The following is a 72089-nucleotide window of genomic DNA, read 5'->3' as shown; positions in this document are numbered from 1 at the left end:
GTTTTCGAATTTCGGCCTTTGGAATAGGAGGACACTGTGTAACTGTAACACGTGGTCCTGTCTTTCCCAAAAACTTACTTGTCGAGTTTTCAAAAACTTTGCTGATTAAGGATTGATTCACATTCTTAATGGGAAAGTCTTTGTCTGAATAGATTTTATCATCACCAATAAGAGTGTACAGCAAGTTCACACTCTCCGACTCTTTTGCAGACGAGGACTCAATTGCAATAGTCTTAGCGGGTTTTGCAGGAGGATCACATAGAATGTGATTCTCGAGAGGTATGTCCTCATTTTTGACTACCGCATCAGACTTTGCTGGGACAGCATCATCAGATTCATCATCAGAAGAATCAGCATCCTCAGTAATGACTGGAGGATCCTGATTCAGTTCAGCAGAAGACACACAGGTATCTGCTGATACATCCGAATCTGATGATACTTCCTTTGTATATCCGAGCCCTGCTGCAAACTCTTTCACATCTAGAGGCACAGATGGTTCAAAGAACACTCTGTCCTCCTCACCTGGCATGGCATCATAATTATGTCTCACTGGTGGTGGACAATTCTTATAGCCTATGCATGTGACGTCCCTTTTCTCCTTTTGGACATCAATGATGTGATCCAACACATAGCTAGAACTCAAATAACTATCTAACTTGAGTTGGATTGCCTCACTTTCCGTTTTTACACAAGCCATTTCTTTTTGCATTGTCTCAAGACGAGATATATACAAATTAATGTCAGTTTGTTTTCTGGAAACCATTTTGGTTAACTCGGTTTTATCTTTCTTTAACTTTTCGATTACCGATTTAAACTCCTTTTCATGATTTTCATAAAACATATTGGCTTCTGTACATTTGGAAAGGTCCACAGTCAATTTCTGATTGTGAATAAAAGTCACATCATACTTTTCTTGCAAAGCTTCATGCTTACTTTGCAAGTCACACAAATTCTCATTCACTGTAGTATGTTTGTCTTGCAAGTCAAACAAACTGGTTTGTAAAGCATCATGTTTGCCTTGCAACTCAGACATACTTTTCTCTACATCAGCACATCTAGCACGCAACCTATCACATTCATCACAATTTACAACAGTGGGTTCATCGACACATACCTCATTCATTGTCGATGCGGCAGAAGCCATAAGTCGCTGGTAATGTTGTTCCGTCGTCGGATCTGCTTGTCGATCCCCCATCAACTATGTGCATCCAAGGAAGAAACTGATGTCGTCTGTTTTTACCTTGCCGGAAGCCCGGAACCCTAACAGGTCTATGGCACTTTAGTTGGTTGTTGCGGTAGCCGGAATAGTGCCTCACTAGCTCGGCTCCAAACACTTCACGCTCCAAACACCAAGAAGTTGCGCCCTTGTTCCCAACCAACCTTTGACACCACCACGGTTGAGGCCGCTTCCACCGACGTTTCAACAACTCGGTTCTTCTAGGGCACCCTACTCTCACTCTCTCTATCTCTCTACACACACTCAACTACATCGTTGTTGTCACACCCCAACCGATGGCGGAATCATCGGGGCATGGCACTGAGCGAAACAGATTGTCCAGAAGTTTCCACAACAACTATCATTACTATTCAGTTTAAATAATACGTCACATACCGTATCCCAAATAATAAAACAAGTTATTACAGATAAACATCTAGTCAAATATACTGTTCCGACAACTCAGATTTAAATAAAAATATAAATATTGTTTAATTACTTCTAGAGACTCGATCTGCAAGATCTACAGACAACTATGCTCTAGACGCTTGTTCTTAGCTCGCCTTCCTAGCAGATAAGCATCCTAATTGCCTGTCACATACGTTAAAATAAAGTCAATACATGAAATACAAAGGTGAGCATACAAGTTTGATAATAGCATATAAAGTTCGAAATAGTTTACGCATAACCAGCACGTACACAGAGGAAAACGAAACATGTTAATTATCGACATGGATCTATCGATACCAATGACTGCGGGTTGACTATCCAAGACAATTCGCAATACATGATTACCACCGTAATCCATGCAAGTAATTGTCCTTAACAACCCCTGTGTGAACGGGTGCTGAGTCCAAACTATAGTACTACGTCGTTAAGGCAGGTAGACAGCATTCCACGTGTGAACACAATCACCAAGCATTCATTTAGTCACGTAATACATGCATAATCGGTTAGCGTTTAAAGTAATTGAGTAGTATGTTCGATTGTGTTTTAGATAAGTAACGTATGTAACACCCAAAAGTGCTAAAGCAAAAAGGGTTCGAGTATACTCATAGCGATTGATTGATGGATTGAAGGGAGCGCTTGAGAGTAGGGTTAGCCTGAATAGTTCGATAGCATAACGATGAGCAATGCGTAAAATGGAAACAAGTGATGATGGGTCGAATAGCCTGGTCGATCGAACGGTAGGTTCGATCGAACGGGTTGTTCGTTTGGTTAGACAGTCCGTTCGGACAGTCTGTTCGATCGGCCTGTAGGCTCGATCGGCTGGACTGTTCGAGTGGATTGTTTTTTCTTTTGAGTAGGATGCGTTTGTGTATGATGGCTTGACCTTTTGAAGTTTTCATTGTAGTATTTGAGAACACTGAAGTGTCCTTACCTTTCAGGTCGATCGATCGAACTGTCTGTTCGATCGGCCGGCTAAACCGATCGGTTAGGAACTTCAGAAATGGGTCCTCAGTGGAATGTCACCTGATCGGACAGCATGTTCGATCGGGTGGCACTCCAATACGTCGAACGAGTTGAAAATCGATTAAGTGTTGAAGCATAGTATCTCATGATCCGATGAGTAATGTTATCAAACAGCTCGTTCGATCGAACATTACTTCGTTCAATACTATACATCATGAAATTGTCAAAGTGTGGGGCCATGTGCTAGCCGATCGGTGGGCCTGGTCGATCGGTCAGCATCCTGACCTGGTCGGCTTGTTCGTCTAACACTTGGCTGTTTTGATTGTTTGACGTTATATTGAGATGTTTTGACAACGAGTTGAACCATGACACTTTCGTTCTTACTTATTTCCCCTGCTTGGACAGGAATCACCCAAGTCCGGCCGGTGAATGGTTCGGAACGGTAGTTTAACGTTTAACCCGAAGTTGGTGAACCTCGTAGATAGAATCCGAATCTTGAACCATACGACCATTAGGATGATGGGTGCGTTGGCTCAAGCTTCGTTTCTACCGGTTTGAAGGCATTGAGTGTAAAAGAGTTGAAAGAAAGTTGGAAATCCTTCTTTCAATCCTTCACACCATGTAAATGTTCAGATCTATCTATGATAGATCTTAGTTTATTTATGTGGAAATCGGCTAGATCCAAGTGATTCTTGGTTGATTGAGGTCAAAACATGATGTTCTTGAAGAACACCATGCTGACATCATCCTAGAATGCTTAGATCTTGATGATTTCATGGTTAGAAATCAAGATTTTAAAGATAGAAAGGTGTAGGAGCATGTATTAATCAAGAAAGTACAAGATTTAGGATGAGAACTTACCGAAATCGGAAGAAATCTGAGAAAAGAAGGGGAGCACGAGCAGGTCGGTCAGAGGGTTTCCAAATGTGGAAAGAATGACAATGACAGGCCTATTTATAGGCTTCCCAAAGAGGAAAGGGCTGGCCGATCGGCCCGGCATCCCGATCGGACAGCCTGCTCGATCGGACAGTCTGTCCAATCGGCTGGGCTGTTCGATCGGCTAGGAGCCTGATCGATCCACAGCCTGTTTCGAGTGTTAGGTGCGATGATTTCTGATATTTCGATATCGATTGAAGACGATACGAGTACGATAGAGTTTCCTATTCAAATTACTTTTAATCCCAACCACTATATCTACATACAAGCATCTACATTCCATATTCGATTTCGATTTCGATTGAGTTCGATTGAGTTTCGAGTTTCGATTTGATTGATTCGATTGGTCACCACACATAACATAAAGTAAGCACGCACAGGTAACACATAAGGCACACACACACATAATATAACGCCAAGTTCGCATAATTCGAGTTTCGAGTTTGATTGATGATTCAATTAGCTTGATTATTGATTGATTAACTTTATCGCATTGTTACTTCCTACTATTCACAGTCGAAAATCGTTTCGCATCGATTAAACGTTCGATTACTTCGATTTCTCTGATAGACAACACTTCCTACTATTCACAGTCGTAAATCGTTTCGCGTCGATTAAACATTAGCTTGATTACTTCGATTTCTCTGATAGACAACACTTACTCCACATAATACAAATCAAACTTGACTTGGACTTTGACTTTGACATTCGAAAACACGGGGTGTTACAGTTGTAGTAAAGATGATGACGGAAATAGTGAGTGATAACCGGTTGAAAGTGGTGGAGGTGATTACGAAAGAATTGAGACCGTCGATCTCTATTGTTTCCTAATAGCATGAGGAGAAGCTATTAAAGAGAACTTGGGAGACGACAGAATGGAGCTCTGGTGGGATGATGGCGTTTGTCAGAAAGTTAAAATGATAAGCGATGGTTGTGCAGAGAAAAGCATAATGTGAGAAACTATTGTGGTCAAAACCCAAAAAACGCAAAGGACACTGGCGCAAATGGACGATGTCAATTGATATATAACTAGACCAATATGATCATTCTTTAAAAAATAACCCGTCTTGATCCGAACTCATTTTAACTCGGAATAAATTAACTATTTTTTTTAAACAACCAGTGTTGAACCAAACCCATTGTGATCCGAACTCGGGTTGACATGTTAAACCGCTATGCGTGTAATTATTAAGTTGTGCTTAGTTTTAGACACTATTTTTTGCCGTATTCAATAGAATCTTTTTGTAGTAAACTAGTGGTAGTTCCCGCGCTTCGCGGCGGACTTTTGAGCGTATTGGCTCGATTCATCACAGTACTGGTACGATGCTCGTACTTGATATGACAATTGATATGTGTTTTACATCAATCGAAACCATAAAAATGAACACCTGTACCAAACGAAACCAACACTCAACACTCGATACAACTTACGATGTAAAAAAAAAAGTCTCTATATTATTTGTAAAACTATACAATTGGTATTCTCAATTTAGCAAAAGAAATTTGTTATATAATTTAATTTGTTTATTTTTGGGGTATTGGATTTTAATAATCCCAAGTTTCACTAATTGGCCGGTAATAATCCCAACTTCAAAAATTGCCTACAACTATCCCAACTTGTAAGATTTTGGCCACCAATGATCCTTGTCTAACTGGGTTATAACCCAGTTAGTTTTTGGAAGTTTCGAGCGGCGGAGAAGGTCATTAGAGGTTGGAGATGACAAGTGGTGGTCTCCTTTGGTGGTTTCAGGGGTAAAGAAGGTTGTCGGAATAAGTTGCAGGTCACCGGAGTTGCGTAGATGGTGGAAATTTTAAACTTTTGAGATGCGGAGAAGATTACAGGAGGTCGGAGATGATTGGTGGTGGTCTCGTTTGGTGGTTTCAGGGGTAAAACGGGTCGCCGGAATAAGTTGCAGGTCACCAGCCCAACAAGGTTATAACCCAGTTAGACAAGGATAATTGGTGGCCAAAATCTTACAAATTGGGACTGTTGTAGGCAATTTTTGAAGTTGGGATTATTACCGGCTATTAGTGAAACTTAGGATTATTAAAATCCAATACCCCTTTGATAAAAGGGTAATCATATACTTAACTCTTCATATAGTCATCGATTATATTAAAAACATAAATATTAAAAAGTAATTTTAACATAAAATGCACTGTTAAAAAAACATAAGCATTATATATGATTTAAATTTAAATTTAAATAATTTAATATGTTTATCAGTAAATTTTAAAACCTTGAATTTTACAGGGATTTATTGTGTCCGTGAATTTTAAAATATATATTTTTATATGAGTAATGGTATTTATTATGTTAAAATATTGTAACTAAAAAGATTTAAACATTAAAAATTGTAGGCTTCATTTTCTCCTCTTGAATTTCTATATACGGAGTTGGCCATCAACTATTCCTTTGTTTATACACTTTTACTTTTAGTCGCTCACCCAGCTAATTTATGTGCGTTTACACTAAACAAATTTACAATAATGATTTCTTTGATTTATCATGCATTGATCCTTTTTTCTCTATAGATTGACGACTGTATTGGATTTTTATTCTCTCATCTTTTAACATTTTTAGTGATTTCCGGCAGGTGTTTAGGCCGCCCACGACAGCAGCTACCGTTCAATATGATGTCGTTAATGGTGTGTTTTTGCTCAGATCTATATGTACTTGATGAAATCACAACTAACGTTAACGATTCCGGCCAACACCACCAACATTTGTGCTCCCCTGCCAAGAAACCCCAAAGCAAACGTTGTTCCCTTTTCCGGCCATTAAGCCCACCGTTGTTTGTCATCTTGACAGAACATGGCAGATCCCTTCCCCCTCTCGTTAGCTCTCTCTCTCTCTCTCTCTCTCTCTCTCTCTCTCTCCCGGTGTTGTCTCTGTTGTTACGATGTATCGATGTGTGTGTATGTTGTTAATTAAGTGTCCCAAAATCAAAAAGTAAGAAACGCGACTGAAATCAAAAAGTAAGAAACTACCGTGGTCAAAACTAAAAATCACAAAACTACACTAGCGCAAAAGAGTGTTGTGGATTGATATATATAATAATAATAACTAGGTTAGAACCCCGTATATTATACGGGTTGAGTAAATTCAATTTTATATATTAAACAATAAAAAGTTATATGTTTGTGAACCTCGTATATTGTACGGATTAAATAAATGATTAAATAAATGTAATTTTATATATCAAATAATAAAAAAAGTTATATCTTTAAAAATCATATGTATTAAAAACGTCGTATCTTTAAAAATCTCTTGTATAATCAGGTTGAATAAATCTACCAAATAATAAAAAATTACATTCTTAAAAACCTCGTATATTACACGTGTTGAATAGATCTAAAAAAGCGTTATATCTTTTAAAACCATGTGTATTACACAGATTAAATAAATGTAATTTTGTATATCAAATACTAAAAACGTCGTATCTTTAAAAAATCCGTGTATAGTCTGGTTGAAAATTCTACCAAATAATGAAAAAATTATATCCTTAAAAAACCCCCGTATATTACATGTGTTGAATAAATCTAATTTTACATAGCAAATGATAAAAAGTTATATCTTTAAAAGCTTCGTGTATTACACGGGTTATGTAAATGTAACTTTGTATAGTAAATAATAAAAAAAAAATATATTTTAAAACCCGTGTTTTACACCAGTTGAATAAATATAATTTTGTATACCAAATAATAAAAAAAGCTATATTTAATAAATTAGGATAACATTTAATATTAATTTATTATTTATATATTTAATATAAGATAAGTAGGAAATAAAGGTGTTTATTTTAAAAATATACTAGGTTATAACCCCGTGTATTACACGGGTTAAATAAATAAATTTTATAAACTAAATAATAAAACAATATATCTTTGAAAACCTCATTTATTGCACATGTTGAATAAATGTAATTTTATTTATTAAAAAATAAAAATTTATATCTATAAGAACATTATTGTACGGGTTGAATAATTGTAATTGTATATACCAAATAAAAAAATTATATCTTTAAAATTACGTGTATTACACGGGTTGAATAAATAAAGTTTATATAGTAAATAATAAAATAATATATCTTTATAAACCTCATTTGTTGCATGGGTTCAATAAATGTAATTTTATATACCAAATAATAAAAAAAAATTACATCTTTAAAAATATGTGTATTACACGGTTTGAATAAATGTAATTTTCTGTACTAAATAATAAAAAAAATATATATCCTTAAAAAACCTCGTGTATTGTATGAATTGAATAAATCTAATTTTATACATGTAGGACCCTAACACGTATTTGACAAAAATTGCAGCGGAAATTCGTGCCATAAAATTTCTTTCATTACAAACGTCTTGACTTACTTGAAAGTCCGTTTTAAAAATAAATTCTTTTACTAAACAAAGGCAAACTTCCTGTTTGCTAATGTACACAATCGGTTATTCCCGTACAATCTATCTTGTGACTCGGTCTTCTATCTCTATTCCTTGTGATAATCGCCCGTACCTCATACAACCTGCACTCACCACATATATTTATAACATTAGCATACATTATACATATAAACAAGATTCATACATGTACACTTTCCATTCAGCTTTCTCTCTACTTTTAAGCATATCATTCGCATATCCATTCCCAGGTGAGCCTTCAATAATGTACCTGCATTAATCTTCGTTTTCCAGGCACACGATTAATATCATTAACACTCAACGTATCCAAAATCATACTTACATATACACGTGCATACATCCATACCTCTCTACATACATGCATACACTCATACGTATCTTCATACATACATAAATACACATCTGCATACATACCTACGTTCGTACGTCTTTACATACCTGCATACAATCACACGTACTTCCATACATGCATAATACACATCTGCATACGTACATACATTCCTACGCCTTCACATATATACATACTATCATACGTATCTTCATATATACATAAATACGCTTCTACATATGTACCTACATTCATACGTCTCTACATGCATGCATACACTCATACATATCTTCCATATATACATAATACACATCTACATGCGTACCAGATCATGCATACCTCTTAGATACTCATACGTTAATTACATGGGACTTAGACTTTGATTTATAGCCTATAAACATCTAAGGATCGATCAAAATCATGTTTAGAAAGCCCGCCGTAGTCCACGGATAACAAACCGAAGCCTACGATACATAAATCAACTTAAATGACAACTTTCATGTTTTTGGACTTCGGGAGGGCGTCGGCGACGGCCCTAGGGCCCGTCGGCGACGGCCCGTGGTTTTCCCATAGCCAAAAACCCCGTAGACAGGTAATTAGGGCGTCGGAGAAAAACTGGTTTTCTAGAGCCCGTCGGCGACCCCCCTTAACCCGTCGGCGACGCCCTCTAGAAATGGCGTTTTTCTGCAGTTCCGTTTCGTCGTCTGTACGCACTAAAACGCGCATAACTTTTGAACCGTTTACCCGTTTAACCTTCCGTTTCTTCCTACATGCTTGTAAATTCACATTCTATCTTATGAACTTGAAATCCAACATCCGGTTTAAGGAAAATATTAACTTAATCTCTCGGCTTTAAATATCCCTTTTTCACTTATTCGACCCGTTCATGTTTTAAATCCACAAACTTGTGTGATTACTATAAATTACGTACTAGCTTCATAACCATGAATGTTCCCTAATACTCGGATCTTAATCATGAAGTTTATGCGTCCGTTATTAATTTGTACGTGTAAACGTATTGTAATCCGCTAAAGGATTCAAACACTTTAAACTTAAATCTTGCTTTCCTTTTCTTATATCTTATGACCACATTATCACATCTAACTATCATCCTACACAACCGTATATGTAAAACCTTACTTGAATTCAATTATCATGTTGATATACTTGTACATAACTTTACTTAAATAATCATGAGAAGTGATTCCAAAAATCACTTACCTTATGCGTCCATGCTCGTATCTGCTTCCTTGCTTCTTCTTGACCCGTTATCACCTTTTGCTTGAGTCCGTCTCGACGTGATTCCTTTACTTCCATTTCATAAAAATCACGCCCTTATTAGCATACTCATTTGTACATGTTAACTATCATATAAATCGCATGTTTCACACTAAACTTTCATTAGTCATTTCTAACAAACATATGACATATAATCCAATTCATATCCTTTCAAACTCATGAAATTCATCATGCAATCACAAATAATGCATATTAACGTAACATGTACCATACAACTTCCTATAATCCTACCTTTACCACAACAAACCAATTCATGCTTTTTATGTGTATAGTTGACTTTCAGAAATCAATAATTCATCGTATGAGCTTTCGGCTTATCATTATATATATATATATATCCGTAATATTCCAATAAGCTATACGAACGACACTATATACGTCAAGCCGTTTCACATAATTTCACCTCCTAACTTCATTTAGACATTTCATCATACACTTGGTGTGCGTACTACTAACGAAGCATATTGTACAAGCATTCTTTGCATATCCTTACTAGTTCATATCAAGATCATCAAATTCCACTAACCTCACATAACTTTCATCCTAAATCAAGGTTATTAACAATAATCCACCATATCCAATTTCATATATATCAAAACTATACTTGATTTAGCACATGCAACATCATCATCTTCATAACATTACTTCTACAAGTAGGTTTTCATTAAAACATCAATATAATCAGAAATTCGAACACACTTCATGTTACATGAGATGGTTCTAGTCCATTACCATTCTAATTTCACATAGACTCAAGGATTAAACACAACCCATCTCATCAGTGATCATCAAATCAAAAAACTACAACTTACCACTTGGTTAGTAGGCTTAAATGGTTGCACATTCAGATTCATGCATATGATTCTTGGCTTGAAACACCCTCAATTGAAGGAATTTCTTGTGCTAGGTTGAAGAAGAAGAATTTCTCCTTCTCCTGCTTTTCTCGCGACCACACCCCTACCCAAATCACTGGGTTTTATTTTTCATATGCTTTATTTGCTTAATTTACACATTTAGCCCTTAAAGTTTCACTTAGTTAATTATAAGGCATAACTTTCATTCTTCGATTGTCCCTACCATAATTTTAACTAGGTTAAATAACCTAATTATTTATTTCTTGATGTACCATATCATAATATTTAACGAACAAAAGCATTCGGGTTTTGGGGTGTTACAAGTCTACCCCCCTTAAAGAAGGTTTCGTCCCCGAAACCTTTCTCATTCTTAGTAGACCAATACTACTCTTACTTTTTCATCTATCCATTCACGATGCTCAATACCACATGAATACATTCAGGATGTTTGCAAAAGTCTTATTCATGAATAAATATAATCGTACCATCACATTATCGTACTAGAACTAATGTGTGCAAACTAGATGCAAACCCAAGGGTTTACTACCATGATTTACATAAAAGCAAAATGAAGTTCATATGAACTTGCTACCACATTCACCGTTAGTATTAGTTCTAATAATTTCGTATATACTTGGAGTTTTACTTCTACCTTCTTACTCATACATGCACTGTCTACTACTTAAGCCAGATTTAAAACTCATTCTTAGCCTACTTCTAAAAGTCAACCCTTCCTTATCATATCACATCTTGCGTTACCACTGGTTCGTGCGGAAGTACTTTTTCAATTCATAACTTTATACTTAAATTCACATATTAAACAATTCACTAACCTTACTATTTTGACATAATGCCACGACCCGCGAAAGCAAACCGACCACTTCATTACAAATCCAAACCATCCCAGGATTGATCTCATTCGTCCGTGCAATGAGCTTCCGCTCATGAGAATTCTTTCACTGATCTTGACAGGTTTATCACACTATGATATCTGTCGGAAGTAGATTCCATTGATTCGTCATCCTTATCTTACGGTGATCATTCCTTTCCGATTGGTGACATTGCGTGTCCATTCATGAGGCTCACCTAAGAGTACAAAACTTAACATATCAAAACATTAACTAACGAGTTCAAATGGCAATTGCCATCTGACCCGTATGACCCATTTATCCCTTCGACCATTCTTGCATGCAACGCATTTGCATAAATATATTCATATATATATATATATATACATGAAAGTTTAAACATAATTTGAATCATATCACTTAAGAAATATTTACTTGTCTGGTCCGTAATTACTTACACATTCGAATATTTTCATTCCTATCATTCTTTTGTTCATTTGCTTTACATTTACTTATATGACTTGTTTGATGCATACATGGTCAAGCTATTGACTTCTTCTTATGTAGACTAGTTCCGTCTTTTATATCTTAAATATGTTTCGCGGATTCGAACACATTATTCATACCTTTCGTACCTTCTATGTTTTGAATTCGTCTTGCGGATTCAAACATTGCATTCACATCTTTCATTCTTTGAATCCGTCTCTCGGATTCAAACATTGCATTTACGCCTTTCATCCCTTGAATCCGTCTCGCGGATTCAAGCATTGCATTCATATCTTTCATTCTTTGAATCCGTCTCTTGCATTTACGCCTTTCATCCCTTGAATCCGTCTCGCGGATTCAAGCATTGCATTCATATCTTTCATTCTTTGAATCCGTCTCGCGGATTTAAATATTGCATTTACGCTTTTCATCCCTTGAATCCGTCTCGCGGATTCAAGCATTGCGTTCATACATTGTTGATCCGTACTTTCTTACGGATTCAACATTCTTCATTCTTATCATTTGCACTTTTCACTCTTACGTAGTACTCTCAATCTCCTGATAGTCTTACTACCCATTTCACCCATACGCCCACCTGCTACCGAATTCTAACGGACACACCTGTAACAATTATCACGGGCTCACGAACGTCATATGTTTCTTGTGTACTGGCCAGGTACACAATCCACACACTAATTTCGTGTCTTCGTGTAATTGTCACCTTACGTCCGAAGAATTAGGTTTCGGCACGTGTAACATTTCCAAAACTTCATTACCATTCTTATCATTATTTTTCATTTAAAATTTTCCTTTCATTGATAGGTTTTACCATCACATGTACTTACATATATTAAATATATGTACTTGGGTCAATATGTCATATTACATACCTTGGTGCCGGTGCTAGACAACATCCACAAATCATTCTTTCCAAGCAACCATACTAACCTTACACATAACATATTGTTAGTTATCTTCCAATACATACTTAAGCACATACTTACCTTGGCTTTTACCCTTAGATCTTGATCGAGTCTTGGATTGTACGGGTTCCTGATCACGAGAGCACACGAGTTTGAGTTACCTCCTCATACTTGATTTCTCTCAAACCAGGGCTCTGATACCAACTTGTAGGACCCTAACACGTACTTGACAAAAATTGCAGCGGAAATTCGTGCTACAAAATTTCTTTCATTACAAACGTCTTGACTTACTTGAAAGTCCGTTTTAAAAATAACTCTTTTACTAAACAAAGGCAAACTTCCTGTTTGCTAATGTACACAATCGGTTATTCCCGTGCAATCTATCTTGTGACTCGGTCTTCTATCTCTATTCCTTGTGATAATCGCCCGTACCTCATACAACCTGCACTCACCACATATATTTATAACATTAGCATACATTATACATATAAACAAGATTCATACATGTACACTTTCCATTCAGCTTTCTCTCTACTTTTAAGCATATCATTCGCATATCCATTCCCTGGTGAGCCTTCAATAATGTACCTGCATTAATCTTCATTTTCCAGGCACACGATTAATATCATTAACACTCAACGTATCCAAAATCATACTTACATATACACGTGCATACATCCATACCTCTCTACATACATGCATACACTCATACGTATCTTCATACATACATAAATACACATCTGCATACATACCTACGTTCCTACGTCTTTACATACCTGCATACAATCACACGTACTTCCATACATGCATAATACACATCTGCATACGTACATACATTCCTACTCCTTCACATATATACATACTATCATACGTATCTTCATATATACATAAATACGCTTCTACATATGTACCTACATTCATACGTCTCTACATGCATGCATACACTCATACATATCTTCCATATATACATAATACACATCTACATACGTACCAGATCATGCATACCTCTTAGATACTCATACGTTAATTACATGGGGCTTAGACTTTGATTTATAGCCTATAAACATCTAAGGATCGATCAAAATCATTCTTTGCATATATGGAGCATATTGTACAAGCATTCTTTGCATATCCTTACTAGTTCATATCAAGATCATCAAATTCCACTAACCTCACATAACTTTCATCCTAAATCAAGGTTATTAACAATAATCCACCATATCCAATTTCATATATATCAAGACTATACTTGATTTAGCACATGCAACATCATCATCATCATAACATTACTTCTACAAGTGGGTTTTCATTAAAACATCAATATAATCAGAAATTCGAACACACTTCATGTTACATGAGATGGTTCTAGTCCATTACCATTCTAATTTCACATAGACCCAAGGATTAAACACAACCCATCTCATCAATGATCATCAAATCGAAAATCTACAACTTACCACTTGGTTAGTAGGCTTAAATGGTTGCACATTCAGATTCATGCATATGATTCTTGGCTTGCAACACCCTCAATTGAAGGAATTTCTTGTGCTAGATTGAAGGAGAAGAATTTCTCCTTCTCCTGCTTTTCTCGCGACCACACCCCCACCCAAATCACTGGGTTTTATTTTTCATATGCTTTATTTGCTTAATTTACACATTTAGCCCTTAAAGTTTCACTTAGTTAATTATAAGGCATAACTTTCATTCTTCGATTGTCCCTACCATAATTTTAACTAGGTTAAATAACCTAATTATTTATTTCTTGATGTACCATATCATAATATTTATTTAACGAACATAAGCATTCGGGTTTTGGGGTGTTACAATACATCAAATAATAAAAAAAGTTATATCTTAAAAAACTCATGTATTACATGGGTTGAGTAAATGTAATTTTGTATAGTGAAAATAAAAATATTTAATATATTAACACAAAGTTTGGTTTTCGTGATAAAAATAGATTATTGTGTTGTTGCAAAATTTGTTAAAAAAGTCTCAGTAAATTTAACCCTTTATTTAAAACTCCGTAAATGTATAAATGATAAATAATATTAGTTAATTTTATTTTAAGTTTCGTAAAATCTATTTAATACCAAACTAAACAAAATGTTCAAATATTTAGTTAAGATCAAATTAGATAATTAATTTTGAATTTGAAGTAAATAGATAAATAAAATAGTAATAATTAATTTAAGTAAATCTATACTATATAATAAAAGAAACCAATATGAGGACACATGTCATTCATTGAAGCCATCTATTTTTATAGATAATTAATATCAATTAAAAGATAATTATAAAATTAAATTTAATATAAATTTAAATAATTCGTATAGGAGATAATATAATATTTTAAAATATTATGTAAATGACTTATTTATTTTATTAAACTAAAGTAATTAATGGTAGAACCTATTTCAAAAATCCTTGTAAGGAGTAAACAAAAATATTAATCAATGTTTATTGTTTCTATACTTTTATTTTCGTGTTCAACTCTCAACTTAAATACAGTAATCACCATGTTTACGTGACATTTATAAGAACCATCACCGCAATCACTCCATCCATCGTATATCGAGTATATCCGTTAGTTTTTTTAAGATATAAATTTTTATTAGATTCATTTAACCCGTGTAATAAATGAGGTTTTTTATAGATATAACATTTTTTATTTTTTTCTATATAAAATTACATTTATTCAACTCGTGTAATACACTGGGTTTTTTAAAAATATAACTTTTTTTGTTATGTAGTATATAAAATTAGATTTATTCAAACCATATAATACATAGGGTTTATAAAGATATAACTTTTTATTGTTTGGTATATGAAATTACATGTGCTCAACACGTATAACACATGAGGTTCTTAAAAATGTAACTTTTTCATTATTTAATATATAAAATTAAATTTACTTAACCCGTATAATACACGGGGTTCTTAAAAAGACAACTTTTTTGTTTTATTATGTAAAATTACATTTATTCAACCCATGTATTAAACAAGATTTTTAAATATATATTGTTTTATTATTTGGTATATAAAATTACATTTATTCAACTCGTCTAATAAACGAGATTTTTAAGAGATATTTTTTATATTATTTGATATATAAAATTACATTTATTCAACACGTGTAATATACGGGGTTCTGTTGGTGCACTTGTGTCTGTACTTTGTCTGTATTCGGTCTGTATATAAACGATGTTCTAAGTCTGTAAGTTGACCAAGTCAACCATCCTCCGGTTTGACTTGGTCAAACAGTTAGAAAGTAGTTGTCTGTCTCGAAGGATAGCTCCTCGAAGGATACTGTTGATCCTTCGAGGTTCTCGAAAGATATGCTTCGATTGTTAGACCTCGAAGGATCATCCTTCGAGGTGATTGCTGATCATTCGAACATATTGTCATCGATAGATGATCCTTCGGACCATCTATCGGATCCTTCGGACATGACCTGCTGTGTTTGGGTATATATACCCATGCATTGTGTTGAGTTCAGCAGAGAGACAGATAGACAGATAGAACACACACATCCGAGAGATAGCTTTGAGAGCATTCTGTCCGAAACTCACACACACACTTTGAGAGTTTACAAGTTAGGTTTGTAAACATTGTGCTTGTAACCGAAACCTTCATTTGCATTAATACAAGTTGTGTTAATCGGTGAACCCGTGTGTGTTGTGTTTATACTTGCTTAATCCCGGTTTGCTTGCTAGCTTGGATTCCGCACTCGCTAGTGGGTTAGTATAACAAGGTTTGAGGTTCGTCATCCTCCGACATAAGGGACCTACAAGTGGTATCAGAGCTTGGCTCTTTACCTTGTTTAAAACCGGGTTATTCGAGTTCTTGGTGTGTGTTTGAACACTTGGTTTAACACCCGTTTTTGTTGGTTTTTCTACACTTTTAAACTGGAAAACGTGTTTTAAACTTACCGGGAGTGTTCATAAGTGGGTTGGGTAACTTGAAAACTTGTTTAAGTGATTTGGTGTTTTTCCGGCGAATATTCCGGTTAAACTTCCGGTGACTGGTTCTAGGATAAGGTTATCCTTTTTGGGCAATCTTTTCAAAGTTGGTGGGAAAGTTGTCAGCCTGCCATACTCTTTGCCGAAAGTTGACTTACCAACCCATCACCTTTTCACCAACCTATCACATCAACGTCAGTTGTGTCAGAATCTCTCGAAAGATATCTTTCGACATCAAAAGACCATCTTTCGATCAAGGAAGGCTCGAAAGATCATCATCCTTCGACCCACCCTTCGAAGTCTGAAACATATCTTTCGATAAAGGAATCTATTCGACAGACAGTGTCCGAAAGATAGGGATTTATCTCGAAAGATAAGGATCTTTCAAGTGTGAATCTTTCGAGATTTTGAATCTTTCGAAGCCAGTGCTCGAAAGTCAACAGTGATCTTTCGAACACTGTTGATCATTCGAACTAGTGTGATCTTTCGAAAGTCAGCCATACTCGAAAGATAAGGATCTTTCAATTAGTGAATCCTTCGAGCTTGTGAATCTTTCGAAACCATTGTTCGAGATACAACAGTGACCTTTCGAGTACTGTTGATCCTTCGAACAATAGTCGATCTTTCGATTGTGGTCAGTTTATTGTTAACAAATTTCTGTGATTTCAGATCTTTCGACCAGGATCCTTCGGCTGTGTTATCTTTCGGATTATTCACTTAGCATTTATTTTGCTTTCCAATCATGAATCCGAGTTGGTGGAATCCTGCCCCAGACAGTGGTAAATATACAAGTTCAGGTGTCACTCCTTCATGGTGGGGTACACCGGCGCCAGACAGTGGAAAATACACGTCTACAAGTCTATCGCCTTCATGGGCCGAGTCTCCGGTATCGACATCTTCTCAGGGAAATCAGTGGGCGTTAGTTTCGAATCAAACTCCTAGTATCCAAAGTATCTTACTGAGCGAAAGCGAAACAGGAAGTTTGAATCGACCTCCGAAGCTGATGCATTTAAATGAGTATCCGGGTTGGGCTGACAGATTCCGTACATATGTTCTGGGTCAAAATACAGAGCTGTGGATACGTTTCACCACAGACTTTGATCAAGCTATCGAGGTCGCTGCTTCAACAACTGCAAGTTTTGCCGATCTTCCAGAGGATCAGAAGAAAATATATGATCTGGAGAAGAAAGCCTACGCCATTCTCACTCAGGCGTTAAGCAAAGACATTTATCATCAATTTGTCAGCTTCAAGACTACAAAGAAGTTATGGGACGGTTTGAAAACCAGGGGAGTAGGAAATGAAGCAACACGTCAATTGCGTCATGATCTGCTCAAGAAAGAATTCGACTGTTTCACATGCTTAGATAAGGAGTCTTTGGGAGACATGACAGGTCGGTTTTATCATTTGCTTACTGAGCTGAATAATTTTGGTGTTACTACAACTCAAGCAGAAGTGGTGAAAAAGTTTGCTGATGCTTTGCCTCCACAATGGAGTAGCTTCTTGGAAATCCTGAAGTATAACGGAGTGTTGAAAACTACAAATATCAACGACTTCGTGCAGCTTCTGGAAAACAAGGATCAGGAGGAAACCTTAAAGGCGAAGAGAGTTCCATTGCCACAAAATCCTGAAATGTATTGTGGAACTTCCAATACTTCGTCTGCAAGAACAGGTCCACATGCTCCTTTGCAAACAGCGTTTGTCACAACTACTGATATGTATGGCAATCCGGTGCAAGTTCCTGTTAAGCCACCTCCCACCACAGACATGTATGGAAATCCAATAGAACCACCTCCTCCTCCTCCTCCTGCTCAACAACAACGTGCATGTTATGGAGGAACATCATCTGCTGCTCAACAATCAAAGTCAAGTACCGTACAGCTCGACACGTCAAGCTTCTCTAAAATCAGTGTAGAAGTAGCTAAGGAACACATGGAGCTGCTTAACACTGTAGTGAGCGCGTACTGTGGGTTAATAGAAGGTCAGATTGGCAACATTAATCTGACACAAGAAGACTACAGACAGATTGATAAAGAGGAGATGGACTTGATGGACATCAAGTGGGCCTTTGCGAGTGCTGTGAGAAGAGCAAAGGATTGGATGGAAAGTACTGGCAGAACCAGCTTGGAAAGTAAGCGAGACACCAAGTATGGGTTCGATAAGCAGGCCGTTAAGTGCTTCAACTGTGGTGAAAGGGGTCACTTTAAGAGGGAATGCACAAAGCCAGCTCAACACGGGAATCAAAACCCCTTCAGAAACCAAGGCAACCAGCAGAACAGAAACAATGATCGTACATTGGTACCCGTCAACAACCAAACCAACCGGGCACTTGCGGTTCAGGTGGATGAAGGTTGTGACTGGTCAATCCAGTTGGGTGGTGATGCTCCCGATGGAACAGCATGTTTTGCTCAGGTTGTGAAGAAGCTAGTTCACACCAGTGGTGGAGAATCTTCTGCCAGTGGTGGTGAATCATCTGAAGATGAAGATTCGTCTGGATACAGTAGAAGTGTTGATGAAGAATCATCCAATTCCGGTGATGATCATGTGGGTGAGACATTTAATGTTTCGAATGATGTTGACTTTGATGAACTTTTGGAGGAAGCTGCAGCAGAAACTCAAAGAAGATCTATTCTGGTGGATCAAGCTGCTTATACTTCGTCTTCTCTCCATTCAGCCTTTATGGCTAATGTCGACGGTTCATCAAGTCAGGTATGTGTCGATGAACCCACTGCTGTTAATTGTGATGAATGTACTAGGTTGCATGTTAGATGTGCTGAAATGGAGAAAAGTATGTCTGAGTTGCAAGGCAAACATGATGCTTTACAAGCTAGTTTGTTTGACTTGCAAGACAAACATACTACTGTGAATGAGAATTTGAGTGACTTGCAAAGTAAGCATGACGCTTTGCAAGAGAAATATGATGTGACATTCATCCACAATCAGAAGTTGACTGTGGATCTCTCTAAATGCACAGAAGCCAACATGTTTTATGAAAACCATGAAAAAGAATTTAAGTCAGTAATTGAAACATTAAAGAAAGATAAAACTGAACTGACTAAAATGGTTTCTAGAAAACAAACTGATATTAATTTGTATATATCTCGCCTTGAGATTATGCAAAAAGAGATGGCTTGTGTGAAAACCGAAAGTGATGCGATCCAACTCAAGCTAGACAGTTATTTGAGCTCTAGCTATGTGTTAGATCACATCATTGATGTTCAGAAGGAAAAGAGAGATGTCACATGCATAGGCTACAAGAAATGTCCACCACCAGTGAGACATAATTATGATGCCATGCCTGATGAAGAGGACAGGGTATTCTTTGAACTGTCTGTGCCTCTAGATGTTAAGGAATATGCTGCAGGACTCGGATACCAAAAGGAAGTATCCTCAGATTCAGATGTGTCAGCAGATACATTTGTAAGTGCTGAACAGAATCAAGATCCTCCAGTTGTGATTGAGGATGCTAATTCGTCTGATGATGAATCTGATGATACTGTCCCAGCAAAGTCTGATGCGGTAGCCAAAAATGAGGACATACCTCTTGAGAATCACATTCTATGTGATCCCCCTGTACAACCCGCTAAGACTGTTGCAACTGAGTCTTCATCTGCAGAAGAGCCGGAGAGTGTGAATTTGCTGTACACTCTAGTTGGTGATGATAAAATTTACTCAGACAAAGATTTTCCCATTAAGAATGTTAATCAATCCTTAATCTGCAAAGTCTTTGAAAATTCGACAAGTAAGTTTTTGGGAAAGACAGGACCACGTGTTACAGTTACACAGTGTCCTCCTATTCCAAAGGCTGAAATTCGAAAACAATTTGGCAACAAGAAATTACCAACAGTGCCAAAACAGCAAAATCACACCAAGACCAAAGGAAAATCACCGGCTCAAGTTCAAAAGAAGCCGAACCAAAAGAAGAAGAAAAATGTTAACTTTGTGAAATCGACGGGAACAGACAAAATTGAAAAGTTTGAAAATCAATCTAACTTAGATTTTGTCAAGAAAGCTATTGTCGAGAAAAGAAATGAACCAAGTAGTTCAAAACCTAGTACCTCGGGTTCACAAAGTTCAACATCATCGGCTAGACGATCACATGATTCTTCGGGGTTTGTTGAACGAAGATCATGTTTTGAATGTGGAACCATTGGACATATTATTCGTAATTGTCCATATCTTCATAAACAAAAAGGAAAGGTTGATGATCCCCGTGGAAAGACTGACCGTGAGCCATCTGTTTCCACAAAACAAGATCCCCGTCTTGTAAAAGAAAGGGAAAAGAAACAGAAACGACAACAGGTCAAAAAGATTGAAAAAGCAATTAAAACTGATGTGGTTCAAAAACAATCTGTTGCTGTAAAACCAGAAAATTCCAAAACTTCAAACAATCAAGAAGTTAAAATTTTAAAGAAAGACACTGGTAAAACAAAACAGACTTGTATGCAGCTTGTATGCAGCTATTCGAGAATCCGGGCAACAAAACGATTGGTCTTTCGCGTGTTATGTCTCACAGGAAGAACCAAGAACGTGGAAAGAAGCCTTGAAAGATAGCGCTTGGGTTGAAGCAATGCAGGAAGAACTGCAACAATTCCAGAAGCTGGGTGTCTGGAAACTCGTAGAGAAACCTGCTGGATATAAGAAGATTGGTACCCGTTGGGTTTTCAAATGCAAAAAGGATGACCGCGGAGTTGTTATCCGAAACAAAGCACGTTTAGTCGTTCAAGGTTTCCGTCAGATTGAAGGAATCGACTACAACGAAGTCTATGCACCAGTGGCACGTCTCGAAGCAATTCGAATCTTTCTAGCCTATGCGTCCTTCAAAGGATTCAAGGTTTATCAGATGGACGTGAAAAGTGCATTCTTACATGGTGTGGTTGAAGAAGAGGTGTACGTCGAACAGCCTCCAGGTTTTGAAGATCCTATCCATCCCGATCGGGTTTGGTTGCTCAACAAAGCTCTTTATGGTCTTCATCAAGCACCACGAGCTTGGTATGCAACCTTATCACACTATCTGCTGGAGAACGGTTTTCGTAGAGGTCTTATCGATTGTACTCTTTTCATCAAGGAACAAGATGGAGATCTTCTTCTGGTACAGGTATACGTTGATGACATTATTTTTGGTTCTACTAATGATGTCTTGTGTAGGGATTTCGAGCGCATTATGCAGGATAAATTCGAGATGAGTGCTATGGGGGAAATGACTTTCTTCTTGGGCCTACAAGTACAACAAACGGAGTCTGGGATATTCATCCATCAGACTAAATATGTTGGTGACATCTTGAGCCGGTTCCAGATGTCTGATGCAACGCCCATTGGTACCCCATTGCCAACTAATCACGGAATTACTCCAGATTTGAAGGGAGAAGCTGTTAGTCCCTCAAACTATCGCGCTATGATCGGATCTCTTATGTACCTCACAGCATCAAGGCCAGACATAATGTACCCAACATGCCTGCTTGCCAGATATCAAGTTAACCCGAAGGCCTCACATCTTGCTGCTGTTAAAAGGATTTTTCGTTATTTGAAGGCGTACCCTGACACCGGTCTGTGGTACCCTAGGGATAATAACTTTGAATTGGTGGCTTTCAGTGATTCTGACTTTGGCGGATGCAAAATCGACGATAAATCCACAACGGCTGGATGTCAGTTCTTAGGAAATCACCTAGTCACATGGCAGTGCAAGAAACAGACGTGTGTCGCTACATCAACATGCGAAGCTGAATACATTGCTGCCTCAAGTTGTTGTTCCCAAGTTCTTTGGATCCAACAACAAATGCGGGACTACGGTTTTGAATTCCTAACTACTCCTATTTACGTTGATAATTCTGCTGCTTTAGATATCACTAGAAATCCTGTGCAGCACTCAAAGACCAAACACATCGAAATCAAATATCACTTCATACGTGATTGCTTTGAGAAAAGGCTAATCGATGTTGTTAAGGTCCACACCGATGACCAACGTGCCGACTTATTTACCAAAGCATTTGACAAATCAAGATTTGACTTTTTATTATTGGTAAACGGCATTAAGGTCAAGCAAGAGTAAAACCAACATCGGAAAATCATTTTTGTAAATACCCTTGTGTTTTTAAATTTATCTTAGTTTATTGATTTTAGGGGGAGTAAATCCAAAAATCGGAAAATCCAAAAACATCGAAAAAAAAAATTTCAAAAACACAAAAACAATAGAAAAACAAAAATGAGTTTCCTGGAGAGCAAAAGAGAAAATGATAGTACATCAGTGGTCTATCCAAACCTCTTTAAACCTTAAATGAAAAACGATAAGCAGCTCTATATAAGATGTATCGGTAGACTCACAATCATTTTAAAGTGTGCAGGGTGATATAAATTTTAATCGACTGAAGACCAGGTGGGAACCATTCATTGGCATATGGTCTTAGTACCGAAATTTCGTTTGATAGATTGCCGAGGTTCTGAGATATTCGGTCTTTATGCTGCTTATCATCTGGGTATCATGGTTGTACCTTTTACCGAAAAATAACGGGGACGCAAGTCTAGATCTTCCATGATACTATACATACGTGTACATATTACATACTGCATTCGACCTCAATAAGTGATAAACAATCACATGTCCAAATCAAATAAGTGATAAAATATCACATTTATCCGGGTGTCAAGTTCGTCTCTCTGCTGTACGAAAGTACTGACCTGTTCACGGACTTGCACCTGTGCCCTCATGCATACGAAAATCAAGTTCCTCATCAATAAGTGATTATATCACATAGGGCTTGTTTTCAAATCAAAATAAGTGAGTACCTCACAATTTATACGGTCAAACAGATGATAATCGGTATACTCACCGGTAAGATGAACTCTCGTGCATACCTTGATACGGGAATGTGTCGTGATGTGGATGAACACCGGTCGGTAAGTATAAATCATACCTTAACGTATCCCCTCGCCATGATTACATCTGATAAGTTGAGCTTAAGTGGACAACAATACCGATAATTGTTATAGGATGCTTATCTTAATGTTAACTAACTGAACAACAAGAGTGTTTTGGCATGACCGTACACTGATATGATTCTCTTACCCTCGAAACTCACAAAAAGAATGTCTGTAAATATTTATTTACTGCTTAACTTTTATTGTTTCTTTTAGACAGTTTCGTCGTTTGGTGCATATCAGCACGACATTAGCGGTGATGTCGTTTGATAACACTTAAAGGATTTTAAATTGTTGGCTTTTAATTTCAAAAATACCAAAAAGATTTTAGGCGTGTTTTAATATAAACTTTATAAAAGCCAAAAAGATTTTATTTCTGCTTTATTTTCGATCGTACGATGTTGGAGCTCGAGTCTTCGTTACCTGAAACCTGACTGAAAACCGAACTGACTAAATCTTCATAAACGGTCAAAATTTGCATGTTTGAAAGTTAAAGACTAAAACTTGGCAAATTTTGTGACAATCGGCAAAATTCCGGTAATTTCGTACAACGTGAACAACTATTTAAATTTTATTTTCGCGTATATGACTTGATTTTAATTAATTAAAGTCTTGAGAGTCTAGGAATTACAAAAATCATAGTAAATTATGATAACAGATCCGTTGCGATTGGAAACAATATCCTAGACTAACAATAGGAACGCGATTAAACAATACTTGTCAATACTAGTCGCGGTACAGTCTGACATGATAAAAACAAGACATACGGATATGTCTACACAAATATTCTATAAAAAGCTTTGTCCAAAAATAATATGTGCCTTATTATTTACAAAATTCCAATTAAAAACCAAATTGTCCAAGTCCGCAGAAAAATACAGCAATCATGCGGAAGTGTACAGCATTCCGTAGAACAAAACAGTAACTGTCCGAAAACCCAAAAATAAATATTATTTGACATAAATAATATAATGGGTATTAAAAATGACACAAAATCCGCAATCGAATCTTATTGCGTTAAGCTGTACGGCTAGTTCAGTAAACTGCCAGTCAGCAAAGCCGGTACCGGAACCGTGTCAAAAAAATAATAAAATTTTTAGTCCAAAAAGTTGGATTAATTATTTGGATAATAAAACATGTGAAAAAATAATTTTTGTTATGTATTTATCTAAACAAAACACGGTATCAGTATTTAACCCGGTACAGGACCCGAACCAACTTTTTCACCCGAATTACAAACTAAAAATTTTGGTGAACTAGTTTTACCTAGTGTCACATTACTTTATAATATTAGAGCTTAAAACCTTGTAGATATTTTTATATAAAATGTCAAAGTTCTAAAAATTCCTAAAGTTTATGTATTAAACTAGATTTTATTAAAAAAAAAATGCAAACTCTTCTTCCCCCATGGATATTCACGAAAATTGTGGGTCCCCCCATATGCCCACTCACTTCAATTGTGATGTGTTGGGAACTTGAGAGCATGCTTAGTGGAAGAACCTAGAGATAACAAAAACCTTCTCCACACTCCATCCATTTTCATAATTCCCAAAACCATAAACAATTACCATATTCTTACATCTCTCTCTCTCTCTAAAATCGTTTGAACCAAACACCCCTCACTCCACTTTCATTTCAATCTTCAAACTCAAGAATTCTTGCTCTTATGGAGATCCATGGATGAAACAAACTATTAGGGTGTTAAGTAAAGCTATTGGAGCATTTTTGGTGGAACTTAAAGCCTAAAATCATCAAGATTTCTTATCATCATCTTTGTTTTCTTGCAAAAATTGTAAGAACACTACACTAGTCTCACTTTATTTTTGATTTCTTTTACAAGTTCATCATAATCACATATGAAAAACAACAAGAAACAACTAAAAATCATTATTTTTAACCATGATTTTTCTATGATTATGAGATGAACTTGGAGAAATCTAGGCTAATAAACTTGAATCTTGGTTATTTCTACTCAAAAATATGATCTACATACATGCATGTAGGATCAACCAAGATTCATCAACAAAGGAATGAACATGAATTTTTATGAACATGCATGTTAGTAAAATATGAGAAACCATATAAAACTAAGAAAATAAATTTTCGAAATATTTCTTGGATAAAGTTTCCATTTTCTGGAAAGGATCAAAATCAAGAAATATGTTGGTAGTAAATATTTTGAATACACATTTATGCTTTAAATGACTTTGTAAGACATCTAAAACAAGAGTTTTTCATAAAATCTCGTTTTACAAATTTTTGGCAAAAATAAGGAATAAAGTTTCCTTTTTGGGAAAGTTAAGAATAATATCATGTTCATGCTAGTTTTGTTGACAATTTTTGATAGATATTGATACTTGATGATGTTTTGTATTGAAATAATTTGAAAACAAGTTTTGTATAAACTTGGGGAAAAATCAATATTTCAAAATAAACTAAAATAAACTATGGCAAAATTTTTATAAATTTTGTGATATATTAAAAGTTGTTAAACAAAGAAGTTTGTGACTAAAATTATTATTTGAGGTCTTTAAACATGGTTAAACAATTTTTGGACAAAGTCATAAATCCATGTTTTATAAAAAGATTTCTAAATAAAAATGACAAGTATATATTTTTGGATAAAATGTGTGCTTAAAAAATATTCATCAAGTATCATAAGTTTATATATTTTGATGTGTACATCATATGTTAGTTCTAGTAGGAACAAAAGAAAAATTATTACACATCCATAAAAATAAAAAAATATATATATAAACTTGAAAACGAAATAAAATGTCCATCCTTGGACACGAAAACACAAATGGACAAATTCGGACACTATTGGACTATATGGACTTTTGGACAAACTAAAATGGCACAAACAAAGCAAATGGTAAAACGTGACGGACGACACAAACGGGACAAACGATACGAATAAATAAAACCGACAAGTAGTAAACGACTAGAATAAAATACGAACCGTCACACAAGTTTATGCACTAAAATGTTCAACTATGGCATAAGTAATGATTTTTATAAAAATTAGATTTTTATAAAAATACAAGTATCACTATTATTATTTTTTTTACTAGCCCAAAAATTATGTAGTTTAAAAAGTGGTCCATAAATTAAAATTTGGGCTAATGCCCATTTCTCATAAACAAAATTTGGGCTAGGCCCACTTTTACAAAACAATGGACTAAAAATATATTTTTAGTCAAAGTGGGCTAAAGCCCACTTTACAAAATACTTGGGCTAAAAACCCAATATTTACAAATTATTATGGACTAGATATATTTTAGAAAACAATTTGGGCTAGGCCCATTCTTACACAAGTTATTTGGGCTAAGTCCACAACTATAAACTAAATTGGGCTAGGCCTACCTTTATAAAATGTTTTGGGCTAAGGCCCACTTCTACAAATTAATTTGGGCTTGACCCATATTTTTAAACAAAGTTATTTGGGCTAGGCCCATAAGCACCAAAATACCCAAAATGGACTTAAATTCTAAAACATAAAGTAAGCCCATTCAAACACAAATAAAATAGAATAAATGTATATATACAAGGAAGTTATACATATACGAAAACACAAAAACAAAATACAAGATAGAATATTTGTACGATACGCAAAAACAAACCTAAGTGTCTAACTAGATTAGAACACTTGTAGGTCGAGAAACGAACCGCGAACAAGGAATCGAATAGAGATTTGCACGGAACGCAAATCTGTGAGTTCATGTTTTCCCCTTTTACTTTGAATGTTTATAGTTTTAAACTTTCGGGGATGTATACATGTTACAAATAGTATGATAATACAATGAAACTATTTTGATCACATGCGGATAAGTGTTAAAATAAAGGGGCCATTAATGAATAAACAAGTACCGAGGAACAAACGGATAGATCTATTTGGGTTTTGGCAAGCCCCACTCTTAACGACAACGATAACCACGATCGTCAAGAGTGCCTTTGTGTCCAAACTAGTGTCGTTGACACACACGATAAATTGTCAAGGTTTGGTTGCCTCCTATTCGGCATACATATTAGTGTCCTTGCAACACACTAATGATCATACAATTTTTTTTATCATACTATACAAAAACGAATTTTATTACTTCAAATGTTTTGGAGACTCATTTGATGCGAAAACAAAATAACATGAATTCACTCAACTTTTGTTGACGTTTTCAAAATTAACATGTATTACAGGAGATTAGTGGACGGCTATGGAAAAATATGTTCAAGTGGTTATCAAGAACGCAAGCTTTTGTGATGTCATCCGTTTTTAGTGTTATGTTTTGAACTTTGAATAATGTAGTTAAAGTTGTTGTTGTTTCAAGTTTCAAACAAGACGTATGTAATGTAAATTATGGTTTTGAATCAAATGTATGGATGGACATCTTTTATGTTTCAAATATGTTGTTTACTCGATTGATTGTAACGATTGCCGCTCTCGTCACACCTCGCCATACGCTTCCGCACAAACCGAAAATCGGGGTGTGACAGACCTGGTATCAGAGCATCAATTGTAGTGAACTAAGATTCTTTTTGAGTCTAGTCTACAATTTCAAAACGATGTTCTTTACAACAAGCGTTCTACATTATATTTTTACAAAGCGTCCACTAATACAAAACGATGAATTCGAAACGATAATGCAAGGATACTATGTGATAGTATTAAACGATAGTTCGAAGCGATAATACCAAAGACTAGTTTATTTGGTACAAGTCTATGGGGTTTAGACACGATAACAATAAGTCGAACTGGAAACGATATATGATATGAACAACGACGAAAACAAAAGAACAGTTGCCAAAAAATCGATTATTTATAAGTTGTTCACAGGTATACGTTGTACGAATTATTTTGCCACGACCATGATATCTTAGTATTCAAATTCTATTATTATTCTGGACTCTCATAACAAGCGTATTGACCTCGCATCTGTTAATGAGCTCATGGTAGGGCGTAGTCCCTAAGTGAAACCCTGAGCTCGACATTCCATAAAAGATGGTTGTTTTCCCTCAGATACGGAAAATGCCTGACCTCGATGATGACAATTAGGTGGAGGTGGTAGCCTTGGATGAATACTCTATTAGTAGGAACGAGGTCCCTATGGTTCATATTAATCATGATTGGTGACATTCTTGTCAAGACAAGGAAGATAAAACACTCATCTTGAAGGTACCCATTCAGCCATTATTGTTATGAATCCTCTTACTTCTATTTCTTAACTTCGTGCCATTCCGCGAGCAATGGCTACAAGTATTAACGCATGGACCATCATGAAGGTCCATTCTATGTTAAAGGTAATTAGACAATCATGTCCCCCTCTCCGACTGATCGTCTGTTTTGAATGAGGGAATGCTAGGGTGACCATACAAGGCAATTTATTATTACGGGGGCCCACGTAATAGTAACTTGCAGTGGATGGGAATCCTGGTGGTCCCTGCGGGTCAGACTAATGATCACTACCTGTTCAAAATTCTTGAGTTGTTACTTAAGAATTCAATTTTTCCATTTCTTAGAACGCTAACTAAGGTGATTACTATGATTCCCCACAATACATTAAAAACTACACGTATTGATTTCGTGCCTAGCATCCGATCTATATCACAAGTCAGTTGAGACAAGTCATCTAAGCAAACAAATTAGGAAAACCATCCAGGAAGGATTTTCCTCAAACATTCTAAAACTCCAACATTTGGGTTAATCTCACGGTGCCTATAACACCTTATCATATTTATTGGAGTTATTGCGATAAAATCCGTTATTTGACATTCGTTTTGTCTCAAAGGGTAATATGGCACGAGCCATGGCGCAAGTCTCTTACCATATTCCATTCGACATCTATAGAAATCATAACAACTTTGTTGGAATTCGTTGAGCTCAAACAATACCAATGTATTCATCATATAAGTTAATACGATGAAGGATTTTCCCTACTTTGGACGACCAAGGTCCATAGAGTATGGAATACATACTGTAAGGATAGAGTTAACTGCTTGGTTTTCCCCTCCTGGACAGATGGTTGTTCTGCTAAGGCATATGGACAACACATACATCCTATCACCCACGACTCTCCACCTTACTATTCCGATGCACATTCTCAACCTCCACCACCGGACATGAGCCCATCTAATCCTTATTGTCCAAGCCATTTTCCGCTTATTATTATAAACTATGAGTTTTATCTTCCAAGATTCATCTTAGTTTTCCCTTTCGATGAGTCCATGATCTTGAGACTCAGATTTCTGCTACTCGACCTCCCCCGGAATGCCCCATTACTATCATTTTTCCTCCTATCAGTACCTCCACACTCTACATTCCACAAAGCGCCTCTATCATTTGAGGAACACATTCGTACCCTTGAGAACCACTCGACTGCCACCATTAGGCACATTTTTGGTCTCGAGGAGGAGGTTACGTGCCTTCACGGTCTAATTTCTATGTCTTCACTTTCACATCCCACACCACGGTAGTTATGTTCAATTACTAACTTTTGGGAAGTATACCCGATTTTGTGAAAGACTAAAGACTGTTGAAGACTTGGAGACTTAATATCAATCAGGAACAATGTGAAGAAAAGACTTCACCTTATTTTATATATTACTATATGTCGTGTATCGACCGAAGTGATGTAACTCCGAGATTATTTTTGTTTCTTCACAAAAATAATTGTAAAAAGGTGACATGGCATATATAAGTTGGTATTTTCTTATGGACACACTGTTGTAATTTATTTTACATCCCTGCAAGGATGTGATGAATATGGTGCGAAAGATTTGCATAAGTATCATTATGATCTATCTTGACCTTATGATCATAGTACGTGACGATATGTTTTTATTTTCGTTCATGTCTAATCTCTTTGATATATATTTTATATATATATATATGAAGATCATGGCACCAGAACGAAGTAACACTTTTTAAGCCTAAACGGAACCCTTACCTATGACACGAGCTGAGCTTGATGCTCTACTGAACCAGTGAGTTGCAGAAGCAATCGTACAACATGAAGCAAACCATACTGCAAACAATGGCGGAACTAGAGGAACCATATTGAGAATTGCTCAGGCCATAACTCTTGCCTTAAGTCTTACGAGGATGTAGTAAGGATGGGAAAACTGAATAAAGGTGCGGTGAAAAAGGAGACGCATGTGGAGTCTACTTCGAGTAACAATAAGAGAAAGTATTCATATTTCAAGAAAGGTTCTATGTCAAACAACAAACATAAGAAAACCCCTACAAGTAAGAAAAACCAAGGCATTCGTTGTCACAACGGAAACGAGTGGTAAGAAATATAATGGAAATGCACCTAAGTGTAAGCAGTGTGGTTATCACCACTATGGTGGATGCCAAGCCACCAAGTGTGATAAATGCGGGAAAATGGGTCACCGCACAGAAAAATGTTGGGGTAACAACAAGGTAGTTAAGAAAGAAGGAGGCAGTGGTAACGATAAAGAACGAGGGAGAACCCAAGGCTGTTTTAATTATGGTGATATGGGACACTTCAGGAAGGATTGTCCCAAAGAGAACAAAGGCCGCAGAAGAGCCTTTGTAATTGGACCTCAAGAGGCACGACAGGATCCAAACGTGATCCCGGTACGTTCCCTGTCAACGATCATTTTGCTTCTATTTTGTTTGATACCGGTGCAGATTTTAGTTTTACATCTTTAGAATTTAAAGATATACTTGGACTAAAGTCAATTAAACTAGATATTCCGTTCACTATCGAATTAGCGAATGGAAAGGTGATTGAATCTGATAAAATTGTTAAAGGATGTTCCTCAGAACTAGGAGCAAGAAAATTCAAAATTGACCTAATACCCATTCAACTAGGTAGTTTTGATATTGTAATTGGAATGGATTGGCTATCCATTAATCAAGCTGAAATCGTATATTACGACAAGATCATTCGAATTCCCCATCCTAATAACGAAACACTTCTTGTTCACGATGAGACAAACAAAATGCCTTTACGAATTATTTCCTGTATGAAAACCCGAAAGTGCCTACGAAAAGGATGTATAGCATTTTTAGCGCACATTGTTGAGAAGAAGGCCAAGGAGCTAAAACTTAGGGAAATCCCGGTTGTGAAGGAATTCCCTGAAGTCTTTCCTGAAGACTTGCCGGGAATACCTCCAAAATGACAAGTAGAATTTCGAATAGACTTAGTTCCAGGTGCTGCACCTGTGGCAAAGTCTCCATACCGATTAGCTCCTTCGGAAATGCAAGAATTATCCCCACAACTTCAAGAGTTGTTGGATAAGGGTTTCATCAGACCAAGCCACTCGCCTTGGGGAGCTCCAGTGCTGTTCGTGAAGAAGAAGGATGGAAGTTTTAAGATGTGCATAGACTATCGGGAGTTGAATAAACTCACAATCAAGAATCGATATCCATTACCGAGGATTGACGATCTATTCGACCAACTTCAAGGATCGAGCTATTATTCGAAGATCGATTTGAGATCAGGATACCATCAACTCAGAGTTCAAGAAGAAAGTGTTCCAAAAACGGCATTCCGAACTCGCTACGGACATTACGAGTTCCTTGTTATGCCTTTTGGCTTAACAAATGCACCAGCGGTGTTCATGGACTTAATGAACAGCGTGTGCAAGCCTTACCTTGACAAATTCGTGATAGTGTTTATCGATGATATATTGATATATTCACGAAACAAGAATGAACACGAGCATCATCTTAGAATTATTCTTGAGTTGTTGAAAAAGGAGAAACTGTATGCGAAATTTTCCAAATGCGAATTTTGGCTTCGCGAAGTTCAATTTCTCGGACACGTAGTTAATGAGAAAGGCATACATGTTGATCCATCAAAAATTAAGGCCATAAAGAATTGGAGTGCACCTAAGACACCGACTGAAATACGTCAATTCCTAGGATTGGCCGGTTATTATCGAAGGTTCATTGAGAACTTTTCGAAGATTGCACAATCCCTCACTTCTCTCACTCAAAAGGATAAGAAATTTGAATGGGGAGAGAAACAAGAATCAGCTTTTCAACTGCTTAAAGACAAACTCTGTAATGCTCCAATTTTGTCACTTCCAGACGGTACAGATGATTTCGTAGTCTATTGTGATGCCTCACGGCAAGGGTTAGGATGCGTGTTGACGCAAAGGGAGAAAGTTATTGCATACGCATCACGCCAACTAAAGATTCACGAAAGGAACTATACCACACACGACTTAGAGTTAGGTACAGTGGTATGTGCACTAAAAATTTGGCGTCATTATCTTTATGGTACTAAATGCACGATATTCACGGATCACAAGAGTCTTCAACATATATTTAACCAGAAAGAGTTAAATATGCGCCAAAGACGATGGTCGAATTGTTGAATGACTACGATTGTGAGATCAAATATCATCCGGGCAAAGCGAACGTTGTCGCGGATGCTCTAAGTCGAAAAGAATGAGTTAAACCTTTGCGTGTGCGATCTTTAAGGCTAACAATTCATAACGACCTTACCTCTCGAATTCTTGATGCTCAGCAAGAAACATTAAAACCAGAAAATATCAAAGCAGAAATGCTTAGAGGTATGGAAGAACAATTAGAGTCGAAAGAGAACAGAGCCTTATATTTTATGAATAGAATATGGATTCCTCATTTTGGTGGTCTTCGAGGCCTAATACTTGACGAGGCTCATAAATCCAAGTATTCGATACATCCTGGAACAGATAAGATCTATCACGATTTCAAGGAATTTTATTGGTGGCCTAATATCAAAGGTGATATTGCGACATATGTTGGAAAATGTCTAACATGTGCTAAAGTTAAGGCCGAGTACCAAAAACCTTCTGGATTGTTACAACAACCCGAAATCCCTAATTGGAAATGGCAACATATTTCTATGGATTTCGTAACTAAATTACCCAGGACTTCTCGTGGTCACGACATGATTTGGGTAATCGTCGAGCGATTAACCAAGTCAGCTCACTTCTTGCCTATCCGTGAGAAAGATAGTACTGAGAAGTTAGCTAAAATCTATCTCAGAGAAATTGTAGCAAGACATGGTGTACCTTTGTTGATAATCTCTGACCGAGACGGTCGTTTTATATCAAGGATTTGGCAGTCTTTTCAAAAGGCCTTTGGATCCCAATTAAATTTGAGCACGGCTTTTCATCCCCAAACAGACGGCCAAAGGGAACGCATTCAAACTCTAGAAGACATGTTGCGTGCTTGTGTGATGGACTTAGGTGGAAATTGGGATACTCACTTGCCTTTAGTGGAGTTCTCATACAATAACAGTTATCACACGAGTATTAAAGTCGCACCATTCGAAGCGTTATATGGCCGTAAGTGTCGATCTCCGCTATGCTGGGCAGAATTAGGCGACAAACAAATGTTAGGTCCTGAGTTAGTTCAAGAAACTACCGATAAAATATTCAAGATTCGAGACCGAATCAAGGCGGCTCGAGACAGACAGAAAAGCTATGCGGATAGACGTCGCAAACCGTTGTCTTTTGAAGTTGAAGACAAGGTGTTGTTAAAAGTCTCGCCATGGAAAGGCGTAGCTAGATTCGGTAAGCAAGGGAAGCTTAGCCCGAGATACATAGGACCTTATGAGATCTTGGAAAAGACTGAAAATGTCGCCTACAAGTTAAAGCTGCCTGAATCACTCAGTAACGTTCATGACACTTTTCATGTGTCGAATTTAAAAAAAATGTCTTTCGGATGAATCACTTATTATTCACCTGGGCGAAATCCATGTAGACAACAAACTCCATTTCATCGAAGAACCTGTTGAGGTTCTAGATTCAAAGATTCACAAAACGAGGAGAAGTCGAATCAAACTAATCAAAGTCCGATGGAACTCGAAACGAGGACCCGAGTTCACATGGGAACGAAAAGATGAAATCAAAAAGAAGTACCCTCATTTGTTTAAGAAAGTCCCAACTAAGAAGGGACACAGATTAAAAATTTCGGGACGAAATTTTCTTTAACAGGGGGAGAATGTGACAATCGGCAAAATTCCGGTAATTTCGTACAACGTGAACAACTATTTAAATTTTATTTTCGCGTATATGACTTGATTTTAATTAATTAAAGTCTTGAGAGTCTAGGAATTACAAAAATCATAGTAAATTATGATAACAGATCCGTTGCGATTGGAAACAATATCCTAGACTAACAATAGGAACGCGATTAAACAATACTTGTCAATACTAGTCGCGGTACAGTCTGACATGATAAAAACAAGACATACGGATATGTCTACACAAATATTCTATAAAAAGCTTTGTCCAAAAATAATATGTGCCTTATTATTTACAAAATTCCAATTAAAAACCAAATTGTCCAAGTCCGCAGAAAAATACAGCAATCATGCGGAAGTGTACAGCATTCCGTAGAACAAAACAGTAACTGTCCGAAAACCCAAAAATAAATATTATTTGACATAAATAATATAATGGGTATTAAAAATGACACAAAATCCGCAATCGAATCTTATTGCGTTAAGCTGTACGGCTAGTTCAGTAAACTGCCAGTCAGCAAAGCCGGTACCGGAACCGTGTCAAAAAAATAATAAAATTTTTAGTCCAAAAAGTTGGATTAATTATTTGGATAATAAAACATGTGAAAAAATAATTTTTGTTATGTATTTATCTAAACAAAACACGGTATCAGTATTTAACCCAGTACAGGACCCGAACCAACTTTTTCACCCGAATTACAAACTAAAAATTTTGGTGAACTAGTTTTACCTAGTGTCACATTACTTTATAATATTAGAGCTTAAAACCTTGTAGATATTTTTATATAAAATGTCAAAGTTCTAAAAATTCCTAAAGTTTATGTATTAAACTAGATTTTATTAAAAAAAATGCAAACTCTTCTTCCCCCATGGATATTCACGAAAATTGTGGGTCCCCCCATATGCCCACTCACTTCAATTGTGATGTGTTGGGAACTTGAGAGCATGCTTAGTGGAAGAACCTAGAGATAACAAAAACCTTCTCCACACTCCATCCATTTTCATAATTCCCAAAACCATAAACAATTACCATATTCTTACATCTCTCTCTCTCTCTAAAATCGTTTGAACCAAACACCCCTCACTCCACTTTCATTTCAATCTTCAAACTCAAGAATTCTTGCTCTTATGGAGATCCATGGATGAAACAAACTATTAGGGTGTTAAGTAAAGCTATTGGAGCATTTTTGGTGGAACTTAAAGCCTAAAATCATCAAGATTTCTTATCATCATCTTTGTTTTCTTGCAAAAATTGTAAGAACACTACACTAGTCTCACTTTATTTTTGATTTCTTTTACAAGTTCATCATAATCACATATGAAAAACAACAAGAAACAACTAAAAATCATTATTTTTAACCATGATTTTTCTATGATTATGAGATGAACTTGGAGAAATCTAGGCTAATAAACTTGAATCTTGGTTATTTCTACTCAAAAATATGATCTACATACATGCATGTAGGATCAACCAAGATTCATCAACAAAGGAATGAACATGAATTTTTATGAACATGCATGTTAGTAAAATATGAGAAACCATATAAAACTAAGAAAATAAATTTTCGAAATATTTCTTGGATAAAGTTTCCATTTTCTGGAAAGGATCAAAATCAAGAAATATGTTGGTAGTAAATATTTTGAATACACATTTATGCTTTAAATGACTTTGTAAGACATCTAAAACAAGAGTTTTTCATAAAATCTCGTTTTACAAATTTTTGGCAAAAATAAGGAATAAAGTTTCCTTTTTGGGAAAGTTAAGAATAATATCATGTTCATGCTAGTTTTGTTGACAATTTTTGATAGATATTGATACTTGATGATGTTTTGTATTGAAATAATTTGAAAACAAGTTTTGTATAAACTTGGGGAAAAATCAATATTTCAAAATAAACTATGGCAAAATTTTTATAAATTTTGTGATATATTAAAAGTTGTTAAACAAAGAAGTTTGTGACTAAAATTATTATTTGAGGTCTTTAAACATGGTTAAACAATTTTTGGACAAAGTCATAAATCCATGTTTTATAAAAAGATTTCTAAATAAAAATGACAAGTATATATTTTTGGATAAAATGTGTGCTTAAAAAATATTCATCAAGTATCATAAGTTTATATATTTTGATGTGTACATCATATGTTAGTTCTAGTAGGAACAAAAGAAAAATTATTACACATCCATAAAAATAAAAAAATATATATATAAACTTGAAAACGAAATAAAATGTCCATCCTTGGACACGAAAACACAAATGGACAAATTCGGACACTATTGGACTATATGGACTTTTGGACAAACTAAAATGGCACAAACAAAGCAAATGGTAAAACGTGACGGACGACACAAACGGGACAAACGATACGAATAAATAAAACCGACAAGTAGTAAACGACTAGAATAAAATACGAACCGTCACACAAGTTTATGCACTAAAATGTTCAACTATGGCATAAGTAATGATTTTTATAAAAATTAGATTTTTATAAAAATACAAGTATCACTATTATTATTTTTTTTACTAGCCCAAAAATTATGTAGTTTAAAAAGTGGTCCATAAATTAAAATTTGGGCTAATGCCCATTTCTCATAAACAAAATTTGGGCTAGGCCCACTTTTACAAAACAATGGACTAAAAATATATTTTTAGTCAAAGTGGGCTAAAGCCCACTTTACAAAATACTTGGGCTAAAAACCCAATATTTACAAATTATTATGGACTAGATATATTTTAGAAAACAATTTGGGCTAGGCCCATTCTTACACAAGTTATTTGGGCTAAGTCCACAACTATAAACTAAATTGGGCTAGGCCTACCTTTATAAAATGTTTTGGGCTAAGGCCCACTTCTACAAATTAATTTGGGCTTGACCCATATTTTTAAACAAAGTTATTTGGGCTAGGCCCATAAGCACCAAAATACCCAAAATGGACTTAAATTCTAAAACATAAAGTAAGCCCATTCAAACACAAATAAAATAGAATAAATGTATATATACAAGGAAGTTATACATATACGAAAACACAAAAACAAAATACAAGATAGAATATTTGTACGATACGCAAAAACAAACCTAAGTGTCTAACTAGATTAGAACACTTGTAGGTCGAGAAACGAACCGCGAACAAGGAATCGAATAGAGATTTGCACGGAACGCAAATCTGTGAGTTCATGTTTTCCCCTTTTACTTTGAATGTTTATAGTTTTAAACTTTCGGGGATGTATACATGTTACAAATAGTATGATAATACAATGAAACTATTTTGATCACATGCGGATAAGTGTTAAAATAAAGGGGCCATTAATGAATAAACAAGTACCGAGGAACAAACGGATAGATCTATTTGGGTTTTGGCAAGCCCCACTCTTAACGACAACGATAACCACGATCGTCAAGAGTGCCTTTGTGTCCAAACTAGTGTCGTTGACACACACGATAAATTGTCAAGGTTTGGTTGCCTCCTATTCGGCATACATATTAGTGTCCTTGCAACACACTAATGATCATACAATTTTTTTTATCATACTATACAAAAACGAATTTTATTACTTCAAATGTTTTGGAGACTCATTTGATGCGAAAACAAAATAACATGAATTCACTCAACTTTTGTTGACGTTTTCAAAATTAACATGTATTACAGGAGATTAGTGGACGGCTATGGAAAAATATGTTCAAGTGGTTATCAAGAACGCAAGCTTTTGTGATGTCATCCGTTTTTAGTGTTATGTTTTGAACTTTGAATAATGTAGTTAAAGTTGTTGTTGTTTCAAGTTTCAAACAAGACGTATGTAATGTAAATTATGGTTTTGAATCAAATGTATGGATGAACATCTTTTATGTTTCAAATATGTTGTTTACTCGATTGATTGTAACGATTGCCGCTCTCGTCACACCTCGCCATACGCTTCCGCACAAACCGAAAATCGGGGTGTGACAAATTTATTAAACTTTCAAACTGTCGGACGGTGTTTGATTGTGACATGGTCATTCGTGTGTCATTTGTTTATACTATATTCCAAGCAGTTGTTCTCATTATGCGTTTAGATTTCTTGCATGTGCAGATTCTAAAGGCTAGGAGAACATGGTCGATGACAAGCTTCGGGATGAAGACACAACGTGAAGGCACTCAACTGATGAAGATGATCGAGTTGCCGCTGGCCATCATCAACACCACCAGGATCTCACTTCATAAAGTTAAAGTATTTCACGGGCACAGCTCAAGGGGGAGCTTATGTTAAGGGGGAGTTTGTCAACACACTTCCTACATGATACGGGTAGTTTGTTGATACACTCTCTGCTTTCAAGACGTGAAGACTTTGAAGATCCTCCGACAATGAAGACTTGAAAGGACATCAGAGTTTTGGTAACTCAAAGACCAAAGACCGTCGAAGTTCGAGACGAGTCTACAACTTTAGAAGATAAAGACAAAGCTACAGCCAAGGGGGAGTTTGTTGGTGCACTTGTGTCTGTACTTTGTCTGTATTCGGTCTGTATATAAACGATGTTCTAAGTCTGTAAGTTGACCAAGTCAACCATCCTCCGGTTTGACTTGGTCAAACAGTTAGAAAGTAGTTGTCTGTCTCGAAGGATAGCTCCTCGAAGGATACTGTTGATCCTTCGAGGTTCTCGAAAGATATGCTTCGATTGTTAGACCTCGAAGGATCATCCTTCGAGGTGATTGCTGATCATTCGAACATATTGTCATCGATAGATGATCCTTCGGACCATCTATCGGATCCTTCGGACATGACCTGCTGTGTTTGGGTATATATACCCATGCATTGTGTTGAGTTCAGCAGAGAGACAGATAGACAGATAGAACACACACATCCGAGAGATAGCTTTGAGAGCATTCTGTCCGAAACTCACACACACACTTTGAGAGTTTACAAGTTAGGTTTGTAAACATTGTGCTTGTAACCGAAACCTTCATTTGCATTAATACAAGTTGTGTTAATCGGTGAACCCGTGTGTGTTGTGTTTATACTTGCTTAATCCCGGTTTGCTTGCTAGCTTGGATTCCGCACTCGCTAGTGGGTTAGTATAACAAGGTTTGAGGTTCGTCATCCTCCGACATAAGGGACCTACAGGTTCTAACCTAGTAATATTATAAATGAGAAGAAGATTGAACTAAATAATAATTATCCATAAGATATTAAACTAAATAATATTTAGTTGGAGGGTTAACTATACTTAATTAGAAGAAATTAAACTAAAATAATAATTATCTATAAGAGATGCTCTAATATGATAACAAGTGTCTTCAAAGTGGTTTCTTTTATTATATAGTAAAGATTAAATTAACAATTTGGATATGAGGATAATATTTTATTAAAGTATGATATAATTTGATATTAATTTATTATTTATTTAGTTAATATAAAATAAGTATAGATTTGAGGATACCTTCAATGAATGACACGTGTCTAACAGTTGATTTCTTTTATTATAGTAGATAAATGTTTATTATGTGGAAAATTTGATGTTATGATTTTGAAATTTTGAAACCTGGGATAAGCCCGAGGAAAACACTAGCCCAAAAGGAAAGAAAACCAAGTCAAAATCTAACAATTAATTTATCTCCGATGGACCAACACAGGCCATCTCAGAACAAAATATCTGCATATCTTGTTTAGCCCAACTAAAAACATCATCCAATCCGTATCTATTACAATCTAGAACCCAACAAACAAATAAAATACAAAATGTTCAAATCTTGGACCTGCCTTGCACAACCGCCATCTATACTATTGTACCCCAAAGAGCCCACAAAGATATCCAGCTGCCCATCATTGTTTTTAAAATAATTCAGATAGACCCCCTACCATCTGGCCAGACACGCAGTATTTTTTTTATGTAACTTCTTTTCAATAAAACACTACATTGTTGTTTTACTTTGTTACTTTATTTACTGTGAATTCATCCAGACCATTCTCCAACCCAATGCCTTCCACCAGTAACTATTTTTTAAGCGCACTAAAGAAGTGGGCAAATTGTTGTAATCGAAATCAACTTCAGTAAAATAATTAATTAAAGCCTTATTAACAATTATTAAGGAACCGGGTTGGTTCTGGTACAAATCACATTTATCCTACAAACCGTAAAAACAGATCATAGCACTTAAAAAAAGCTAAATTGACAAATACTAAAACAATACATACATAAAAGTAGCACTTTTGAATTATATTAGCAAATAAAAATTAATCAAGATAATTGATTTTAGCACATATGCGAAATGATATCAGCACTTTTCTTTATCAGCACATTGCAAACAGAAGAAATATCCAAATAAAGAATTAATTGCTTGTTAGCATAATTAGAAGGAATTCAAGATAATTGATATTATTTAGATTATCATTTTACCATTTCTCTATAACTGAATGGATATCAAATGACACTTTTGAAATGGTTCTTACAGTTTATACGAAATGTGGTTTGTATTTGATCCGTAACAATATATAAATTGTCTACTTTTACGGTATATAATATACATCTATTAGCACCAGAAAGTCAAGAAAATACCACTGCAATGCTAATGGTCACTACGCGTATTCATTAAGTTTTTATTATAAGTTAAGAACTTTTGTCTCCAACCCATCATATAGTTTTTCCAAACAATTGTCATCTTGGTAAACGCTCAGTGCACTGGATTATTAATTTCTTTTCAGTTCGTTTAGATTACCACAGATTAAGGAAAATTTGGTTTTAATCGATCCTTTAAGCATACATTCAATGGCTTCTACTTCAGTTTCATCCATTCAACAGAGGTTCAAGTACGATGTCTTTTTGAGTTTCAGGGGTGAAGACGTCCGCAAAACCTTTGTTGATCATCTCTATCATGCTCTTGTCAAAAAAGGCATTATTACTTACAAAGACGATGAAACAATCAAGAAAGGGGAAAGGATCAGTGAGCAGCTGATGAGATCCATCGAAGACTCTAGATTTTACATAATTGTATTCTCCAAGAACTATGCATCTTCATCATGGTGCTTAGACGAGCTAGTCAAGATTATGGAGTGCCAGAAGATGACGGAGCATACTGCCTACCCCGTTTTCTTTGACGTGGAACCCACTGAAGTGCGCCACCAAAGTGGGGCAGTTGGAGAAGCCTTTGCAAAACATGTAAGAGGTAGTTGGAGCTCTGTTCTACCTCTGGACTGTCTTTGTTCTATTGTAGAATCTTGCTGCAACAAATCTTCTGCTTCGTTGAACGGATCCACAGTAGATCTGGTAACATCTTTATCATTACATGTCTGCATTTTGTATTATTCAGTGAACTCTTTGTGTTTTATAGTAGAAGTTTCTGATTCTAATGTCTTGTACTTGTGTTGATACTAAGAAAGTTTTGAACTTTGCCCAACAGGAAAATGATGATAATGTTGGAAGGTGGAGAAATGCTATGAAGGAAGCAGCTGGCCTGGCTGGGTTGGAGTTGAAGAACACTTTCAATGGGTACATCCTTCACTTTTGTTTCTTCTAATTTGTCTTTAATAAGGACATCAATGTCATCTCAGGTTTCATGTAGGATTCTTTTCTCTAATCATCTAAATGAATCATCTTTAACACACAGACATGAAGCAAATTTCATTCAACAAATTGTTGAAGAGGTTTCGCTAAAGCTACATCTCTTTAATTCAATCATTGATGACAAGTTAGTAGGCATGGTGACCCCGGTAAAGGATGTAGTTTCATCATTAGAAATTGATTCCGATGATGTTCGTATGATAGGGATTTGGGGGATGGGAGGTGGTGGTAAGACGACTTTGGCAAGAGCTGTTTTTGATTCTATATCCATTTTGTTTGAAGCTAAATGTTTCGTTGAGAATGTCAGGGAAGGTTCAAAAGGCTCTAGTTTGAAAGAGTTGCAAAAAAAGGTACTTCAAAGTGTGTTAAATGATAAAAGCATCGAGGTAGAAAGTGTTTATGATGGGAAAAGTCTGATGAAAAGGATGTTGTGTAGTAGAAAGGTTCTGCTTGTTCTAGATGACGTGGATGATACAGAGCAACTTGAGGCGTTAGCTGGTAAACCTACTTGGTTTAAGCCAGGAAGTAGAATCATCACTACAACAAGGGATAAGCAAGTGTTGAAGGCACACCAAGTGAACTTTATTCCCCAAGTGCACTTTATTCATGATGTCAGCCTGTTATCGCATGAGGAAGCAATTTGCCTCTTCAGCAGGTATGCATTTGGGAGAGAGACTCCGAATCAAGGGTATGATGAGCTATCCAGGATGGTTGTACGTTATGCCAATGGTCTTCCCACTACTAGAAAACTGAGAATTTCCTACCCAAATTTCCGACCAAAAAAAATTTAGTCGGAAATTCCGACCACTTACCGACAAACTTCCGACTAGAATAAAAATAAAATATTAGCAACAAATTTCCAACTGTTTACCGACAAAGAAAAAGGTTGTCGGAAATTTGAAGGAGAGTTCCGACAAAATTCCGACAAAAAAATCCAAGAAAAACGAAAAAAGAAATTGGTTGGAAAGTGGTCGGAAATTTCCGACAATTTTCCAACAAAACCTTTATTTTTTATTTAATTATACTTAGTTACACGTATGCATTTGAATGTATTTCCTTGTGTCTTTATGTATGAGTATGTATATATAGTTATAGAATAATAAAAATGTAACACCCCAGCCCGGTTCTGGGCTGACGTGTCACTATTACAGAATCAGATACAAAAGGGCTTATTTTATTAATATCCAAACGAGTTTACAAAAGATTTATTCCTGATAATTTATTTCATATATTATTAAGACTACACACTAAGCTTCCAACTTGTTTATTTTAGCTCTCTTCACACTTTCCCATCATCCCTGCTAACCTGTAGAAAAGAAAAATATGCGAAGGAGCAAAATGCCACGAGCGGATAATGATAGCAATGAATAATGAAAATGAAAGAATAGATAATAATGCAATTGTAACTACATGATAGAATTTAATAACTTTACCATGTTATAAGAAATACCCATTGAGCCCGGTATATATATATATAATAAACAGAACAGGCGGAACAGGCTAGCTAGTCCTGAACCGATGTGTGATGGCATATGGGCATCATACAAACCATCCACCAGAAATAATAATATCCTAGGATCGATCCATACGCCTCGAAAAATATATAGCCGGCACTCCGTAGAGTTCAGAACAGGCGAGACGCTGTGATTTAGGCTCACCGTCACAGTCGGTGCCATGCCATTGATGCCGCAATGACATGCTTGCGGTCACCCCCACAAGTAGGGGCGTGCTCGGGTATCAGAGTACAGAGGGTAAACATATAATATTTTTATATTTCTCCATAATCCAGTATAACAGGTCAGACATATTATCAGTAGGATGCGATAATGAGTACAATTTAATAAAGATAATATCGCATGTAATATGGTTCCAAGGTTGTGGTCAGAATCAGGAAGGATTAGACAAGTAAATGTAATGGATATTAATCAAACGGGTACAAACTAAATCATAATACGAAGCTTGAAATGAAGATTAACGAACAAAGTTTAAAAACCCATACTATACAGATAGTAAAGGAAGGAATCCGCACCTTAGTGGTTCCAAAGTGATGATCAGAAGTGAAGTGCTGAGATAAAGGATTTCGTCTATATGATGCCTACAATATTATTGTACCTTAGATGTGTTGAATTATAATAGGTACTTGGTTTAGTTCATTCGGTAATTTCCGACGACCAATATTTAAATTCTTAATCGAAAACTTTATTACCGTATGAATAAATTGATAATAGTATTTTAACTTGACATCTAACAATAAATTGATTTACTTGTCATGGTTATAAAAGAATTTTTGATACAGCTTATTAGATATTAGTTTTCTTCTTATTTATTATGAATTTTAGTTATAAAGTTTACAAAGTTAAATTTATCTAATATAAAGCTTACTGATAATATATAAGTTCGTTAAATCTAATTTACTATTATATGGTTATAGAAAGTACCATATCTTTAAATCATGTTGTATGGATTATTACTCTTCAGTTATATACTTATTCATAGTAAAATGGTTATTAACATAAACGTGTTTTATATATTTAATAACTACTAAGATAAGATTACCAAATCTTATCTTTCGAAAAACGTTTTGAATTTATAATAATAAAAATGACATAATGCCTATTATACCATGTTTAAAAAAAATAGTTTAATCAAGTTTGTATTCTGAATGCATGACTACTCACATATATATTAAAATAATATAATTTACATATACATATGACATAAAAGTTTGAGTGTGAACAATTGTACGTTGACTTAAACTACTACCATGACAACAATAATAAAATATTCAATTCACCTTCTTCATAAAGAATGGAAATGCAGGTTTCTTTGTACAGGTTTTTTTTTTTTTTTCTTTTCATTTTTCCTTTTGATTAGTTATATATGAATAACAAGAATAACAAATAAAACTGATGGATTTATGTATATATACCTGAAATTTGAGAGGAACAGATGGTCGGAATAACGAAGGTTTGCCGGAAAACAAGAAGGTTTCCGATGTAAATACGCGATCAGAGATTTTTCACAGGCCACAGGGTGAAGTTAAATAACATGGTTATCTCTTTGGTGTTTTGGTTTGGTTTATTTTTGGGTTCGCTGGAGAATATCGATTGAGTTATAACGTCCGTTTGGTGGTCGAAAGGTGGTAGGGAGATGGCTATGGAGTAGAGATAACGGACAAGGGTCTGGTTTTCATGCTTCCGGTCAGTTCGTTGTGGTCGAAAAATAAACTAGCTGGTTCATCTAGAGTTTACTGAAGATATACATATGTATGTAGTTAGGGTGTGTAAGATGAAAGATTTCGATGGCTTGTCTTATATAGTCACCTTTCCTTAATAAGCAAGAATAGAATAGATATGAATGACACCTGTTAGATTTTTATAGGATAAATTTACTTGAGTATTGGAAGCCACCACGTATCAACCCAACTTCATGATTTAATATAGTTACTTCACCTAGCTAGGGAAAGAATATTATAACTTTATTTACTATACTTACATAAGCTATTTTAAATTTTCGAATTTTACTCTTTTACGTAAACCTTTTTCAACTTTTATGAACTATAACAATAATATGATTATATATTATAATATAACATTCTGATATTAACATTTCAACAGTAATATTTATTTTCTTTATATATATTTAACTTAAACTTTTTGATGATGGATTGTAATAATTAATTTTTTTTTAATTATTATTATTATTATAAATTTTCAGGGTATTTCAGTTATACCCCCCTTAAAATAAATTTCGTCCTCGAAATTTAATGCGAGCTTAACTTGGGGGGTCTAATAACAAGGGATAGTAAGAACATATATTTCACATTCACATTAAAACTAACAACGAATTCAGCTAGTTGAGAGTTATGGAATACTAACTGTTAAACAAGTTTGGATATTGAGAGCGGATTGACTCCTCGGTTTCCCACGTCGCTTCTTGCTCAGAGTGATTTTTCCATAGAACTTTAACGAAGGGTATCGTCTTTCGCCTTGTCACACGTTCCTGACGATCAAGGATAGCCTCAGGTTCTTCTTCATACGTTAGATCTTCTTGAATCATGTCTAATGGATAATTGATAACATGAATCGGGTGATAATTGTATCCCCTTAGTAAGGATACATGGAATACGTTATGGACATGAGAAAGTTGTGGGGGTAAAGCAAGACGATAAGAAACTTCACCGATTCTTTCGAGGATTTCAAATGGACCAATATAACGAGGACTTAACTTCCCTTTAATCCCAAACCTCCGAATACCGCGACTAGGTGATACTTTGAGAAAGACGTGTTCTCCTATTTTGAATTCTAAGGTTCGTCGGTGTTGATCAGCATAACTTTTCTGACGGCTCTGAGCTTGTTTCAACCGTTCTCGAGCGGTAGTGACCTTTTCATTTGTGACCTGAACTATTTCTGGTCCTTCAATGATCTTTTCTCCAACTTCTTCCCAACAGATTGGAGCTCGACACTTACGACCATATAACAACTCGAATGGGGGCATACCAATACTTGCTTGCCAGCTATTGTTGTATGCAAATTCAACAAGGCACAAGTATTCGTCCCAATTTCCACTCCAATCTAATGCGCACGCTCTAAGCATATCTTCTAACGTTTGGATGGTTCGTTCAGTTTGCCCATCTGTCTGAGGGTGAAAAGCAGTACTGAACTTCAAACGTGTACCCCAAGCCTTTTGGAAACCTTTCCAAAATCGTGATGTGAATCTTGGGTCTCTGTCTGACACAATGGATGATGGTGTGCCATGTAAACGAATAATTTCCTGAAGAAATATTTCGGATAACTTACTAATAGAGTAACCTTGTTGGATAGATAGGAAATGGGCTGACTTGGTTAATCTTTCAACCACGACCCATATAGCATCATTCTTTCTGAAGGTCTTTGGTAGGCCTATCACAAAATCCATAGAAATTTCATCCCACTTCCAGATAGGGATATTAAGAGGCTGTAATAAACCACTAGCCCTTTGATGTTCGATTTTCACCTGTTGGCAGGTGAGGCATTTTGCCACGAACTGGGCAACATCTTCTTTCATGCCATTCCACCAAAAATTTTGCTTCAAGTCACGGTACATTTTGGTTGAACCCGGATGAATAGAGAAAGGCGAACTATGAGCCTCTAATAATAATGATTCACGAAGGGTGGAGTCAGACGGAACACATAATCTCTTTCCACACCAAATAACACCTTGTTCATCAATACGAAATTCTGACTGCTTGCCTAACTCCAGATTTTGCGAGATTGCCCACAGTTCTCCATCTTGCTTCTGGGCTTCCTTGATTCTTGAGATAAGATCAGGCTCGATTTGCATTCTGCCCAAGTACCCATCAGACTTCCTTATCTGAATGTCAATCTCCATCTTCTCCAGATCCCTGACAATCTCAGGCTGAATGGTGAGGCATGCCACTGTTCCTGAACTTTTTCTACTCAATGCATCTGCCACGACATTCGCCTTGCCGGGGTGATATTGAATGTGGACATCATAGTCTTTTAGAAGTTCCAACCATCTTCTCTGTCTCATATTAATCTCCTTCTGAGTAAAAATATACTTGAGACTTTTATGGTCGGTGAAAATGTCACACTTTTCTCCATATAAGTAATGTCTCCAGATCTTAAGAGCGAAAACTACCGCTGCTAACTCAAGATCATGTGTTGGATAGTTAACTTCATATGGCTTGAGCTGTCGTGAAGCGTAGGCAATAACTTTTCCATGTTGCATGAGAACACATCCAAGACCCTTCTTCGAGGCATCACTATAAACTTGGTAGCCGCCAGAGCCTGTTGGAAGAGTGAGTATAGGAGCAGACACAAGTCTTTTCTTTAACTCTTGAAAACTCTTTTCTCGATCGTCGTTCCATGTATACTTTACCCCTTTTCGTAGAAGTTGCGTAAGAGGTAAGGCAATGATAGAAAACCCTTCAACAAAGCGTCGATAATAGCCTGCTAGACCTAAAAAGCTTCGAATCTCGGTAACCGAGGTAGGTCTAGGCCATTTTGTAATAGCTTCGATTTTTGCAGGGTCCATCATTATACCATCTGCAGATATCACGTGACCTAAAAAGGCAACTTGACTTAACCAGAATTCGCATTTGGAGAACTTTGCGTATAGCCTCTTTTGCCTGAGCGTTTCCAAAACAGCACGTAGATGTGTCTCGTGTTCTTCTTTATTCTTAGAGTACACTAGAATGTCGTCGATAAAAACTATGACGAATTTATCAAGGAATTTATGAAAGACACGATTCATTAGGTCCATGAATACGGCTGGAGCATTAGTCAGCCCGAATGGCATAACTAGGAATTCATAATGGCCGTATCGAGTTCGAAAAGCAGTTTTAGGAACGTCTGTATCCTTGATTTTGAGTTGGTGATAACCAGATCTGAGATCGATTTTTGAGAATAATTTGGCACCTTGAAGTTGGTCAAAAAGATCATCGATTCGAGGTAAAGGATAACGATTTCGGATTGTGATTTTGTTTAGTTCTCGATAATCTACGCATAAACGCATAGTCCCGTCTTTCTTTTTCACAAATAAGACAGGTGCGCCCCAGGGTGAGACACTTGGTCGAATGAATCCTAGATTTAGCAACTCTTGCAATTGTTCCTTGAGTTCCTTTAATTCTAGGGGAGCCATACGATATGGTGCTTTTGAAATTGGTTCAGCTCCAGGAATAAGGTCAATGGTGAACTCCACTTCACGATCTGGTGGAATTCCCGGTAATTCTTTTGGAAATACATCTGGGTACTCACAGACAACCGGATGGCTATCTATGGTTGGTTCTTCAGATGAGAGAGATTTAACAGATGCCAAAAACCCTGTACAACCGTGCGATAGGAATTTCTGGGCTTTGAGGGCAGAGATAATCTTGAGGACTTTTCGTGGTTGAGTCCCCTGAAAGACGAGTTCAGGAGATTGAGGGTCTCCAAAAATTACACGCCGAGTTCGACATTCGATAGTGACGTTGTGTTTTGATAACCAATCTATTCCTAATATTATATCAAAATCCTCCATTTTCATGGGGAATAGATCTGCTTTACGTATAAGGGATTTAACTTGTATAGGACAGTCTTTATAGACATGGGAAATCACGACAGGATAACCCATAGGTGTTGTAAGAGTAAGAGTGTTCTCTAATAGCGTAGGTGTTGCCGTGAGATGTTTAATAACTGATAGTGAGACTATAGAATGAGTTGCTCCAGTATCAAATAAAACTTCAACATCATGTAAGCCCAAACGAAGAGTGCCAAAGACAGTACCTTGTGCATTTGAAGTCTCTGTAGTATTCAAAGCAAACACTCGCCCTCCAGCAGTGGGTCGAGCAGTATTCCCAGCATTAGTTCCTTTAGGGTCAGGCTTCGGACATTGTTTAATCATGTGATCAGTCGCTCCACATCTAAAGCAAGCTCCCAATGCCCGACGACATACGCCTTGATGACGTTTACCGCATATATTGCATACAGGGATTTGGTTTTGGTTCTTGTTGTTAGATTGACGGTTGACAGATGGAGTCCTACCCGGGGCCATATAGGGTTGGGGTTGTTGAGCATGATTGAAAGTTTGGTTTCTTGGTTGCCATTGATTATTTTGGTTGTTATGGTTACGCGTGAATTGGTTTCTTCGATCTCCATTGTAGTGGTTTTGATTGGATGACTGCCCAGTAGTTATGATGCGGTTGTCCTCACGGTTTCTCTTGCGGTTCTCCTCGGATTTAGCCCATCTTTGCTTATTTTCTATTTCCAATGTTTTAACAGCATCTGCAACCTCAGTAATGTTATTAAACTTTTGCGTTATTATCCATCTTCTGTTCTTTTCACAGACTGCCCACTTCATCTTTTCTGCTTGTACTTCTGGGGTTCCAGCAGCCGCCCCGAGAAAACTAGCCAGTCTACAGAATCTAGCCATGAATTCTGACCATGGTTCATTATCCCGCTGCTCGATAGATGCATATTCTCTAGTATACTCGTTTTTCTCTACCTCAGAAAAATATTGCTTGAAGAATATGGTGCGAAAATCGGCCCAAGGAAGAGTAGCAGCAAACCCATTTCCTCCGTTAGCAAGTTTAACTCCTTCCCACCATATACGAGCGTCATCTTCCAACTTATATGATGCCAGCCTTGTCTTAAATATATCATCTACATCGAGGACTTCAAATATCTTTTCCACATGTGCTATCCAGTTGCTAGCATCCACTAGCTTAGCTGCATTGCTGAATGATCTTGGTTTTTGCTTTTGGAATCTCTCATTCCAAATATGAATCCCTTCAGACGGTTTTGTATCAGTGTTTTCCACTTTGTTGCTTCTTGGTGGAGATGTAGGAGGAGTAACATGGGGAGATGAAGGAGGTGATATATGGGGTGGAGTTGGAGGTGGTGGAGGAATCGTGTTATATACGTGTTGGTCAACGGTCTGTAGAATATTAGGCAGTATTCTTTCGAAAGCACGCTGAAAGGCTTTATCAAAATTACGTCGTTTAGAAGAACCTGATTTCCGACGAACAGATCTTAGAGGAGGCATCTGGAAGGAAAGATAATGTAAGAATGACGATAAAGACAAAACGAAAGATTTTATTTCCTACCCCAGTTTCTACCCATAAACTCACAGGTGTGATTATTTTTAATGTTTAAGTTTTCTACAGGAAAGAGCCTAAGCTCTGATACCATAACTGTAACACCCCAGCCCGGTTCTGGGCTGACGTGTCACTATTACAGAATCAGATACAAAAGGGCTTATTTTATTAATATCCAAACGAGTTTACAAAAGATTTATTCCTGATAATTTATTTCATATATTATTAAGACTACACACTAAGCTTCCAACTTGTTTATTTTAGCTCTCTTCACACTTTCCCATCATCCCTGCTAACCTGTAGAAAAGAAAAATATGCGAAGGAGCAAAATGCCACGAGCGGATAATGATAGCAATGAATAATGAAAATGAAAGAATAGATAATAATGCAATTGTAACTACATGATAGAATTTAATAACTTTACCATGTTATAAGAAATACCCATTGAGCCCGGTATATATATATATAATAAACAGAACAGGCGGAACAGGCTAGCTAGTCCTGAACCGATGTGTGATGGCATATGGGCATCATACAAACCATCCACCAGAAATAATAATATCCTAGGATCGATCCATACGCCTCGAAAAATATATAGCCGGCACTCCGTAGAGTTCAGAACAGGCGAGACGCTGTGATTTAGGCTCACCGTCACAGTCGGTGCCATGCCATTGATGCCGCAATGACATGCTTGCGGTCACCCCCACAAGTAGGGGCGTGCTCGGGTATCAGAGTACAGAGGGTAAACATATAATATTTTTATATTTCTCCATAATCCAGTATAACAGGTCAGACATATTATCAGTAGGATGCGATAATGAGTACAATTTAATAAAGATAATATCGCATGTAATATGGTTCCAAGGTTGTGGTCAGAATCAGGAAGGATTAGACAAGTAAATGTAATGGATATTAATCAAACGGGTACAAACTAAATCATAATACGAAGCTTGAAATGAAGATTAACGAACAAAGTTTAAAAACCCATACTATACAGATAGTAAAGGAAGGAATCCGCACCTTAGTGGTTCCAAAGTGATGATCAGAAGTGAAGTGCTGAGATAAAGGATTTCGTCTATATGATGCCTACAATATTATTGTACCTTAGATGTGTTGAATTATAATAGGTACTTGGTTTAGTTCATTCGGTAATTTCCGACGACCAATATTTAAATTCTTAATCGAAAACTTTATTACCGTATGAATAAATTGATAATAGTATTTTAACTTGACATCTAACAATAAATTGATTTACTTGTCATGGTTATAAAAGAATTTTTGATACAGCTTATTAGATATTAGTTTTCTTCTTATTTATTATGAATTTTAGTTATAAAGTTTACAAAGTTAAATTTATCTAATATAAAGCTTACTGATAATATATAAGTTCGTTAAATCTAATTTACTATTATATGGTTATAGAAAGTACCATATCTTTAAATCATGTTGTATGGATTATTACTCTTCAGTTATATACTTATTCATAGTAAAATGGTTATTAACATAAACGTGTTTTATATATTTAATAACTACTAAGATAAGATTACCAAATCTTATCTTTCGAAAAACGTTTTGAATTTATAATAATAAAAATGACATAATGCCTATTATACCATGTTTAAAAAAAATAGTTTAATCAAGTTTGTATTCTGAATGCATGACTACTCACATATATATTAAAATAATATAATTTACATATACATATGACATAAAAGTTTGAGTGTGAACAATTGTACGTTGACTTAAACTACTACCATGACAACAATAATAAAATATTCAATTCACCTTCTTCATAAAGAATGGAAATGCAGGTTTCTTTGTACAGGTTTTTTTTTTTTTTTCTTTTCATTTTTCCTTTTGATTAGTTATATATGAATAACAAGAATAACAAATAAAACTGATGGATTTATGTATATATACCTGAAATTTGAGAGGAACAGATGGTCGGAATAACGAAGGTTTGCCGGAAAACAAGAAGGTTTCCGATGTAAATACGCGATCAGAGATTTTTCACAGGCCACAGGGTGAAGTTAAATAACATGGTTATCTCTTTGGTGTTTTGGTTTGGTTTATTTTTGGGTTCGCTGGAGAATATCGATTGAGTTATAACGTCCGTTTGGTGGTCGAAAGGTGGTAGGGAGATGGCTATGGAGTAGAGATAACGGACAAGGGTCTGGTTTTCATGCTTCCGGTCAGTTCGTTGTGGTCGAAAAATAAACTAGCTGGTTCATCTAGAGTTTACTGAAGATATACATATGTATGTAGTTAGGGTGTGTAAGATGAAAGATTTCGATGGCTTGTCTTATATAGTCACCTTTCCTTAATAAGCAAGAATAGAATAGATATGAATGACACCTGTTAGATTTTTATAGGATAAATTTACTTGAGTATTGGAAGCCACCACGTATCAACCCAACTTCATGATTTAATATAGTTACTTCACCTAGCTAGGGAAAGAATATTATAACTTTATTTACTATACTTACATAAGCTATTTTAAATTTTCGAATTTTACTCTTTTACGTAAACCTTTTTCAACTTTTATGAACTATAACAATAATATGATTATATATTATAATATAACATTCTGATATTAACATTTCAACAGTAATATTTATTTTCTTTATATATATTTAACTTAAACTTTTTGATGATGGATTGTAATAATTAATTTTTTTTTAATTATTATTATTATTATAAATTTTCAGGGTATTTCAGTTATACCCCCCTTAAAATAAATTTCGTCCTCGAAATTTAATGCGAGCTTAACTTGGGGGGTCTAATAACAAGGGATAGTAAGAACATATATTTCACATTCACATTAAAACTAACAACGAATTCAGCTAGTTGAGAGTTATGGAATACTAACTGTTAAACAAGTTTGGATATTGAGAGCGGATTGACTCCTCGGTTTCCCACGTCGCTTCTTGCTCAGAGTGATTTTTCCATAGAACTTTAACGAAGGGTATCGTCTTTCGCCTTGTCACACGTTCCTGACGATCAAGGATAGCCTCAGGTTCTTCTTCATACGTTAGATCTTCTTGAATCATGTCTAATGGATAATTGATAACATGAATCGGGTGATAATTGTATCCCCTTAGTAAGGATACATGGAATACGTTATGGACATGAGAAAGTTGTGGGGGTAAAGCAAGACGATAAGAAACTTCACCGATTCTTTCGAGGATTTCAAATGGACCAATATAACGAGGACTTAACTTCCCTTTAATCCCAAACCTCCGAATACCGCGACTAGGTGATACTTTGAGAAAGACGTGTTCTCCTATTTTGAATTCTAAGGTTCGTCGGTGTTGATCAGCATAACTTTTCTGACGGCTCTGAGCTTGTTTCAACCGTTCTCGAGCGGTAGTGACCTTTTCATTTGTGACCTGAACTATTTCTGGTCCTTCAATGATCTTTTCTCCAACTTCTTCCCAACAGATTGGAGCTCGACACTTACGACCATATAACAACTCGAATGGGGGCATACCAATACTTGCTTGCCAGCTATTGTTGTATGCAAATTCAACAAGGCACAAGTATTCGTCCCAATTTCCACTCCAATCTAATGCGCACGCTCTAAGCATATCTTCTAACGTTTGGATGGTTCGTTCAGTTTGCCCATCTGTCTGAGGGTGAAAAGCAGTACTGAACTTCAAACGTGTACCCCAAGCCTTTTGGAAACCTTTCCAAAATCGTGATGTGAATCTTGGGTCTCTGTCTGACACAATGGATGATGGTGTGCCATGTAAACGAATAATTTCCTGAAGAAATATTTCGGATAACTTACTAATAGAGTAACCTTGTTGGATAGATAGGAAATGGGCTGACTTGGTTAATCTTTCAACCACGACCCATATAGCATCATTCTTTCTGAAGGTCTTTGGTAGGCCTATCACAAAATCCATAGAAATTTCATCCCACTTCCAGATAGGGATATTAAGAGGCTGTAATAAACCACTAGCCCTTTGATGTTCGATTTTCACCTGTTGGCAGGTGAGGCATTTTGCCACGAACTGGGCAACATCTTCTTTCATGCCATTCCACCAAAAATTTTGCTTCAAGTCACGGTACATTTTGGTTGACGAAACCCAACATTTCGTCGGAAAGTCGTCGGAAATTTCCGACCAGTTTCCGACGAAACCCAACATTTCGTCGGAAAGTCGTCGGAAATTTCCGACCAGTTTCCGACTAAAACATTTATTCATTTCATATTTAACAATGCAGAGGTGTATGTCTATATGTAAATGTATTTCTCGTGTCCATATGTCTGTGTATAAGCATGTAGTTATCTCGGCGTATACACGCACACACATACACCAACGTACTTATACGATAGTAAAAACCTTGTTTAAGTAATGGGTCTCGATAGTGTACACGCACATATTAATAAGTATTATTATACGTATAAGTTGGTTAAGTAAAAGTATTTCATGTGTAACTAAGTTGTACAAAATATGGGAATGAAAAAAACATGTTTAAAGGTTGAAAAACCGAAAAAACGAATATGGTGTCGGAAAATGGTCGGAAATTTCCGACCAATTACCGACGAAACCCAACATTTCGTCGGAAAGTCGTCGGAAATTTCCGACCAGTTTCCGACGAAACCCAACATTTCGTCGGAAAGTCGTCGGAAATTTCCGACCAGTTTCCGACTAAAACATTTATTCATTTCATATTTAACAATGCAGAGGTGTATGTCTATATGTAAATGTATTTCTCGTGTCCATATGTCTGTGTATAAGCATGTAGTTATCTCGGCGTATACACGCACACACATACACCAACGTACTTATACGATAGTAAAAACCTTGTTTAAGTAATGGGTCTCGATAGTGTACACGCACATATTAATAAGTATTATTATACGTATAAGTTGGTTAAGTAAAAGTATTTCATGTGTAACTAAGTTGTACAAAATATGGGAATGAAAAAAACATGTTTAAAGGTTGAAAAACCGAAAAAACGAATATGGTGTCGGAAAATGGTCGGAAATTTCCGACCAATTACCGACGAAACCCAACATTTCGTCGGAAAGTCGTCGGAAATTTCCGACCAGTTTCCGACGAAACCCAACATTTCGTCGGAAAGTCGTCGGAAATTTCCGACCAGTTTCCGACTAAAACATTTATTCATTTCATATTTAACAATGCAGAGGTGTATGTCTATATGTAAATGTATTTCTCGTGTCCATATGTCTGTGTATAAGCATGTAGTTATCTCGGCGTATACACGCACACACATACACCAACGTACTTATACGATAGTAAAAACCTTGTTTAAGTAATGGGTCTCGATAGTGTACACGCACATATTAATAAGTATTATTATACGTATAAGTTGGTTAAGTAAAAGTATTTCATGTGTAACTAAGTTGTACAAAATATGGGAATGAAAAAAACATGTTTAAAGGTTGAAAAACCGAAAAAACGAATATGGTGTCGGAAAATGGTCGGAAATTTCCGACCAATTACCGACGAAACCCAACATTTCGTCGGAAAGTCGTCGGAAATTTCCGACCAGTTTCCGACGAAACCCAACATTTCGTCGGAAAGTCGTCGGAAATTTCCGACCAGTTTCCGACTAAAACATTTATTCATTTCATATTTAACAATGCAGAGGTGTATGTCTATATGTAAATGTATTTCTCGTGTCCATATGTCTGTGTATAAGTGTGTAGTTATCTCGGCATATACACGCACATACATATATACATATATAGACACACCAACGTACTTATACGATAGTAAAAACCTTGTTAAGTAATGGGTCTCGATAGCGTACACGCACATATGAATAGGTATTATTATACGTATAAGTTGGTTAAGTAAAAGTATTTCATGTGTAACTAAGTTGTACAAAATATGGGAATGAAAAAAACATGTTTAAAGGTTGAAAAACCGAAAAAACGAAAATGGTGTCGGAAAATGGTCGGAAATTCCGACCAATTACTGACGAAACCCAACATTTCGTCGGAAAGTCGTCGGAAATTTCCGACCAGTTTCCGACTAAAACATTTATTCATTTCATATTTAACAATGCGGAGGTGTATGTCTATATGTAAATGTATTTCTCGTGTCCATATGTCTGTGTATAAGCATGTAGTTATCTCGGTGTATACACGCACACACATATATACATATATAGACACACCAACGTACTTATACGATAGTAAAATCCTTGTTTAAGTAATGGGTCTCGATAGCGTACCCGCACATATGAATAAGTATTATTATACGTATAAGTTGGTTAAGTAAAAGTATTTCATGTGTAACTAAGTTGTACAAAACATGGGAATGAAAAAAACATGTTTAAAGGTTGAAAAACCGAAAAAACGAATATGGTGTCAGAAAATGGTCGGAAATTTCCGACCAATTACCGACGAAACACACCATTTCGTCGGAAAGTCGTCGGAAATTTCCGACCAGTTTCCGACTAAAACATTTATTATTTTCTTATTTTTTACTCCAAACCAAAAACCAAAATAAAATAGTAATAAATATCGCATTGTTAAAAACTTGATGAACGGTTTAAAAACCGAAAACCGACATTTCAATTTCGGTTTTGGCCAAAAACTGAACCGAACCGTGCACACCCCTAACATTAACGTGGTTGAACAGAGATAAGAAAGTGTTTTATGTGTCACACATTGCACTCTAAACTAATGAAAGTAATTTGAAAACACATTAAAAAGAAAAACCAAGAAAAGTGTCAAAATTAAGGTTTCGGTTTTGGCAAAAAACAAAACCGAACCGTGCACACCCCTAACATTAACGTGGTTGAACAAATATAAGAAAGCGTTATATGTGTCGTACATTGCACTCTAAACCAATGAAAGTAATTTGAAAAATGATTAAAAAGAAAAACCAAGAAAAGTGTCAAAAATAAATAAAAAAAAAAAAGTTGGGTACCAGTTTCGAACCTTGATCTGTAGGTTACAATGTGCTTTGGTAACTAGAGCATCTTAATATATGATACTTCTACCAGAACAAATTATATAAAAATGTCAAAAGAATTAAAATAAATAACTAAATAATCTCCACCTACATCTTTTTCCCAGATTTCCAAACACAAAAAAAAGTTTAGAGACCAGTACAACACTTCGTCTTTTTTCCCCAAATTTCCAAGCACACAAAAACCCTAGCTCCATTCAAATCCCTCTCTTCCCACTCCTTCCCCATTCGTCGCGTCGCTCATCTCGTAACCAGTCAACATCCCCACGACCATCACTTCTCTTTCGTGCCTTGAATCTCGTCTTTGCTAATCATTTCACAGGATCTATTCGTTATGAAGGTCATCCATTCGGCATTACTTTTGGTAAGTAATTAGGCAAAAATTTACATGCTTTCATGTTTATGTAATGTTGTTGTAGGTGTTCATAACTTAGTGTATTTTAATTTTTAGTATTGCTGGGTTTTGATTCGAGCAAGAGAAAAAGACTGATTTTTTTTTTTTGGCTGAAGTATGATGATGAATTGCAATATATTTGGTATGATAATTAATTGTAGATATGAATTGCAAGATATGTTGGTTGCTGAAGTATTATGTTGAATAGCAACATATTTTTATGAAGTCATGTAGTATTTGTTTTCAATTTCTCATTATGTTCATGAACTGATCTGGTTTGTTATTCTTATATTATTCATCTGACCATTCTTGTTTTCCTAAATGTAGGCTCTTAACCGTGTTATCATATATTATAGCTGGTAGTGGACGTGTCCCTCCTCCGGGAGATGTATCAGCAGGTCATGGGCGTGGGCGCACATCAGACTCCGGACGTGGACATGGGCGGGCATCAAACTCCGGTGGTGGACGTGGGCGTGCATCGGACTTTGGTGGTGGTCGTAGGAGGGCATCGAACTCCGGTACTAGACGTGGGCGGTCATCGGACTCCGGTGCTGGACGTGGGCGTGCATCGGACTCCGGTGCGGGACGTGGGCGGGCATCGAACTCTGGTACAAAGTAAAATTAATTTAACCAATGTGATAGTTAGCAAAAGGCAAACATAATCTCTGTTTTTGAGTTTGGAAGAATCCCATGAGTTCTATAATTCAACTCGTTCACCTTCAATAATATTTGCATATAATCACCCCATATTAAACCTAAATCCCTATAATCCATGCCCTAATTAAACTATCTATTTCCTTATTCTTTACACGCATCCGAACTTTATCGAATTTGCAAATGACACTGATATTGTTTAAACTGGAATCTCCAATCAGAACCCTTAATTTTTAAAATAGGGGATATATGTAATAAACTAATAATCCCTATATTTTAATCCTTATTTTAAACTGAAATGAAAGGTCTGATGGTTTTTTTTTGTTTAAATGAAAGGTCTGATGGTTTTTTTGTTTAAGGGAAATATGTAATTTAATTTTGGGGTTGGGTAAATATGTAATTAGTGTTTGAAATAGGGGATATATGTAATAATCCTATATTTTAGTCCTTATTTGTTCTTAGTTTGCACTTTTAACTTTCAATCTTTTAAAGACTCGATATAGGTTGGATCAAGCAAATGATGAGTTCATTAGAGAAGGATTTGAGAATGTGTTAAAGCGTCGTTTTCCAGACATAATGTCGGGTCACCGAGAAGAATCAACAAAGAAGGCAAGGAATGCTGGGCATGTTTTCCCGGAGAATGAATATGATTTTGCCGCAATGTGTAAGTATCCGCCGCGCTTCGTGCACGAGGACATATGGCATGAGTTATGTATGGTAAGCAAGTTAATACATTAGTGATCTTTGTTATATTTTATTGCATTTTATATTATCATACATGTATTTTTATTCTTTTATAGGGTTGGAACACAGATGCATAGCATAAGAAGTCCGAGATAGGTAAACGCAACCGCAAGAAAGCCGATTCTGACGGTGTGATTTCCCGACATACAGGCGGGTCTAGGGGCTATGATGAGCACCGCATCATCTTGGTAAGATAATTATGTTTATAAAATTTAGTACTTCTTTCTGTAACACATATTACATTAATCATACATATGTTTTTTTAGGAACGGACATTGGGTCGGTCACCCACTATTAAGGAACTCTTCCTTGCAACCCACCTCACCAAAGAATCCAAGAAAAAGTTTTGGGCAGGGATGTATGATGAAAGCTTGGAGGGGGCAGATTTTTGTACTGAGCTATCGAAAAAAGTATATGTAAGATGTTTGCATCATTTTTAATATATTTATTGTATCAGCCTTTTAGTATTATAACAACTGTGTTGTTTTTTATAAATGGTAGGAGGCATATACGAGATACATGATTGAAAAGTACGGGGAAGACATCACTCAGCATCCGGTGGGTGATGCTGACTTGTGGGAGCGTGCGCAAGGAGGGAACAGATTTGGGATCGGGTCTTTGGATCTTAGTTTTGTCGTTACCGGCACAACGTCTTCGTCATCCGGGTCTGCCTCCTATGCTGACTACCAGCTCTCGCGAGAGGAGGTATTATTAATATTATTTATTTTTATATCATTATTTGTTATTATTATTATTATTAATGTGTATGCATAGGGGTCGGTTTCTAAATTTAACTAGGGGTATTCGACGTCGCGCGTTGCTTGACGCCTTGACATGATGGTGTACAGTTACAAGCATTCGTCTTGTTAATAACATTCGCACGAGGTGACAGTGAAGGGTAATGAAAACTTATATTAAACAATTAAAACCGTGATTAAAACTCTAAATATATAATCCAGCAAACTGTCCACAAAATCACTCATGAACAGATTACATTATAAGCAGATTAAAGCAAATGCAGATAGAAAATAACTAATAACTCATGAAATTGATACTCAAATATGAATAGTCCAGCAAAATGTCTCCAAAATCATTCAGAAAATCAATAATCCGATAAAAATAAAACATAATTAAATTCAAAGTTCCAAAAAAAACAGACCGATAATGTAAATCAGAAAAACTAACAAACCTTCATGATTTTATTCTTTGGTTTTATTCAAGCCGGTTTCAACCTGAACTCATTCCAACGAAAGTCGTTTTTTACTTTTGTTGACCCGATCCCGTTTGGGCCAAAAAAAAACAGGCTTGTGGTTCTTCCACATCAAAGTGCATGAAAAAAACACAAATGAAAGTGCGCGAATATAATACATCCTTCTTGAGTCTTTAGGGTCTGTTATCGCTTTAGATTAACCCGACCTAATTAACGCACCTGAAGAACTCCCCTATACTTGCTTGTTTGTATGTGTTAAATTGTTTGTTCACTAATTAAGAACTACCCTATATAAATATATATATATTGTTTTTTTTCTAATATTATGTTTGTTGTTAACAATTATATAGGTGCGGAACTTGCAATCCCAGGTGGAAAGGTTAAATAAACGATTCGAAGAGGCGTCACAATCCCACTTGAAATGTTATAAAACCGAGTCGAAGAGATGCAACAACAAATGAGAGAAGATATGCAACGATAAATGGCCGAGTTTATGAAACAATTTGGTAATCCTAGCAATCCTCCACTATAGTTTAGTTTTTGTTTGTTGTCTTTTGCGGATGAACTTGTAATTTGAGAACCGCGTCATATTGTGGTTGAACTTTTAGTTGGAAAACCATATTGTATTTTGTGGACCAACTTTAGTTTATAATGGTATTGTATTTTGGATTTTTATTGGATTTTTTATCTGCATTTTTAGTAGAAAAAATCTGGATTTTTTAGTTTTTTTTTTTTTTTTATAATTTTTTATTAAAAAGTTTTTAGTCGGAAATTGATAGGAAGAGAAATTAGAAAATCTTGTCAGAAAACAGTGGAAAGGTTATTGTCGGAAAACAGTAGGAACATGGTTGTCGGAAAACAGTAGGTACACGGTGGTCGGAAAGCTGTAGGTACCTTTTGGTCGGAAAGCTGTAGGAAAATTGTGGTCGGAAAATAGTAGGAAACAGTGGTCGGAAAGTTGTAGGAAAATAATTGTCGGGACTTTGTCGGAAATAGTAACTTCTTTTTTTTGTCGGAAATTTGTCGCCAATTTAGTCGGATACTTGTCGGAAATATTTTCCTACAAGGGTTTTTCCTACAAAAGTATTTCTGTCGGAAATCGGTCGGAAACGACGTTTTCCGACAGTTTTCCGACAAAAACCTTGGTCGGAAACAAGACAGTTTTTTAGTTAACAATCAAAGTTTTGGGTTCACATCTTTGCGGTAGAAGTGAGCATGAATGGGTAGATGCCATAAAAAGACTAGAAACAATTCCGTTGAAGGAAACTTTGGATAAACTGGAACTAAGCTATACTGGTCTAGATAATGATCAAAAAGAAATATTTTTGGATATTTCTTGCATACTTAAAGGTGCCACGAAGAAGAATGCAATCAGAATACTTGAAAGTTGCGGATTTCATGCTGAGATTGGTTTAAGTGTTCTTGAACAAAAATCTTTGATAACCATATCTGAGGTTGACGACTATGGTGAAGTTGTTGAGATGTTGTTCATGCATGATCATCTAGAAGAACTGGGCAGGAATATTGTTAGGCGTTTACACCCCCATGAGCCCAGGAGACATACTCGATTATGGATTGATGAGGAAATTATAGATATACTGGTTAATGAATCGGTAAGGTTGAAGTTTACATGAAAGTTGGAAAGCTTTTTATTTGTTACGACAAAAATTTCATATAGGCTTTTTCTATTTATAGGGTACCGAAGAAACACTATGTATAAAACTCAAGCGTATAGATCTCAATTCAGCAATTATTATGAAAGGTCTTGGAAAGATGAAGGAACTTAGATTGCTTTATGTGGAGGATGTATGTGTCACAGAAGAAGTTGACAAAGGTAGCCAATGCTTACCAGATGCTTTACAATATCTTTATTGGCGTCCGTACCCTTTTTGTTTTCTACCTAAAACTTTTCATGCAAAAAAGCTAGTCAACCTAGAAATGGCTTGGAGCAATATCACTGAACTTTGGCAAGGGGGAGAAAGAAAGGTAGAATAATTGTTGATCGGTTGGTTTGCGTAATGCTTATAATGTTATAACTTGTATGCTACCAATATTCATCCTTTCTTTGTTCTCACAGGTTCTTAATAAGCTTAAATTCCTTGATCTCCATGGTTCAAAGTTGAGAACCTTTGACCTTACGCTGACTCCAGATCTCCAGGAGTTAAATCTTGAAGAATGTGATCACCTTTTCGAACTCCACATGCCCGTTAAATGTCTGAACCTCAAATTCCTCAACCTCAATTATTCTAAAGTGAGTAATATCAACCTTTGGATGACTCCACATCTGGAGCATTTAGATCTCAGAGGATGTTCTGACTTTGTAGAACTACAAATGCCCGTTGAATGTCCGAACCTCAAAATCCTCGATCTCAGTTGTTCTAAGGTGGCTAACCTTAACCTTGGGATGACTCCACATCTCGAGAAGTTAGATCTTGGAGGATGTGTTGACTTTGTAGAACTCCACATGCCTGTTGAATGTTTGGACCTCAAAATCCTCACCCTCAAAGTAACTAAGGCGGGTAACCTAAACCTCGGGATGACTCCAAATCTTGAGATGTTAGATCTTGATGCATGTAATGAGTTCGAACTCCACATGCCAGTTGAATGTCCAAAGCTCATATACCTTAAAATCAGAGGTTCTAAGGTGAGTAATCTTAACCTTGAGCTGACTCCAAATCTCGAGACATTAGATCTTTCAAAATGTTATTGTCTTCTAAAAATTCATGCTCCAGTTGGATGTCTAAAAAAGTTTGCCCACTTTAGCTTAGACACTCACTCAAATTTTAAAAGTTTCCAGGTTCATGAATGGTATAACTCAGCTGAGCTTTATTCTATAGCTAAATCATATATAAAGGCAGAGTGCATACATATATGCCCACTACACCCTAATAATAAATTGCCAAATTTTGGGTTTGATTGTGAAACAGATGAACCTGGATACTCATGGATGGGAAATATTGAGAAGCTTATTTATTCAGGTCTATGCCCTTGCAAAAATCTTGAGTATTGGTCCGCAACTATTTGTGGTTTACAACATTTAAGAGGGCTTTCAGTTGATGGCAGTATTCCTGAGGATCTATGGCAGTTAGAAAGCTTAGAGAAGCTTTCTTTGAATATGGTAGAGATTCGACATCTTCCAGATAGCATTTGTGTGTTGAAGCATCTAAAATCACTTGAAATTAGTAATTGTTTGCTTATTGAGCAGTTACCAGAAGAGATATGCAGATTAGAGTGTTTAGAGGAGTTATACCTATGGTCTTGCACATCCTTACGAGATATTCCGAACAGCATATGTAAATTGAAATGGTTAAAATATTTACGTGTCGTTGGTTGTGATAAAGTTGAGAAATTGCCAGAGAAACTTGGATGCTTAAAATATTTAGAGAAGTTAGAATTAGGGAGGTGTAAATCTTTACAAGGCATTCCAAACAGCATATGTAAGATGAAATGTCTAAAACGTTTAGATCTATCCAGCTGTGATCAAGTTGAGAATTTGCCAGAGGAAATTGGGTGTTTAGAATGTTTGAAAGAGTTGAATATATTCAGTGAGGGCATAAGTCGCCTTCGTCTTCCACAGAGCATATTTCAGTTGAAAGGTGTGCGGATTACTGGGTCAAGAGAGCAGCTTGAGTCATATGGTTTTACATCCTTCACTGAGTCATACCCAGGATCCCTTAACTTCTACGCAGTAGAGCTGTGAAAAGAGATAGGCACTCACAAGTATTAAAAGTCCAGTCTTTGGATATTTAAGTTTATGACGTACAGAATGTAACATGTTATTATTTATATAATGTAACAGGGGTGCTGTAAATAATTTTACATCGATTTGTAATTCTTGATTGTTTTTTCAGCAAAAAAATTAGGAGCCTCAATCGGAGAATTAGAGCCAGCTATGACTTTGACATTTTGTTCTCTTTGACTAGTTAGGTTTATTTGGATTATTCTGTAAAAACTAGGTTTTAAACGGTTCCACGTACGGTTTGTTGATGAATATTGGCAGGTCGAACCAGAACCAAAACCGGACCTAACCCATAAACTATAAAACTAGGAACTGAGAACCGAATCTCATTTGATACACGGGTCCTACTAGCAGGTGTAAAAAATAACTTGTGTACTCTAGGTTTATTTTATTTTATCAAGCCATTATTGCATAAAAAGTAATGCTTTGGTTGGCTTTCTATAGGGGCTAACACACTTTGTTATCCACCGTTGGCACTAGATGAAACAATTGAAAAGGAAATCCAGTTGCACAAGAAAATGAATGCTACACACATATTTGACTTCAAAGTCAAATTGTATTGTCTTTCAAGAGCCAACATGAGTGAAGAAACTAGAAAGAAACCTATGCGATGTATATTAACACTGAGAACCAAATTCACTTGAAAGTGAATCATTTACAAGAACCTGAACTGTTGATCCCTTAATTTTCAACAGTGGGTAATGGTGTATATTCCCTTGGCACTCGGTAAACTAAATCTAAAATCTTGAATAATCAGAGGTCAGAACAAGATAATTAGGTTTTATCAAATGGGTTGTCGGATATAAGATTTGTTTGTGCTTTTGATATTTAACGTTATAATATTAGATAATTACTTTTTTGAGTGGTTGGCAAATTTACTTAAATTTTATAAAATTAGATAGTCACATATACATACATGTTTTCATTTCAACTTAAGCATGTATAGATTACTTTCGGTTTGGTTTTAGATAGTCATATATACATACATATAGACGTATATTCTTTTCGGTTTGGTTAATGTTTGGTTATGGGACATTCTTAACCATAATCATAATTTGTTAATCGATTAATCAAATAACTGTACCCATTGGTTAATTTCGGTTATAGGCTAATTCTAATTCAGTTTGATGGCAGTCCGGGTGTCGCTTCATTAAAGTTAATGGCTAAGCTTTGCAAACCCTAACAATATAGTACAAAAGGATTGATAAACTAACAAAAAATAATTGTCGTTATGCAGTATCGCGCGGGTTTCTTAATAGTACATATATATACCATTGAAGCTTTGGCTAGTGGTAGAGGGAAAACCCTCCTGGTGTTCAGATAGGAGGTCATGGTTCAATACCTAATACCCGGGAAGTGTAACATTTAGCCGTTCAAAAAAAAGTATATATATACATACACACACACACACACACACATATATATATATATATATATATATAGGGTCAGGATCACGTGAGAAGCACTAGGCTAATTGAGAAACTTGAGAACCATTTTGAACCACACATTTTCTCTATACTTTTCGTAATATACACATATGTATAGTATAAAATTGACTATATACATATATGTATAATTCAAGATTTGACAATATACATATATGTATATAGTCAATTTTATATTATACATATGTGTATATTACGAAAATCTTAAGGAAAATGTGGGGTCCAGAATGCTTCTCAAGTTTTTTATGAAATAAGGTGGACTTCACTTAGGATCTCTACCCTATATATATGTATATATATATATATATATATATATATATATAGGGAGCCGCTAGAATGAAAACCATCTCGAGTTGTAAGAACCGCGAGAACTACACCCCACGGAGGGGCGTTCGCCGCGATTTTTTTTACAAGTAGATGTGTGCATTATAAACACGGCCGTAAAAAATCACGGCGAACGCCCCTCCGTGGGGTGTAGTTTTTTACACCTCAAGTTTGGTGAAAAAAAAAAGAAAAAAGAAAAAAAATTAAAAAACACCAAACTTGAGGTGTAAAAAACTATACCCCACGGAGGGGCGTTCGCCGTGATTTTTTACGGCCGTGTTTATAATGCACACATCTACTTGTAAAAAAAAAATCGCGGCGAACGCCCCTCCGTGTGGTGTAGTTCTCGCGGTTCTTACAACTCGAGGTGGTTTTCATTCTAGCGATCCCCTATATATATATATATATAGGATTCGGCTCAAATGAAAACATTATAAACACATCTGTAAAAAAAAATTGTCGATGCGTTAGTTTTGACTGATATAAGTTTTTTTAGGCGCTGGCGTAAAATTTTACAGCTAATAACTATTTTTTTTATTAGAGTGTAAAAAAAACATCAACGAGTCAAAAGTAAGGAATCGACAACTTTTTTACTTTTTTAAAGATTTGTTTATAATGTTTTCATCTACGTTTTTGCAAAAAAAAATTGGCCCAACTCGCGCCGGATCAAAAAGTTCTCACGGTTTTCACAACTCGTAGTGGTTCTCATTTTAACTCATCCCTATATATATAGGGCCAGGATTAGAGAGAACGGGTGAAAGTGTGAGAACGGTAAGAACGATTATGGATCGTCAGATCTGTAGGACCGTGTTTCGTGACCGAAACCATGATTAGTGTGAGATTAGTTCAAGATGGGAGAGATTAGAGATGGATAAACAAACACTTCTTTGTATTAATCGATAGTAAAACTTTACAAATCGGCCCGATTACATGACAACCGAACTAATACCAAAGGAGTATACATACGGGGAGAGACCAAGTGATGATCTCTCCCCCAAACCATAAAACTCACAGGGAACTCACACAATGAGCTCACCCTCACTCTAACTCTCTCTAGTGCAAATGAAAGACAAGGGTTGATATTTATACCCACACCCACTTGTCTAGCAAACAAACACGGTCAAACCCATAACCCTCTCGTTTGACCACTTCAAACGAGCGGGTCAATACACATTTGTTTGACCGTTTCACTAACTATTACATAATCAGCTTAAAATAAAACTAAACTATTCGACAATCATCGGACACAAAATCTGAATCAACAAATTCCCCCTTGTCTGTTGCTGTCGAATGCTGAAAATGCAACTGCAATCGATCTTCAGTCAAGTATTCATTTTCTCTGTATTAACAAATTCCCCCTTGACCGATGATCCAGGTAAGTAGTATCTTGACGCTCCTTGTATAATATTTCCCCCTCAAAGTACGCGTATCCGTGTTGGGTGTTGTGCAATTTCCTCACAAGGCTCAATTAACCGATCTTCTGTTGATCTTCCAATACTCCAACCGGCATTTGATAAGGGTTCCAATCTTTAAGAACTGCATCAAGTCTTGATATGTCATAAGACCTTTATTTCATTCAAGCATACTACATTGGTAGAGATTTCTGGTGAACTGTCTTCTGTAAACCGTCTTTGTGGAATCGACCAAGTAATGCACTTTAATCTTCTATGCAAAACATTCCACGCCGAACCGTTTCTATCACCAGAAAATCACAAACTCTACCACCTGTGATTGCGTTTAGAAATTTACCGAAGAAATTCAACATATGAAAAATTTTTATCCCCCCATTTCTTTGGTAAGTTCTCTAAACCTTAACAGATTCTCTCCACTTCAGAGAAACTGTCGTCTATTTTACAGAACAAATTCTCTCTACTGAGTAGAATTTATCTTCAAATTTTTACCAATTCCCTCCACTGAGCGGAACTGTCGTCAATCTTCACTGAATGTTCTCGGATGTTCGAAAAATCACGAAAACGACTTTCTTCTTTGCATATTCTAGTTGAATAAGAACGTCCCCTAGTACCCCGTAGGATCTGACTTGTATCCCTCCAAAGACTTTGTGAACTCGTTAGGACCGGTATTGACATTCTAGGTTCATTCATTGGTTACCAAATGCGAGAATATGACAATAAACAAAAAAGATTTCTTCGTTGCATATTCTAGTTGATAAAGAAATTTCGCCTAGTACCCCGTAGGATCCGACTTGTATCCCTCCAAAGACTTTGTGAACTCGTTAGGACTGGTATTGACATTCCAGGTTCATACGTTCGTTTTCAAATGCGAGAATATGACAATAAACAAAATGCTTTTGAACATTTGCGACTAACCGATAACAATCATAAACATTGACGTGCGGAAGTGAACATACCATTTTTATTTTTAGCCCATAGTAGTCAAGTCACCAAAATTTGACGTCTGCATCGGTAACCGTGACTACCCCACATTTTTCAAAAATCATTTGTTTTCACCAAGCTTCATCATCCCGCGCGCTCCCGAACCCGTACAAATTTGACGTTGACATTTAGAAGCGCGGTTCAACTAAACTTCACGAACACCCGACCCCACTCCGCAAATAACGACTAATGTCTCATCTAAAACATTTTTTTTAAAGTTCCCCTTTTTTTTAAATTAATGTTTCCAAATGACGCCCAAAACAACATAAAATCATATGAGGCCCGAATTAGTGATCTTCTTTGGCCCACTTGGATTCACTTGAAGGTCCACTTAGTGCTTTCTAGATGTCTCGATACCAAACATCCAGAAAAGAAAAAAAATGTGCAGACATCTTCAATAAGCAAAGTCAAACCTCCAAATAAAAAAGGTATCTGCCACCCACTATTTCTTCAACCTCCAAACACTCAAAACTTTCACCATTTTTTTTGACCAACAATAGCACTTTCAAGACTCTCTCTCTCTCTCTCTCTTCGATGAACAGCCTCCAACAATCAAAAACACCCCAGCTGCAGATATCTTGTACAGCTGCCATCTGCGATACACACCTCCGATTCCATCATCTACATCTGATGAAACCCCAAATCAGAACAACATCGTAGCAGCCGCTATTATCGTCTTCTTCTCTGATGTTGAAATCGGGTCTGAAGTGGAATCGTATGGGGATCATTTACCTCAGTCGCTACCCCTAATGTGTCTCAAAGGGTTTTTGATTAACAAGGAGTTTCGTCATCATCAACAGCAGGAGTTTCGTCATCATCAGAAGCAGGAGTTTCGTCATCATCAACAGCAGGAGTTTCATCAAGGTCTTCAGCAGGAGTTTCTTGGGGGTGGGGTTTCGTCACAGGGGGAGTTTCGTGGAGTGATTATGTGCAGGGGTTTCGTCATGTGTAGGGGTTTCGTCAACATGTTATGAAGAAACCCTAGCTTTCTTTAACAGCCGCCACCCTTTCTCAAGAACACATTTGCAGATCTGTTTCAAAATACCTTATATGTTGATGAAAACTTGATGATTTTGATGTGAAACATGAAAACTAACCCACTGGTGTGTTCCGTTTCAGCTCAGATTCGCATAAACGGTCCAGATCTGGGTTTTCTTCGTGTTTACCCATTTTTACATCTTGAACAAAAATCACAAAAAATCACAGATCTAGAGCACATGTGATTTAGCAAACGGTTAGATTTACTAAATCGGGTACCGTGGCTCTGATACCAATTGAAGGATCGTGTTTCGTGACCGAAACCGTGATTAGTGTGAGATTAGTTCAAGACGGGAGAGATTAGAGATGGATAAACAAACACTTCTTTGTATTAATCGGTAGTAAAACATTACAAATCGGCCCGATTACATGACAACCGAACTTGGTTTGGTATTACTACCGCGTATGACTTTGAGAGTCATGATGATATTACTGAGGAACATCTTTATCAGAATATTTTTGCTTCTGACTTCGGGCAATTAGCAATCAATTTTTTGTGGACTTCCGGAAATCTCTTTCATGTAGCTTAATAACAAAGGAGTATACATCTGGAGAGAGACCAAGTGGTGATCTCTTCCCCAAACCATAAAACTCACAGGGAACTCACACAATGAGCTCACCCTCACTCTAACTCTCTCTAGTGCAAATGAAAGACAAGGGTTGGTATTTATACCCACACCCACTTGTCTAGCAAACACACACGGTCAAACCCATAACCCTCTCGTTTGACCACTTCAAACGAGCGGGTCAATACACATTTGTTTGACCATTTCACTAACTATTACATAATCAGCATAAAATACAAACTAAACTATTGGACAAGCATCGGACACAAATCTGCATAAACAAGATCAAAACAATCTATGGACTAGATGGCGCGGCGGCGTTTTCGTAAATAACATAAACTTTTGAAAGGGGGCACGCTCCCATAATGGAAAAAAGGTAAATGTTCATCTACAAAACACATCAAAGCGTGACCGAAACATATATATTTCCTACAGAAACCTCCCCAAAACCAACGTAAAACGCGAAAACCCTAGAAAACGCGAAACAACAAAATCTATGGCGTCGCAAAATCAAACCAGATCCAGAGGCAAAAAACATAGTAAGTTAACTTCGATTTACATTGTGCTAGTTTATGCTACTTTTGGCGTTCTGATTTTAACAATAAATTTGCAGTTTCTACAAGTGTGGAAGGGGATGGGTCATCTGCTCCAAAACGCCAAAAACCGAACGAGCAACGAAAGAAGACAACAAGAGGACATGGTACGGAATGTTACTTTTCGTGATGTAAAAATACACTTTGATACTTTGTTGCCAAAACGCCAAAATTTGTATTGTTTGTTTAATAATGTATGAGAACGAAATTTTACATATATGTCATTTTGTTATTGAAAAAACATATATCATTTGTGTGTTACTAAACGCCACAAACATGTATCATGTGATAGCTTTGTTACTAAACGCCAAAAAATGTATGGTTTGTGTTATAAACGCCATTTAGCTGTTATTGTCTTATTCAACATCTATCATCTGTTATTGATTAATAAAACGCCATACATGTATCATTGTGTTATTAAAACCTAAATTCTATTCGTAAAAAAATATTTAAAAAAAAACGCCATGTAAAACTAGCATAAAGATGAAAACGCCATTTCTATTTAATTTTTTTGGGCAACGGAATCATAACGCCATTGTTTAGCGGGAAGTGGACAATGACAATCGTATCCCCACACATAATTTAGAGTGCTGTATCACGTGGCCGGTCAGGATCCGTTCTCACACTTTTCACCGTTCTCGCCTGATCTCGTTCCTATATCTCTAAATATAATAAAGCAAAGGTTAGAAATCTTATTTGTCAACATAAGAAGCTCCCCATGTTGGTTTCAGCTGATGTATCATTTTGTAAGAATTTTCATTTTTTTAATAAATCCCAAAGTCAAACTGCATATCACGTGTTCAAAGAAAGGTTGCAAACAAAACCTCTCTATCTCTCTTCCCTGCAGATCAAAGGAAACATCAAAAACTCTACACGCTCTCCCACCCTTCGTTCCCTTTCCTCTGCCTCTTCATATTCGTTCCCTCTGTATCATCTTTTCTCCATCTTTTCTTTCCCATTTTGAGCTAGGGTTCAAAAAACCCAAAAACAACCATTCTATATCTCAGTTTCTCTCTGAAATACATACCCCATCTTTGCTTAAAACTGCAATTGTTAAAGTTTTTGTTTCAAAATTCAAATGGATTTCAAACACCGCCTCAAAATTCCCCCTTCATTCAAATGCCAATAACCCTCTTTCTCGCTCTTGAATGGCTTCTGGTTGTCAGTATTGTTAGTGTCTAGGGTTAGCGAATCGACTTTCCGGTAAAGTTGGCTAGGGTTCAAGCCGAATTCCGCTCACACAGGTAAGTCCGGTGCCAAAGATTTCATTTTTGGATGCATCAATTTCGTTTTTGAAGGAAGCTTTGCTATTGTTCGAAGGAATCAGATCTGTGAATTTGTAAGATTTA

General features: G+C 36.2%; 2 protein-coding genes and 2 long non-coding RNA genes across 5 annotated transcripts; all 4 read left to right on the top strand.

Moving 5' to 3' along the window:
• The first annotated feature begins 25106 nt into the window (after positions 1-25106).
• On the top strand, positions 25107-38434 carry LOC110874139. Its single transcript, XR_004866816.1, has 4 exons — positions 25107-25392; positions 27256-27313; positions 37690-37747; positions 38229-38434. It is a non-coding gene; the product is annotated as an uncharacterized LOC110874139 (long non-coding RNA).
• Positions 38435-41240: 2806 nt separating this feature from the next.
• On the top strand, positions 41241-43268 carry LOC110924474 (TMV resistance protein N). Its single transcript, XM_022168477.2, has 3 exons — positions 41241-41818; positions 41952-42040; positions 42159-43268. The coding sequence occupies exons 1-3, from the start codon at positions 41321-41323 to the stop codon at positions 42901-42903; spliced, it is 1332 nt and encodes a 443-aa protein (XP_022024169.1). The 5' UTR covers positions 41241-41320; the 3' UTR covers positions 42904-43268.
• A 14490-nt stretch (positions 43269-57758) lies between these two features.
• LOC110922908 lies at positions 57759-61315 on the top strand. 2 transcript variants are annotated; one of them, XR_002583562.2, is made up of 7 exons: positions 57759-58004; positions 58362-58642; positions 59181-59405; positions 59489-59620; positions 59699-59848; positions 59934-60137; positions 60993-61315. It is a non-coding gene; the product is annotated as an uncharacterized LOC110922908 (long non-coding RNA). The 2 variants fall into 2 exon arrangements; XR_004866180.1 differs by having other exon boundaries at positions 58362-58649.
• Positions 61316-61377: 62 nt separating this feature from the next.
• On the top strand, positions 61378-64438 carry LOC110925466 (disease resistance protein RPV1). The gene is made up of 2 exons (XM_035978097.1): positions 61378-62628; positions 62720-64438. The coding sequence occupies exons 1-2, from the start codon at positions 62398-62400 to the stop codon at positions 64340-64342; spliced, it is 1854 nt and encodes a 617-aa protein (XP_035833990.1). The 5' UTR covers positions 61378-62397; the 3' UTR covers positions 64343-64438.
• Positions 64439-72089: the final 7651 nt, after the last annotated feature.

This window comes from Helianthus annuus, chromosome 9 (genome assembly GCF_002127325.2).
Source record: "Helianthus annuus cultivar XRQ/B chromosome 9, HanXRQr2.0-SUNRISE, whole genome shotgun sequence".
NCBI lineage: Eukaryota > Viridiplantae > Streptophyta > Magnoliopsida > Asterales > Asteraceae > Helianthus > Helianthus annuus.
Note: the sequence above shows the minus strand (reverse complement) of the source record. Positions and strands in the feature narration are given on the sequence as shown.

Bases quoted from the DNA above. Each gene is read 5' to 3' on its own strand.
- LOC110925466 (XM_035978097.1), top strand. From the start codon at position 62,398: ATGAAAGGTCTTGGAAAGATGAAGGAACTTAGATTGCTTTATGTGGAG. The intron at 62,629-62,719 runs GTAGAATAATTG...TTGTTCTCACAG, and splicing joins GGCAAGGGGGAGAAAGAAAG to GTTCTTAATAAGCTTAAATT.
- LOC110924474 (XM_022168477.2), top strand. From the start codon at position 41,321: ATGGCTTCTACTTCAGTTTCATCCATTCAACAGAGGTTCAAGTACGAT. The intron at 41,819-41,951 runs GTAACATCTTTA...TTTGCCCAACAG, and splicing joins ACGGATCCACAGTAGATCTG to GAAAATGATGATAATGTTGG. The intron at 42,041-42,158 runs GTACATCCTTCA...TTTAACACACAG, and splicing joins TTGAAGAACACTTTCAATGG to ACATGAAGCAAATTTCATTC.